This window comes from Rutidosis leptorrhynchoides, chromosome 4 (assembly GCF_046630445.1).
Source record: "Rutidosis leptorrhynchoides isolate AG116_Rl617_1_P2 chromosome 4, CSIRO_AGI_Rlap_v1, whole genome shotgun sequence".
Taxonomy (NCBI): domain Eukaryota; kingdom Viridiplantae; phylum Streptophyta; class Magnoliopsida; order Asterales; family Asteraceae; genus Rutidosis; species Rutidosis leptorrhynchoides.
The window spans coordinates 57,795,769-57,867,857 of record NC_092336.1 but is presented as its reverse complement, the minus strand read 5'-3'; the positions used below and the strand labels follow the sequence as shown (position 1 = coordinate 57,867,857).

General features: G+C 32.3%; 1 protein-coding gene and 1 non-coding gene across 2 annotated transcripts; one reads left to right on the top strand and one right to left on the bottom strand.

The window, feature by feature from the left end:
* The first annotated feature begins 24,695 nt into the window (after positions 1–24,695).
* On the top strand, positions 24,696–24,768 carry TRNAG-GCC (transfer RNA glycine (anticodon GCC)). The gene has a single exon. It is a non-coding gene; the product is annotated as a tRNA-Gly (tRNA).
* A 1,032-nt stretch (positions 24,769–25,800) lies between these two features.
* On the bottom strand, positions 25,801–26,374 carry LOC139839600 (histone H2B-like). Its single transcript, XM_071829713.1, has one exon. It carries the CDS (start codon positions 26,337–26,339, stop codon positions 25,917–25,919), a length of 423 nt encoding a protein of 140 aa, XP_071685814.1. The 5' UTR covers positions 26,340–26,374; the 3' UTR covers positions 25,801–25,916.
* Between the last annotated feature and the right edge of the window lie 45,715 nt (positions 26,375–72,089).

Below are 72,089 nucleotides of genomic sequence, written 5' to 3'. Positions count from 1 at the left end.
AAGTGAAATTCAAACTTATATGATTTTAAAATAAACGGTGATTCGAAAAAGAGTTATATAAGTTATAGGCTTATTAAAAGTATATTTAGGATCTAATTATTTAATTTTAACACTTTTTATATTTTACCCAGAAATGAGAGGGACAGTTGATGTAATTTTTATCTAACAAATTAGTGATCGAATTTTATACCATAATGACCAAAATAAATTAATATAGTTAATTTAAAAATATGAGATTTTTCTGGAGAACTTTTATCTACCACTGATTAACAACGGGGTACGATATGATAACCCACTAGAACTATCGGCAGATGTAAATCCAAATTAATGGCTGCTAAGGATTCATGCACTTTTATTTATCATATTATATTATTGTTTTGACAACTTGATACATGATAGTATTACATAATATATAATTATATTAACATCATATCTCACTAATATATCATGTATCTGTTTCCTGCCGAGTTGCAAACAACACAAACATTTTCCATCTTCTTCATACTATTACTTCTTGTCTTCCTTCTTTTCGATTAAACCAAGGACCAAGGACCGCTTGTTCTAGTTAGTTTTCAAAACTAAACCCACCATCTTTGAACACCACTCATGAACCACCACTCCCGGCTATCACCTTCACCAACACCATGAACAAACTATCACCCATATCACCATCGAACACTCGTATTGCTGTGACTAATTTGATTAAACGCCGAGAACTCCACCACTTTTGTAAGTATTCCTTTCTTCTTGTCAATTACAAACCGTCACCTCAACCATTAACTAACCATCATGAAACCTCACTAAACCATGACAAGTTTATACCATCCCAAATTGTACTACTACTGTTACCAATTGCAATACCAAACAGAATTATCATATGATTATTTTGTTACCCTCATGATCAACACCCAAAACAACCCTAACACAAGAACTGATACTACTCGATAAAAATTCTGTTGTTGCTGCTATACTTTTATGTCTAACACGAACACCATCTACCATCAACCACGACCTCAACCATCGATCTCCTAGCACCATTTTTCCTTGTTTATGTCGACTGAAACCATTAAACCACCATCATCATTTAAACAACTACTTTAACAACCATTACAATTCCACCAACGTACGCGTTTACCACCTTACATCCACCACCTGGGTGTTTACTTTCTTCAACATATATTTTCGGTCACTATGCAGCACCACCAAGAACACCACCTCAACCACCCTCATCATCGACCACATACCGCTACTACAATTAAAATACATGTATTTTTCTGTTTCGTTTAAAGACCCATAACCAACTGTACGAGTGCTGCTTCAGTTATTTGATAGAAGAAGAAGAAGACGTGTTGGATATTTAAATGTATTGCTTTATCAATTCTTGAGAAACTTGCAGTTAATGGCCGACAACTTTAACCCACAAAAACCCTTCGTTTTTTTTCCTTTTTTTTTTTGGCTACTACCGATTCCATTAAAAACCCAGGATACCCCATGGATCGTTAAGTGGGCTGTTATGATCTTGATTATTGGGCCGAAGGTGAGCTGGGCCGTATTAAAGAAACATATACAGATAGATATGGATCATATATATATGGGTCTGCGATATTAAAACAGAAATATAGATATAGAAGGACGGTTTGGATGTTGGTTGGGTTAGCGAGAGGTCGGGGGTTCAAGCCCGGTTCATGACAGTTTTATTTTTGAAAAGCTTTTGAGGTAGATTTCTATTTATTATTATTAATTTTATTAATATTTTATTATTAATTATTGTTATTAGTACTAAATATTATAATAATTATTATTATCATTGTTATCGTTATTAGTAGTATTATAACTATTATTACTATTATTATTATTATACAAGTATTAAGTATCATTTATTATTAATATTATGATTAGGGTTATATTTGGATTAGGGTTACAATTATTATTATTATTATTATTATTATTATTATTATTATTATTATTATTATTATTATTATTATTAAGTATTATGTATAATTATCAAAATTAATATTTTATTTAACATTATTAGTAAACTTTTCATTTTATTAAGAACTACTATTATTATCATAAGATTTATCATTAAAACTATCATTAATATTATTATTAATAAAATCATTAATATTATCATCATTATTATTAACACTAGTATTATTATTATTATTATTATTTTAATCACTACTAATATTGTTTTGGTATTATTATAATTACTATTTTAACAAACATATGAAAAGTAACAAATATATATATGTATAATATTTAATACATATAACATAATAAAACTAACATTTTATTTTATAAAATGAAAATATAAAACATATATATATATATATATATATATATATATATATGTATATATATATATATATGTATATATATATATATATTCAATATAAAAATAATATAACTAATAAAGTTATAAATATATATATATATATATATATTTGATCGATTACGATTACGTACATTAATAAATATACAAATGATATAGTTTCGTGAATCCGAGGCCAACCCTACATTGTTCAATATAGTCATATGTATTTTTACAACAAAATACATTTGGTGAGTTCATTTGATTCCCTTTTACTCTTTACATTTTTGGGACTGAGAATACATGCGCTACTTTTACAACTGTTTATTTAAATGCTTTTGAAATAGATTTTGAACTGCGAATACATGAAATGCTTTTATAAATGTTTGACGAGATAGACACAAGCAAAACATTCCTTGAATGAATTATGTGGACGTGATAATTGCCACCATTGAATTATGTGGACGTGATAATTGCCACAATTGATATGAATATTTTTCCCCTGATTATTATTGCTTGGTAACCTAAGAATTAGGGAACATCACTAATTTTGAGAATTAGTGCACGCCTAATTGATGCGAATCCTAAAGGTAGCTACCGGGTTTAACTACCCCACCCAGAATGTTCACTTGACGGAAGGGCTAGTGGGCGTGGTGTTTAGTACTTCGAAGTTTATATGATTATTATACAGACGAGATGTTTTGTTTTGGGAATATTATTATGCGCATTATATGTTAAGGTCGGTTACCAAGCCAAGCTATGAAAGCAATGAAAAGTGAATGTTATATATCGATAGAATGATTTTATACATAGGTTATGTGTATGTTATTTTTGTGCACGAGATATGTGTACGGTTACTATTGTGAATCGTTTATAATGTATATGAGCTGGTCCTTTCATATTAAGTGTTATCTTTTATGTACTTCTGATTGTAACTTGTTTACATGTAATATAATTTGATTATCTTGCTGAAATATAACTCATTATTTGCTTATCTTATTTGAAGTTTTAGTATGAATCCTGCTGAAATACAACATCAATTAAATGGTAAGGACCTATGTATTGCAGATAGTGGTAACATACACACTATGATCAAATCTAAGAAATATTTCATTGATTTAAATCAAATGAAGGAATTATAAATACTATATCAGCTCTTGAAAACTTGATATAAGGAACGAAAAATGCAAAAATTCATATTATCAAATGGTACGAATTTTCTGATAAACAATGCCTTGTTTTCTCCCAAATCAAAGAGAAATTTGTTAAGTTTCTCTGATATATATCATAATGGATATGATTATCAGTCAATGATAACCGAAAATGAGAAATATCTATGTAGCACCGAAAAGCGCATATGATTTAAAGAGCATATGATGAAAAGCGCATATGATGAAAATCTTATATAGATTTCGAAGATTTTCATTCCTTGAATTCCGGAAATCCACCGTGACTACATCAAAAGTTAAATCTCTATCTCAAACTCTTGTGACAGCTTCATTCGAACGCTCCACATGATCGAATCATTTTATCTATATTTATCAATAATGATAAAACCCTATTTTGTCAACTCTTATTCGTCATGAAAACATTCTTATTGTTAGCCATGACGACCTCGATCAAATTTCGGGACGAAATTTCTTTAACGGGTAGGTACTGTAGTGACCCGGAAAATTTTGACTAATTTTAAACCAAACTCTCGATACGATATTATATTTTGACACAATGAGAAAAGTCTATTAGGTTGAATCTCAAAATTTTTGAACTATTTTCTTGCATTCATTTAACTTCGACCATTCTCGACGATTCACGAACAACTATTTGTAAATAAAAATGTATATATAAATAATTAGAAATAATTTCTATACATAATTATTATGTGAATATTGTAATAAGATATAAGTATTATATGTAGGACTTTAAAATAATTACTCATATGTAAATAATTACAAGATAAAATATAATGTTGTAATAACATAATTATTACCTTCATTATTATTATTACTACTAATATCAATATTTGTATTATCGATATTACTATTATTATTATTATTATTATTATTATTATTATTATTATTATTATTATTATTATTATTACTGTTATAATTTTAATTAATAAACTCCTAATAAATTTTAGGGTTATCAAAATAAAGATTTTTAAAATAAATGTTATAATAAGAATGGTTGAGGTTATAAACTAGTTAGGAGTTAAATAGTTTATTAATTATTATTATAATTAAATATCATTGATATCATTTTTATTATTGGCATTATTTTGACTATTATTTTTTATTATTATCAACATTATTCTTATTAAAATAATTATTATTATTATTATTATTATTATTATTATTATTATTATTATTATTATTATTATTATTATTATTATACTTATATTTTACTAATATCTAAAATGAAGAACGGATAAATATGCGGTTAACTTGTTACAAATCATTCTCAATATATATTCCATCACTATCTACCGCAATTCAATAAAAAGATCCAACAGACAGATTACAAAATCAGTTGCACATCCAAATCAACTTTATATTTTCTTTTTCTTTCTTTTTCTTCTTTTTCTTCATTCTCTATTCTTCCTCCTGCTCAAGAGATACTGTCAACCACCATATTACTAGAAAACAAACTCAATCAATCAGTTGCTACAACAATCAATCAACTACACTATATCACCCTCTGCTAATCTAATGATATTGGAGTTAAAGAAACAGAAAATTTGTACGAAAAGTGTTAACCTTCACTATCTGTTAAATTTCTTTCTTTCTTTTTCCTTCCTGGTTGAAATTTCATGTCCTTCCTGTCTGATTCTTGTTACACGTCCAAATCAAATTGCAATACAAATAATTACGATAGAATCTTGTGCTGTAGTAATCGTACACTTTAACTCTATATAATACAACCTGCAACTGAGAATTTAAAATATATATATGTATATATATATATATAAAGAAAATACGAATTTAATTACCAGTCGAGATTGAATCATAGATATAACCAAATTCTGTTTTGGGTCATTATCTACTTTTCTTTTTCTTGTTTGTTACTCCTGGCTCGAATACTTCTGTCGATCTTCTCTATCTTCTTTTATTTTGTTGGTATATCTTCGGATTGATTCTTCTTGTCGATCTCATATCATACTACAATACAATGGTCTTTCAAATCTTGTTACACGTCGATCTCAATTCAATACATACTGAATCCAAAAAAAAAATATATATATATATATATATATATATATATATATATATATATATATATATATATATATATATATATATATATATATATATATATATAAAACAAAATTGGATAGAAATCAGTAACAGAAAAATGTACGAATTTGTTACCTGTCATAATCTGACTTATTCTTCTTGTTTTCTTCTCCCTGGATCGTATATGTTGTCGACACCTTTGATTCTATATAACAATCGTGCATTCTATCTCATTGAGGAAATTTATTCATTTTTCCATCAACCTCATCAATTATATCTACAACATCTTTTATCAATTGATTTAAACTAAAAATTTAAAAAGGAAATAGGTACGTAACTCTGTTCTTGTGCTCTTGCTAACGTCGACCATTGGTCACCACTTCAACCATATTAATCACCAAACCTCTGATGTCGTTGATTATTTTTTTTTTCTTTCTGTCTTAGAAATCACAATACAAAGTCACCATCTTTAAACCCATTTAATCAATATCGGAAACCATCTTTGTAGACCACTAAAACATCACCTCCTTTATCAAATGATCAACCCAAAAATCACCTTCACACTCACCATTTTTCGTTTCCCGCTTTATCAAACTAAATCAACACCATCACTGCACGATCAACACCACCTTCCAATATCTCTATTTCAAATCTTGTACAAAGAAACCACCTTCACTTTACATATATATATATATTTTTCTTCATCGCTATTTCTATTTATTTTTTTTCGAACCAAATAAACCCCAACACCATTAAATATATCACGATTTCCAATTCCTATTAAACTTTATCCTATGTCGAGCAATTCAAAACAATATATCGTGTATACCACTAGCATGCGAACAAGTTGGTGATTATATAATTTTTTCCGACAATCCTTTATAAACAGAACCCACTTGATACGTGGTTGAACATAATTGTTATTATTGCTTTATGTGAAGTGGCAACCGACACCCCCCACTAGCGATTTAAAAAAACGTGTATTATTGTTATCGAATTACTAGTCAGGCCATAAATCATTTTTATTTCTTTTTAAATCAAACAAATCATTGATTTATGCCATTATGTATTATTTGCTGGCCAACACATGCAAAAGTTAATACCCCACAAGAATAAAAGTTTCCTCACGGTTCCTAAATGGAACTAAAAAAAAATGATGAAGGACAAGGAAATCGGATGATACAGAAATCTAGTTGGGCCGAGTCCTTTTTCTTGAATTGGGCCAAGATTATCCAATACATGTTGGGCCGAGAACCAGTTGATACTTCCTGTTGTTTGGCCAAAATGAAACTGGGCCAGGAAGCAGAAAATACGGGTATATAGATTAAGTTAGGATCTAAATCAAATAGTTATCAGTGGAGCAGTTGGTTTATGGTGTTTGTGAGTAAGCGGGAGGTCCCGGGTTCGAGCCCGGGCTGGGGCATTATTTTTAAGCCATTTTCTTTTGAGGTAGCATTTCTATTTATTATTATTACTACTCTTATTAAAATTATTATTATTACTATTGATATTATTATCACATCAATAATATTATTAAAGATGAGTATTATTGTTACCATTAACATTAATATCATTATAGGTATAAGTATTATTATTATCATGAATATTAAAATTTTCATTTTTTTTTTACTATCATTAATATTATTATTGGAATTATCATTATTTTTATCGTTAGTATCTTTATTGTTATTTTTATGAATATGATTATTTTTATTATTACTAATATTATTTAAGTATTATTATAATTAATAAACTTTAACCAAGAAATGATATATATATATATATATATATATATATATACATATATAAAAATATATTTAATACGAGTTAGTATTATCATCATTATTAATATCATAATTTTTATTTACATTATTATTATTATTATCACTTTTATCATCCTTAGTGTATAGTATCAATATTATTATTAATACTAGTATTATCATAATTATTAATTTCTCAAACAGATGATCTTCATATAAAAATTTATTTAACTTAACTATATTAGTATCTATTCGAAATATATGAAATGAGTATATTCAATTAAATAAAGAAATACATAACATAAAAGTTATATCATTAATAATAACATATATATATTTGTTCGATTACAAATATATGCTTTAATATATATGAATGATATAGGTTCGTGAATCCGAGGCCAACCTTGCATTGTTCAGTTCCATCGTATGCATATTTTTACTATAAAATATCGTATTGTGAGTTCATTTGATTCCCTTTTACTCTTTACATTTTTGGGACTGAGAATACATGCGCTGTTTTTACAACTGCTTTATTAAATGCTTTTGAAATATATTTTGAACTGCGAATACATGAACTACTTTTATAACTGTTTTACGAAATAGACACAAGTAATCGAAACTACATTCTATGGTTGAATTATCGAAATCGAATATGCCCTATTTATCATGTCCGATGTTTTCCCGGAATGATGGAGAATTTATCATGTCCGATGTTTTCCCGGAATGATGGCGAATTTATCATGTCCGATGTTTTTTCGGAATGATGGTGAATTTATCATGTCCGATGTTTTCCCGGAATGATGGCGAATTTATCATGTCCGAAGTTTTCCCGGAATGATGGCAAATTTATCATGTCCGAAGTTGTCCCGGAATGATGAGGATATTCTATATGCAATTTGTTAAGGCCGATTACCAGGTGTTCAATCCATATGAATGAATTTTATGCATAATGGTTATGGGAAATGGGAATATTAAATCTGGTGGTCTATCAAAATGATGAATTTTATTGTTTTATGATAAACATATGAACTCACCAACCTTTTGGTTGACACTTTAAAGCATGTTTATTCTCGGGTATGAAAGAAATCTTCCGCTGTGCATTTGCTCATTTTAGAGATATTACTTGGAGTCATTCATGACATATTTCAAAAGACGTTGTATTCGAGTCGTTGAATTCATCAAGATTATTACTAAGTCAATTATAGTTGGATATATTAGGAAATGGTATGCATGCCGTCAACTTTTGATGTAAAGAAAGTTTGTCTTTTAAAAACGAATGCAATGTTTGTAAAATGTATCATATAGAGGTCAAGTACCTCGCGATGTAACCAAATGTTATTGTATTCGTCCTTATGGATTAGGATGGGTCTTTACATGTGGTTTCAGAGCGGTGGTCTTAGCGAACCATGTCTTACATTAGTGTGTCTAACTGATAGTTGCTTAGATGCATTAGTGAGTCTGGACTTCGACCGTGTCTGCATGTCAAAAGTTTGCTTATCATATCGTGTCGAAAATTACCTACTTATCATCCTTAGAAAAGTACCTGCTTATCATTCTTAGTCTAGACACATCTTACTTCATTGATTGCATGAATAGTGTATAGACAAAATTCATATCTTAGCGTATCTGCTAATTCATACCTTAGCGTATCTGTTACTGTAAACTTTGCCTGACATATTCCGTAAATTCCTCCGTAATCTACGAAGTCTTTTGTTCTATATATACGGATATTCTATGTAATTAGAATACCAGTCGATAGCCGAAAATCATTTCATATCGAAAATCCTTTATTCAATCGTTCGAAATGGAACTCGCCACTAGTTCAAGTTCTTCGGAATCTGACAGCTATTACGACGTGGATGATCACCTGAGCTCCGAAAGCAGCGTCACCAGAATGAATCAACCAATCATCCATCCCCAATTCATCTGATGGGTTCGTAGTCGACTTAATCAATGGAAATGAGAAGAAAGCGGTCCTTTCCATCAACCAAATTCACTTCTTGGCGAAGAACCTGGAGCACTTACCGGCGAACCAGTCCGAAACACCATTTTCACTATCATTTCCAGAATAGCTCGCAACGATTACATAATATCTTCAATTCTAAACCTTATTCATCCGTTCATCCCAACCGACAATCATCCCGGTATGATAGAAGAAGTCAACGAACTCCGCGCTCGAGTAATCAATTTGGAGAATATGGTGCAAAATTTACCAGCTTCAGCAACATCACCAGCACCACCAATAACTCAAGTTTCAACATCACATGCCTCAACATCACAACTTATACCTCGAACCTAATCATCGTTCTACCTATCTTTCTACATCATATATCTTCGTTCTATCTGACGATTATGTAATCTCTAATGTTTTAGAGATTATGTACTCTAGTTCAAATCGAAAATCATATGAGTTTAATATCATATTAACTCATTAAATCCATGATTATATCTGAAGAAAATATATATGTAAGTATATTTTCATAAAGATTATAATTAAAAGATTCTTTTGTACAAACTGTTAATGGTAAAAATATTTTAACGGGTAGGTAATACGCGAGGAATATTTAGATTTCACATTAATGTGTTACACTGTACATTCTTCAAATCCGATTCAACAGTCATCTACTATCCTACATACAACCACAGATACACGTATTCATTCACCAAGAATAACCATTTTCATTCCAAATCAAATCCATATACGAGTTCTGCCAATCAAAATCCAAGTCAAGATTTGACAAGTGGCACAATGAAGAAAATAATGAATAAAATAAAATTGATTAGTAACCAATTAAGTAACTACGTAAAATTTCTTCACCATATTCTGATCTTAGATATTTTAAATTCTGAGATTATATATTGGACTATTGGACTATTGGACTACTAACCTTGGACAATTAAAAGGCATTAACAGAATAGGAAATATAAATTATAACACATTTTAATTTAAAACATCGTTAATAAGCTACATCTTCTACAATTAAACATTTTCTTCAATTTTTCCACTTGATTTCATCTTAAACATCCTTTGTATCTTGACGGTTACAATCTTCATTCAAACCCTTCAAAATTCTTGAAACCACCTTGGATTGATAACCAACGATCCAATTATGATAACTTTGAATGCTGATAAAGCAGCAAAACTGTAGATGGTCTTAATGGCCAAAAGTTTGATGATAAAGAATGAAGTGTTGGAAACACTCAATAGAAAATTGGTACTGGAAAACGCATTATGCAAAACTATAAAGGAGACTGTGGACAAATCACAAGGACTAAATCTGTACTTAACAAATTTAGATGATTCTGTATCTGATGAACTCTTCAACGAATATCTTGCTTCTTATTTATTTTAAATCCTTGCGAAAGGATTTTCTTCATCAATCTTCGATCTTAGAAATTCCAAAATATCGTCATAAATATCTTCGATATTTCTGAAGATATATTCATAAATATTCTTGTTCAAAATTATCTATCTCCTCGTGCTATCTATGTTAAATCATAAAAGAAACTATTTTAGTTTCTATACTTCTATAAATTTGAGTTTAAATTATGAATGATTGCTGGAGAAGTGTTGGGAATTGAAGCATGAGTTAGTATAATATAATGCGCTTGGCCAACGTGATTATATTACAGTAAGTCATGCTGAATTTCTAATGGAACGTGATGATGGTTCACAGACCTTACTCTCATCATGTGTCATGTTACATAACTCTTTCATTCTATTTAATCTCTAAACATACCAAGAACATAATTACTTGATAGTTCTATCTTTCCCGAATATTCTAGTAATTTGACAAATCAAATCATGCTAATACATTCCTTTCTGCTTAGAATATTATAGTCAATCAAAACTCTATACCTATGAATTTTGGACCATTATTCGCTTGACTTGAAGTAGAACAAGAGTGGTGACATTGAGGAAAAAAAGAAGGTGAATTTATAGTGAAATATCAGACAAAACAATCAAGGCAGTTTACCGCATTTAATTAAAGAGGATCCTAAATTTCCTTAATTACCAAAGAATCAAATCTTATATAGATTTCGAAGATTTTCATTCCTTGAATTCCGAAAATTCACCGTGACTACATCAAAAGTTAAATCTCTATCTCAAACTCTTGTGACAGCTTCATTCGAACGCTCCACATGATCGAATCATTTTATCTATATTTATCAATAATGATAAAACCCTATTTTGTCAACTCTTATTCGTCATGAAAACATTCTTATTGTTAGCCATGATGACCTCGATCAAATTTCGGGACGAAATTTCTTTAACGGGTAGGTACTGTAGTGACCCGGAAAATTTTGACTAATTTTAAACCAAACTCTTGATACGATATTATATTTTGACACAATGAGAAAAGTCTGTTAGGTTGAATCTCAAAATTTTTAAACTATTTTCTTGCATTCATTTAACTTCGACCATTCTCGACGATTCACGAACAACTATTTGTAAATAAAAATGTATATATAAATAATTAGAAATAATTTCTATACATAATTATTATGTGAATATTGTAATAAGATATAAGTATTATATGTAGAACTTTAAAATAATTACTCATATGTAAATAATTACAAGATAAAATATAATGTTGTAATAACATAATTATTACCTTCATTATTATTATTACTACTAATATCAATATTTGTATTATCGATATTACTATTATTATTATTATTATTATTACTGTTATAATTATAATTAATAAACTCCTAATAAATTTTAGGGTTATCAAAATAAAGATTTTTAAAATAAATGTTATAATAAGAATGGTTGAGGTTATAAACTAGTTAGGAGTTAAATAGATTATTAATTATTATTATAATTAGATATCATTGATATCATTTTTATTATTGGCATTATTTTGACTATTATTTTTTATTATTATCAACATTATTCTTATTAAAATAATTATTATTAATTATTATTATTATTATTATTATTATTATTATTATTATTATTATTATTATTATTATTATTATTATTATACTTATGTTTTACTAATATCTAAAATGAAGAACAGATAAATATGCGGTTAACTTGTTACAAATCATTCTCAATATATATTCCATCACTATCTACCGCAATTCAATAAAAAGATCCAACAGACAGATTACAAAATCAGTTGCACATCCAAATCAACTTTATATTTTTTTTTTCTTTCTACTTCTTTTTCTTCATTCTCTATTCTTCCTCCTGCTCAAGAGATACTGTCAACCACCATATTACTAGAAAACAAACTCAATCAATCAGTTGCTACAGCAATCAATCAACTACACTATATCACCCTCTGCTAATCTAATGATATTGGAATTAAAGAAACAGAAAATTTGTACGAAAAGTGTTAACCTTCACTATCTGTTAAATTTCTTTCTTTCTTTTTCCTTCCTGGTTGAAATTTCCTGTCCTTCCTGTCTGATTCTTGTTACACGTCCAAATCAAATTGCAATACAAACAATTACGATCAAATCTTGTGATGTAGTAATCGTACGCTTTAACTCTATATAATACAACCTGCAACTGAGAATTTAAAAGATGATATATATATAAAAAGAAAATATGAGTTTAATTACCAGTCGAGATTGAATCATAGATATAACCAAATTCTATTTAGGGTCATTATCTACTTTTCTTTTTCTTGTTTGTTACTCCTGGCTCGAATACTTCTGTCAATCTTCTCTATCTTCTTTTATTTTGTTGGTATATCTTCGGATTGATTCTTCTTGTCGATCTCATATCATACTACAATACAATGGTCTTTCAAATCTTGTTACACGTCGATCTCAATTCAATATAAACTGAATCCAAAAAATATATATATATATATATAACAAAATTGGATAGAAATCAGTAACAGAAAAATGTACGAATTTGTTACCTATCATATCTGACTTATTCTTCTTGTTTTCTTCTCCCTGGATCGTATATGATGTCGACACCTTTGATTCTATATAACAATCGTGCATTCTATCTCATTGAGGAAATTTATTCATTTTTCCATCAACCTCATCAATTATATCTACAACATCTTTTATCAATTGAATTAAACTAAAAATTTAAAAAGGAAATAGGTACGTAACTCTGTTCTTGTGCTCTTGCTAACGTCGACCATTTTTCACCACTTCAACCATATTAATCACCAAACCTCTGCTGCCTTTGGTTTTTTTTTTTCTTTCTGTGTTCGAAATCACAATACAAAGTCACCATCTTTAAACCCATTTAATCAATATCGGAAACCATCTTTGTAGACCACTAAAACATCACCTCCTTTATCAAATGATCAACCCAAGAATCACCTTCACACTCACCATTTTCGTTTCCCGCTTTATCAAACTAAATCAACACCATCACTTCACGATCAACACCACCTTCCCATATCTCTAATATATCACTCTCTTTCACTTCAAATCTTGTACAAAGAAACCACCTTCACTTTATATATATATATATATATATATATATATTTTTCTTCATCGCTATTTCTATTTTTTTTTTCGAACCAAATAAACCCCAACACCATAATATATATCACGATTTCCAATTCCTATTAAACTTTATCCTATGTCGAGCAATTCAAAACAATATATCGTGTATACCACTAGCATGCGAACAAGTTGGTGATTATATAATTTTTTTTCCTACAATCCTTTATAAACAGAACCCACTTGATACGTGGTTGAACGTAATTGTTATAATTGCTTTTGTGAAGTGGCAACCGACACCCCCCCACTAGCGATTTAAAAAAAAACGTGTATTATTGTTATCGAATTACTAGTCAGGCCATAAATCATTTTTATTTCTTTTTAAATCAAACAAATCATTGATTTATGCCATTATGTATTATTTGTTGGCCAACACATGCAAAAGTTAATACCCCACAAGAATAAAAGTTTCCTCACGGTTCCTAAATGGAACTAAAAAAAAAATAAGGAAATTGGATGATACAGAAATCTAGTTAGGCCGAGTCCTTTTCCTTGAGTTGGGCCAAGATTATCCAATACATGTTAGGCCGAGAACCAGTTGATACTTCCTGTTGTTGGGCCAAAATGAAACTGGGCCAGGAAGCAGAAAATACGGGTATATAGTTTAAGATAGGATCTAAATCAAATATTTATCAGTGGAGCAGTTGGTTTGTGTTGTTTGTGAGTAAGCGGGAGGTCCCGGGTTCGAGCCCGGGCTGAGGTATTATTTTTAAGCCATTTTCTTTTGAGGTAGCATTTCTATTTATTATTATTACTACTCTTATTAATATTATTATTACTATTGATATTATTATCACATCAATAATATTATTAAAGATGAGTATTATTGTTACCATTAACATTAATATCATTATGGGTATAAGTATTATTATTATCATGAATATTAAAATTTTCATTTTTTTTTACTATCATTAATATTATTATTGGAATTATCATTATTTTTATCATTAGTATCTTTATTGTTATTTTTATGAATATGATTATTTTTATTATTACTAATATTATTTAAGTATTATTATAATTAATAAACTTTAACCAAGAAATGATATATATATATATATATATATATATATATATATATATATATATATACATATATAAAAATATATTTAATACGAGTTAGTATTATTATCATTATTAATATCATAATTTTTATTTACATTATTATTATTATCACTTTTATCATCATTAGTGTATAGTATCAATATTATTATTAATACTAGTATTATCATAATTATTAATTTCTCAAACAAATGATCTTCATATAAAAATTTATTTAACTTAACTATATTAGTATCTATTCGAAATATATGAAATGAATATATTCAATTAAATAAAGAAATACATAACATAAAAGTTATATCATTAATAATAACATATATATATTTGTTCGATTACAAATATATGCTTTAATATATATATGAATGATATAGGTTCGTGAATCCGAGGCCAACCTTGCATTGTTCAGTTCCGTCGTATGCATATTTTTACTACAAAATATCGTATTGTGAGTTCATTTGATTCCCTTTTACTCTTTACATTTTTGGGACTAAGAATAAATGCGTTGTTTTTACAACTGCTTTATTAAATGCTTTTGAAATATATTTTGAACTGCGAATACATGAACTACTTTTATAACTGTTTTACGAAATAGACACAAGTAATCGAAACTACATTCTATGGTTGAATTATCGAAATCGAATATGCCCTATTTATCATGTCCGATGTTTTTTCGGAATGATGGCGAATTTATCATGTCCGATGTTTTCCCGGAATGATGGCGAATCATGTCCGATGTTTTTCCGGAATGATGACGAATTTATCATGTCCGATGTTTTCCCGGAATGATGGCGAATTTATCATGTCCGATGTTTTCCCGGAATGATGGCGAATTTATCATGTCCGAAGTTTTCCCGGAATGATGGCGAATTTATCATGTCCGAAGTTTTCCCTGAATGATGGGGATATTCTATATGCAATTTGTTAAGGTCGATTACCAGGTGTTCAATCCATATGAATGAATTTTATGCATAATGGTTATGGAAAATGGGAATATTAAATCTGGTGGTCTATCAAAATGATGAATTTTATTATTTTATGATAAACATATGAACTCACCAACCTTTTGGTTGACACTTTAAAGCATGTTTATTCTCAGGTATGAAAGAAATCTCCCGCTGTGCATTTGCTCATTTTAGAGATATTACTTGGAGTCATTCATGACATATTTCAAAAGACGTTGCATTCGAGTCGTTGAGTTCATTAAGATTATTACTAAGTCAATTATAGTTGGATATATTAGGAAATGGTATGCATGCCGTCAACTTTTGATGTAAAAAAAGTTTGTCTTTTAAAAATGAATGCAATGTTTGTAAAATGTATCATATAGAGGTCAAGTACCTCGCGATGTAACCAAATGTTATTGTATTCATCCTTATGGATTAGGACGGGTATTTACATATGAGACTTGATAATGCTGGTGAGTTAACATCTCAAGCATTTAATGATTATTATATGTCTACAGGGATTGTTGTTGAACATCCAGTTGGTCATGTGCATACACAAAATTGGTTTAGCTGAATCAATAGATAAACGCTTGCATCTAATAACTAGACAATTGATAATGAGTACAAAACTCTCAATATTTATATGGGGACATGTAAATTTACATGATGCGACATTAATTCGCATTAAACTAAGTGCAAGTCATAAATATTCTCCATTACCAACTTAATTTTGGTCGAGAGCCAAATATTTTCCATCTTAGAACATTTGGTTGTGCAGTGTATTTTTAATTGCACCACCACAACAAATGGTTCCTCAAAGAATGATTGAAATATATGTTAGATATGAAACAACTTCAATCATAAGATATATTGAATCCATGACGGGTGATGTTTTTATAGCACGTTTTTGATGATTGTCATTTTAAGGAAAAATTGTTCCCTAGATTGGGGGGAGAAATGAAAAAATATATAAAATGATATTTCATGATGTGAACATCAATTAAAGGTATCTTGATACTCGCACAAAAGAATGTGAAACAAAAATTCAAGAAAAAATAAATAAATATTGCATATGCAAGAACTTGCGAATAAATTGATCGATGCATTTACAGATGCAAAAAGAGTGACTAAATCATATATATCAGCAATAAATGCTCTAGCAAGAATTGAAATTCCAAAAGCTGGCAATAATATCACTCATGAGTCTTTTGTCACGTCTGAAACGTGAAAGACAAATTAGTTCCAAAGATAAAAATCCTCGAAAAGGAAAATCGACTGATAATGAGGTAAAAAAAAAAAGGTGTTCAAGAAGAACCACAAATCAATATTCCTTCTGCAGAGGATATTGACGATGTAAGTACATAAATTGCAATAAATTATGCAATATTATGGAACCGGAACAAAATGATAAATATTGATTGATTTTTCATATAATCTTACAATGACATCATAAATAAAGATGATGATCTGGAACCAAAGTCTGTCATTGCATGTCAAAATAGACATGATTGGACTAAATGGATAGGAGCAATGCGAGCTGAATTAGAATCGCTCAATAAAAGAAAAGTTTTCGGATCAATCGTTATCACTTTTAAAGATGTGAAACGTATGAGATAAAAAATGAATATTTATCCGAAAAAGAAATGAGAAAAAAAAATGAATTTACAAGATAAGCTAGACTTGTAACTCAAGATTTCTCTCAAAGACCATGAATGGATTATGAAGAAAACTTATTCTCCTGTTATGGATGCAATTACTTTTAGATACTTAATCAGCCTAACAGTTTCTAAAAATTTAGAAATGCATTTGATGGATGTTATTACTACTTATTTAAATGAATCACTTGATAGTGATATATACATGAATATCCATGAAGGGTTTAAGGTATCAGAAACATCTAATGCAAAACCTAAAGAAATGTATTTCATTGAATCACAAAGATTTTTATATGGGTTGATACAATAGTATAACTGATTAAGTGATTACTTGATAAGAAAAAGGGTATACAAATAATCTTATTTGGACATGTGTTCTTATTAAGAAAACAATGTCTGGATATGTGATTGTAAGTTGTTTATGTCAATGATCATAACAGCATATGAAAAAATAAAGAGATCTATGAAATCATTCAACTTCTATAAAAAAAAAAAAAAAAAAAAAAAAAATATTGAAAAAAAAAACCAAGTATTGCCTTTGGATTACAAATTGAGCATATGCCTAATGGTTTACTTGTACATCAAACAAACTATACCGAAAAGATTTTAAAACATTTTTAAAGAAAAAACCATTGGTTGATATATCACTCAATATTGACACTGATCCATCTCATCCCCGTGAAGATCATGAAGATCTTTACAGATCAGAAGTTCCATATCTTAATGCAATTGGGGTTATTATGTATTTTACAAATCGTACAAGACCTGACATTTCTTTTGCAGTTAATTTGTTGACAAGGTTCAGCTCAACCCCTACAAAAAGACATTGAAATGGGATCAAGCAAATATTTTGATACCCTTGAAGAACTGCTGATTTAAAATTATTTTATTCTAACGCTTCAAAACAAGATTTGGTTGATTATGTATGTGCAGGTCATTCATCAAATCCTCATAAAGATAAATCTCAAAATCGATATGTATTCCTAAATGGAGGTACCACAAAATCATGGCGTTCTTAAAACAAACACTTGTTGCAACATCATCAAATCATGACGAAGTGATTGCATTATATGAAACTACTCGAAAATGTGTTTGGTTGAGATCAATGACACAAATCATTATTGATTCTTGTGGACTAGAACGCTATAAAAGACCAACAACTATCTTCACCAACAACTATATATGAAGATAATGCAGCTTGCATAATACAAATGAAAAAAGAGTATCAAAAGTGACAGAACAAAATATAAATGCTGACGAGGCGCCAAAGCCATAGACGGTCTTAACGGTCATAAGTTTGATGAAAAAGAATGGTATGTTGGTAAGGCTCAGAAAAGACTAAAAGGGAATAGGAATTGAAAAAAGGGTTTGAGCAAACCATGAAGGAGACTGTAGACAAATCACAGGGCTAAACTTGTACATAAAAGATTTAGATGATACAGTTTCAGATGAAAATCTCAGATTCTTCTCATATACTCAAGATCTAGTAAAAGACAATCAGATTAAAATGAGATACGTTCAATCAACAACTCTGCTGATTTTTATACCAAAGCACTGTCAACCGCTGTTTTCAGAACACACGTTCACAATATTGGCATGAGGCAAGTTCAAAAGATGTGACGACTCAGCGATGTCTACTTGAGGGGGAGTCAACTCTATACTGCACTCTTTTTCCCTTGACTAAAGTTTTTATCCCACTGGATTTTTCTTTAGCAAGGTTTTTAAGTAGGCAGTACTAGTTGCTCTATAATGAACTAAAATTGTCATCCAATGGGGAGTGTTGTAATATGCTAAAGTCAATATTGGATCACAATTTTACTATTTCACCTAACAAAAATGATTGAAGAGTGCGGATGTATAGTACAATTTTAGTAGTATAAATATGCACTCAGTTGTAAAGGATATGGTGCACATTCATCATTCAATAATATCTTTACTCCCTTATTTCTTCTTTATTAGTAATCACAAATTGAGCAATGGGCTACTAAAAGATAGTTATGAACTCCTAAATTTATAACAGATTGTTAATTGTTATGCATAGCAGTTATTTACTCATGTTACTTTTATTACGATTATTATACAACAACATCAACAAGAACAAAATTCAATCCCACATGTATGGGATACGGTCGGGTCCTTCTTTTATCCTAGAATAAACAATTCTTCCTTTATCTTAAAATAAAGACAAATCATTTCTCCATCTGGAGCGAAACACTCCAAGAGTGGAGAAAGTATTCACTCTCTCTGTTCGACGGATAAAGAGATTGCTTCCAAGAAATCTCCGATCAATAAGTAGGAAAAAAAAATTAAAATCGGAATAAAAATAAAATTAAAAATGAGACGCCGTGAAAGTATCAAATTTTCATTGATTTTAAATTCTAACTGAAATTCAATTTAAGCTCTCAAAGGCGGTGAATTTCTTAATAAATCGACGTTTGTTGTTGACTCAAATAATGGAGTCGATATAATTTAAAACGTCTTAAGGGGTACGTTATAAAAATTTTATAAACTCTCTATACCCGAGTATTCATTTTTTTAACAGAAGTACGTGGTCACCTAGGGGGATTTAACCACTCACGCGTTCATCTCCCGCAGTTGCATAACCCGCCCCCAACTGCTACCCAGGAGAACACTCGGCTCAATCCGAGGGCATGGGCGGTAAAACCCCCCTCCCCCACTGACCCCACAATGCGATGTGCGGAAGGCACCCTTGGGTGGAATTCAAGGGTATAAAGGCAACCTTGTGTGCAATGTTGCATCCCACGAGAGTCGAACTCCTGAGCTCTCGCTAAGAGAGGCAGACCACTACCACATGAGTTACAAAACAAGATTACTCGAGTATGCATTTGACAATAAGAAAAAATACATCGTAGGCATGACGGACCAACTTGTAACGATGGAAAAAGGTGAAAGGTCGAATTTTCCTAATGTTTATACTAAACTTAAGTACTCACGAGCTCAAATATCATAATTCAAATCAGTGTCATTGTTATTGGGTTATTGAAGTGCCCGTCTAAATTTATGTTATTCAATTACTCATAAAAGTAACACAAGTTGTTTTAAAAAAGATGGTAGTTGATATCAACTTGATTACGATATTGAGCAAAAGTCGTCATGGGAACCAAGTATGGCATGAGATGGACAAGTTTAACTTGAATCACATTACAACAACAACAACAACAACAGTACCCAATACCACTTGAGTGGTGTATGGGGGAGGTGAGATGTAGACAATCCTTCCCTTATCCGAGAATAAAAAAAAAAAAAAAAAGTCATTTCTCCACCCAGAAAAGTAGAGAAAGTCATCCCTCTCTTTATTCGGCGGATAAAGAGATTGCTTCCGAGTGGACCTCCGGCCTTTTTTTATTTATTTATAAAAATAGTAAAAAAAAAAAAAAAAAAAAAAAAAAATATATATATATATATATATATATTGAGACGCCATGAAAATGATAGAATCAAAATTTCATGGGTTTAAAGGTCTCCCTGAAAATCAATTTAGGCTCTAAGCGGCTAAAAAATAAAAATACTAATACTAGTACTAGTGTTAGTAAAAAATAGTTAAAAGCAATAGTAATAATATTAATACCACAAAAAATATTAATAATTAATATTAACACACCCATAATACAATAATAGTAATAATAATAATAATAATAATAATAATAATAATAATAATAATAATAATAAAAATAATAATAATAAAAGTAATAGTAGTAGTCGTAATAGTACCAGTACTAGTAATACCAAGAGTATTATAGTAGTAGTAACAATAATAAAAATAATACTAATAGTAATAGTAATAATAATAATAATAATAATAATAATAATAATAATAATAAAAATAATAGTAATAATAAAAATAATAATAATAAAAATAATAATAATAATAAAAACTAACAATAATAATATAGAGATAATAATAATAATAATAAATATAGTAATAATAATAATAAAAAAAGTAATAAAAAGCAAAAAAAGCAAAAGTAAGAAACCTAATGAGAAATACTATTAAAAATAAAAAATAACATAAAAGGACGTAACCCTACTCGACTATTCTAATTCTAGCCCTCCACGCACCCCTATCAGAAGTCATGTCCTCAGTCAGCGAAAGCTCCCTCATGTCGAGCTTAAGTCTATCCATCCACCTACGTGTAGGTCTACCCCTTCTCCTTACGCCATCGACCGTGAGTGCCTCGACTCTCCTTACCGGGGCAATACGAGGTCGCCTCATCACATGCCCAAACCATCGAAGCCGTTCTTCCCTTAGCTTGTCGATGAATCACATTACATGCCGAGTTTATTATGCTTATTTTATTTATTTATTACTTATCTTTGTATTTGCGGCATATGGCAGATAGTTAACTACTTGAGTTTGAATTAGGGAGGTGATACTCACACACTCCTTTTTGATCCATACACACTAACTTACTAATATACCATTACTTATGATAATGCAGGTTCAATTTTCCAGGTAAATTTAGGGATATAACTGTAAATATTATGTCAAAAAGTGTGTATGAATTAAAAAGGAGTGTGTCAGTTAACACTTGTTACGGGGCTTTAAAAGGGCGTGTCCACCATAGCAAAATTTGACGCCGGTGGGCCGTGGCATCTATAACAGGGCATCAAATCAAACCCTCGAGGGGCGTACGTTTAATTTGAAACAGGAAAAGAGGAGCGTCAAGGTCACATGGGAGGTTGTGATTGGTTGATTGTTTAACTGTTTGATCTAAACAATAATTTTTTTATTTTTATATTCAAAATTAATTACTTTTACTCTATACATACAATCCTACTCTTATATTTATTCCTACAACATTCATCTTCTTCAAACTCTCATCTTCCAATTTTTTTTTAAAAAAAATTATCAACATGTCAAACATTCCATACAACAACTCAACCAATTTAATAATCCAAACAAGCTCCCAGATACATTTACCAATCTTTTGTTTGATGGTTTGAGTGATTGATACTCATTTACCACCCATTGACATCGAGTTGTTTGGACTCGACCTCAATCCAAGACCAACGAGGAGAGAAAAATCAAAGAAAGCGGCCCAAACATCACAATCTTCCGACGCTGCAACTTCTTCTCTTACTGGTACCAGGTCGTTGTAAGCGGACGAGTTTATGAAGACTACGACAAAGTTTAGGGAAAATATGGCCGAACAATGAGAATCACAATTGAAAATGATGGATGGGCATGAGAAATTGTAGACTCCATTGCAGGTGCTAGTATTTTCACAGTGAATGTCAGAAACATCAACAACCAAGAAGAGAAAAGAACCTCCTAAAGTTGAAAAAATTGTACTTGAAGTTTGGAGGAGTAGATACTAATACTAATCGTCAATATAATAAGAGATTAACCAAAGTAATTGTATTTGTATGAAGAGTTTAGTAATGTATTTCCATGTTGGCATACGTTAAGTACTTGCATTTATGAACTTGTAATGTAATTACTAAGTGCATAAAAAGAAATTATTAAATTGAATTAGAAATATTTAATTACAAATAAGATATATAAGGAATATTCGAGTTCAATTAAATGCACCTTAACGTATGTTAATGAGCATACGTTAGCAAAACTTTTATATTAATCGTCAAACAGGACTAAATTAAACGAATTGAACATTTAACCACAAAAGGTTAGTTAAAGTTTATGATCCGGTTATTATGAAAACAAATACGGAGTAATAATCTAAATTGATAATTGCACCACCCTATGGTATTGTAGCGGTAGTGATGGCAATGGATACCCGATCCAGTGGATATCCACCCGATTATTCGTGGATATGGACGATCTAAATGGATATGGATACGGATATTGATGAACCGAAATGGATATGGATATGGATGAAAAGTTTCATCCATGGATGAACCCGATTTCACCCGAAATAACTAAATATATAAATTTATCACTCGAATTAATATCATATATGTAGTGATATTTTATTAATTATATTCATCTTTCTGTATATTTTCTCAAAAAATATAAAAAATTTCTTATGTTTTGTTTTGTTTAAATCATTAAATGTATTTATCGTACTTTGGTGGTTTAAATGTGATTTCATGTAACTAAAAAGTAACAACTTACAGGTAATCGATATCTTTACACGTTTAATAGGCTATTTGTTGACTATTTGTTATATAGATTAGTAAAAATGTGACTTTCGGTTACATAAACTATTAGAAAATATTACTTTTGATTGTATACAGTGAATAACCGCTTATGATTGCTAAAAATAAAATAAATTTAAATGGATATGGGTGATTATCCATTAACCCGCTTCACCCGGTGGATATGGATATCGATGGATGAAATTTTTATAAATGGATATGGATATGGATATGGATATGGATTTAAAAAAAATAAATGGATATGGATATAGATAAGGCCTCACCCGATTCAAATCCGATCCATTGTCATCCCTAATTCTAGGTAAGGTTTAGTGAATTTATCTGAGATTTGAATTCATTGTTAAAATTACATCTAGTATTCCGTAACGAGATTTTTTCATGAGATTAACACCTAACTCTAATATTTTACTGTAGATATGTGATTATGCACAAATGGGGTTAAAAAAATTTATATAAATAGTTTTCTCTTTATACCATATTAATACTCGATTACTCCATTTTCATTATTAATTAAGAATAACAAAGTGAAGTTTGCATTGCCTATAGGCTATAAGACAAAAAATAAGTAACAAACACGAACATGAAAATGAAACACTACTATAGTAAAGAAAAATACAGTGTATGATGAGATATTTGGAAATGCGAACAATTAAATTTAGACCGATGAACTAATTAACAAATTAACAAAATTAAACTATTTTATATCTATATGATAACATTAATCAATCTATATGCGTTAAAAATGTCATGTCTATTTTCGTTTTAAAGCAAGAAATAATATTATTGGTGATATGTAGAACATATACAGCAACAAAGATGCTGACATCGCAATTTAGATGAATTAACAGAATCGAATGAATCAATTTGACAAACTATTTAACCGACTCTTCTATGAAACGAATCTTGAATGTAGTAGTTTGGATTAATCAACCATTGATGTATTCAATGTCATTCTAGCGAGTTATTCTAGACGCGATTTGATATTCATTCGATACTTTTGATTTGGATCGGAGGTCAAGACTGTGGTCCGGCGGAAAAACAGAAGTCGTCTGTATCAAGTGATACGTGAATTGCTCAGTAGTGCTTCACCACTACCGTAGTTGGCGGAAATAGCTTAATTGGTAGAGCATAGCCTTGCCAAGGCTGAGGTTGAGGGTTCAAGTCCCTCCTTCCGCTCCCAGCTTCGTCGTTTAGTGGAAACGAGTGTGCGCCATAGGGGTGAGCAGCAAGCAACCCCTTGTATAGGGTTCCAAACCTATCTTCCTAATAAGAAGAAAGAGGCAAGCCAAAACCTAGTCCTAACGATACTTTTGATTTGGATTTCGCAAAGTTGAAGCAGGATCACATTTTTCACGTTAGAAAGTTAAAACACTACTTTATTCCTGTTTGCCCATATTATATATAATCCTGTTGCCCATCTTTAGGCTTCCCAAATCGATTTCCCTGATGTATTTTTGATGAGGGATGATCAATTGAGAATGCATCTTCAATGGAACAGAAATATTCCCCACCATTTTATCGCACGGAGCCTAATATCTTTTGATGATTCACATTGATTCAGTGTATGCTCAATAGTTTCAAGTACATCAGTAAATAATGCACAAAATACCCTAGCTAAATATCAATCTATTTGATAACTGAACCGTTAAAATGTCAACCACAAATTGTACTCTAACAACCCAATGTCAACGATATTTTTTTTTTTAACGGTAAGCTTGGATCAGCATATCATTTATTTCAACGACACTCATCATTTGCACATACACACGCATTCGGGCAGGAAACCCGAACCATATTACAAGGATCCGAACCTTAAACCATTCCGAAGGGCAGGCGGGTCGAATCTGAGTCCTGAATAGGTCGGTAAAACCTTTCCAGGAGCAACCCGGCTTATGATTAGTAAGCCTACCACCGGTATTTTTAAAGAATGGGACTAGAACTTGAGTCCACTCTCCCAGTGCCCTGGCCCCACCTAAGTGAAACCAAGATACCAACGATATTAACTAAAGCAAAAATAAGATACTTTAAGCATTCAGATACCATGTTTGATCTCTGTTCCCAAATGTTATCGTCAAATTAAATCAATTTTGAATTTTCATGTATTAAAGTTCTTAATTTTAAAACGGTTCATGCTTTTTTTAGAATAACTCACAATATCAAAACAGATAACGATTTGCAAACCAAAAAATCAAAATACACAAAACAAAATGCCAAAAACTAAAATTCGATAAATTGATTTCGGTCACATTACATTACATTCACTTACAATACAAGTCTTAAATTTCACAATTGAAACCCTAAAATACTTAAAATTAAAACACAATTCAAGCACTTGTAAACTTAGTGACAGCTTTAGTCCCTTCAGAAACGGCATGTTTCGCAAGTTCACCTGGAAGTACAAGTCTCACGGCAGTCTGAATCTCACGTGACGAAAGCGTGTGCTTCTTGTTATACCTACCGAGTCTAGAAGCTTCCTGAGCAAGTTTCTCAAAAATATCATTAATAAAAGAGTTCATAATCCCCATTGCTTTACCAGAAATACCAATATCTGGATGAACTTGCTTCAACACCTTGAATATGTAGATCTTGTAAGTCTCTACAGACTTCTTGTGCCTCTTCTTCTTCTTGTCGGTTGACGATGCGTCTTTTGGAATCTTCTTCTCGGCGCGTGGCTTCTTCTCCGCCGGAGTTTTTTCTGCCGCCGGTTTCTTCTCGGCTGCCGGCTTCTTCTCTGCTTTTGGTGCCATTATTTTGCTGTTGTTTTGTGTGAAGGAAAAGGAGATTGATTGATGTGAGAGTTAAGGTTGGGATTTGGTTTGTTTATATACAAAAGCGATGGTGTATTTTGATTGGTTGAGAAGAGTTGATAAGGATTGTGAAATGTGAACCGTGGATTTAGAGGGGTGGTGATTTGACGGTGGAGATTGTAGTGGTTTGTTTTTGTTGGATGTTTTTCATAGTACTTAGAGTAGTTGAGTTATTACCGTAGTTTAACCACGCGGATCGCCACCATCACCATTCACCATTTGTACATGATTTTTAAAGAATTTAAACTACTGTATATATGTAGATTATCGTATAATTCGTACGGAGTATATAGTTATAGTTAGTCGTATTTATTTCGTATTATTATAATTAAATAAATAAATTATAAGTTTAATAAAATTAAGAAAACAACTACCACATGCATCTACGAGAAATTTTACATTATATTTGGGGTATGCAATTTTACTATCGGGTCCGTATTTATATTCTACACTGGTTTGGGTTGTACAATTAAAAAAATGTACAGTACTTACTAAAATTTTGCATGCATACAAGTACAGACTTGCCGTTCTTTTAAGGTTTAAACTTAAAGCTTAATTAAGGTTACTCTCGACGATCACATAATTCATCATCAGTACTAAGTATCATTTCATCATTTTCTCACCAAATCTAACTCAACACTAAACACTATCAACCATGACATACATTCTCCTCCTGACTAACTGTCACATCAACATTTTCTCACCGGAACTAACTCAACACTAAACACTACCAAACATGACATATTTCCTCACTTTTTTAATTAAATTTTTAATCAATTTTATGGTTTTTTAATTTCTTTTCTATAAAACATAATAAAACATTACATTGTAGGAAGAAAAAAAAAACGATTACATTAATGAATAACTGCGATTACATAAAATAAAAATATGATACGTAAATTTAAAAACTGCGATTACATTAATTAGTAAAACTACGAGTTTATAAATTAGAACTACGGAATTTACCCAATCGTGTCATCACTCACGTAGTCCTCATCACTACTCTCGTGATAAAGCTCGGAAAATATATTCTTAAAATACAACTCGATTCGTTCCGAGCATACCACAGCTTTCTCGATTATTTCATACCATTTTTTGTCGTGCTAAAGAAACACGAATCTTTCCATGTTTTCATCCAAATATGCAAACTCTCATGCCTCGCAAATCGCAATCAACGTGTTGTCTTAAAAAATCGAACAAGCATGACAATTTAAAGTTGGTAACGTTAATATCGATCAACGTTGTTGGAATGCGAATTCGAATTAGACAAAAAGAAGGATTCGAGACAAAAAGTTGACTCATCGAGTTTTGTTTACACAACACCGAATGAAAATTAATTATATTTGTTGCTGCAAGTACCTGGTGGCACTACTACAAAAAAGGGCTTTGCAAACCTGTTTTTTGGGGCTTCCAAACCGGTTTTATAATCGGTTTGTATCCATAGGGGTGTGTAAAGTCCACACCGGTTTTAAAACAGGTTTGCAAACTCCACTTTCGAAACCGGTTATTTATAAAAAACCGGTTTGGATATATAACAACCTTCACTTTTTGACTTCTGAAATTACTGAAATGACCCTAGGGTTTACTGTCTGACTATACGTATTAATTATTTAAGGGTTGTTATATACACAATCAATTTAACGTTGACCAAATAATAAACTTTTATTCGACACTCACTGCTAATTAAAATTTATGCATTTCAATAATATTATTTATAACTATTAATCTATAAGTAATAAATAAAAAGTAACATTTATATAAATAATAAAACAATTGGGAACTAAATAAAAATAAATACAAGTCATGAATTAGTAAAAAAAAATAATACTTATCATGTAGTAAATGTAAAAATAATAATAAACATAATAATAATAATAATAGTAATAATAATGAGACTAAAAAATCTTAAACAATTACATCCTTATGTTGACTAAAAATAAAGTATAAACTAGTACATCCTTATGTTGACTAATTATAAACTAGTACCACCTTTTGTTGACTAAAAATTATAAAACAAAATAAAATCATTAATTAGAACATCCTTATGTTGACTAACACTCTAATACTTGCACTATATAAACACTCCTAGACTCCTAGTTTCTCATTCACAAATCACACCAAAATCCTCTCTCAAAAACAATCTCTCCCTCTCCCTCTCTTGTGGTATTCGGATCTTCAAGCTTGTTCTTCGTGTTCTTCAAGAATCTTCAAGGAGTTCTTCAAGATTTTTAAGGCTTTGATCTTCCATCTTCATCGTGTTCATCTTTTCTTTGTTAATTATCTTGAATCTTCAAAGGTATAACATAAACCCTAAACTATTTACATAAACTTTAATCTTTGTTAATTCATATTCATATTATAAACTTGTTATTCATAAGTATATACATAAACACTCCTAAATTTATATATACATATATACATGTAAAAAAAAAATATTTTTATATATATATACGAATTATATATACATATACATATTAAAACCTTAAACCGTAATACTACTTATACTAGTACTTAACATGTATACACTATTACTATTACTAGCACCTATAACCTACTACTTATATTGTAGCACAAAAACATTTTGGGATATGTATTAGAGATGTATAGATCTTCGAACTTTCTTGACGAATGGTTTCTACGAGATTCTAGGCAGAGGGTTTGGATTTCCGATTTAAAGGGTCCTATGGCTCAAGCCCCTAGATCTAAATTAGCCATTCGAAGGGAAAGGGGTGATTGGAAGCTTATCTAATACGGCAAGTATCCTAAAATGAAAAACACTCATAAAAGTAGAAACTCTCTAGTCATAGAAACTTAGTAAAATAAGAAACTTTCTAAAAATGGAAACTTTATAAAAATAGTAACTTACTAGGAATAGAAACTTAGTAAAACAAACTATACTTAAACACATACTTAAACTTAAACATGGGCAAAACACTTAACTACTCTTAAATGTCAATAGGTTGACTTTCCTGCTCACTCGTTCAACTCTTTATTCCGAGGAATAACTCTCTCTCTACTTACTAAGGTGACTTTAATAGCCTCACTCTTATTGCTATAGCACTTTTTATACTTACTGGGGTGAGACGCATGCTGCTTTTATACTTTAAACAACTTAGACACAAGTACGAACCTAAACTGTACTATGACTAGCTTATGCTACTAAGACCCCACAGTGATATTTTTTAATTGCTTTCAGGATAAGGCATTCTTAATTATTGGGGGTAGGCCTATCGGGAGTAACGTCCCCGATACATTTGACCGTGATGTCTTTGTATTACTTAATAATGATTTAAACATGGTGATAAGGTACTGCCAACTTATCATCGGGGCAACAAAACAAACGTTTAGTCTAAAATATCACGAATCAGTACTACTTTTGGGTCTGCGAGATCTACTTTTTGATCCTGCGGGAGATCAACTTTACAACTAAATCTTGTGGTCTAAAAACAACGATAACTACTTTTGTTAAACCTATGAACTTCACTCAACCTTTTTGGTTGACACTTTAGCATATTTTGTCTCAGGTGCTGTTTGATTCAAGCTTTCTTATCTACTACTTATGTGATGCTACTTGGACTTAGGATCAAGAGATATCGCATTTATTACTTCTGCATATGAACAATTACTTTATCGTTATTTCCATTATTGTAACGACATTTCATTTTCCGCTGCGTACTCAGTAAAGTTAAATTTTCTCATTTAGTATTGTTCTCATATTATAATATGTTGGTTTATTTGATATTAGTAACGTTTCTTCCAGACCCTATTGGGAGGACGTTACAGGATACTAAATTTTTTATAAAAAAAATATTATACAGCTAATCTTCATCTTCATCTTCATCGTACGCTAATAATCTTCATCTTCGCTAATCTTCATCTTTTCGCTAATCGATCTTCATCTTTTCGCTAATCGATCTTCATTTTCATCCTTTAATTAGCTAATACAAAGTACGTACACCAGATCTGGACTTTAAAACAAATAAAAATACACGAATCGAAAACAAATAAGCAAATTAAAACAAATGGACTTTAGAAATCGAACCTGTTTACGAATAGAATCGAATCTGTTTACAAATAAGTAAAATAAAACAACGATGGTGAAATGCCCCGTTCATATTAATTATAAACGTTTCATATTAATTGATTTCTTTACGAGGTTTTGACCTCTATATGAGACGTTTTTCAAATCTTGCATTCGTTTTTTAAAAAAAAAACAACCATAACCTTTATTATTGAATAAAAGTCTTAATGACATAATTTAGATTGTCTATCAAAGACAATCTCCTCAAATAAATAAGTTTTTACACAACCCATTACAATATGATCAAATATATTACAACAAATACTCCGAATGCAAGTTTAAACAATTATGCCGACTTCAAATCTTGACCTTGAGTTGACATACGACAGCGGAAGCGTTTTTAATATTCACCTGAGAATAAACATGCTTAAAACGTCAACAAAATGTTGGTGAGTCATAGGTTTAATTTCTATATAATAATCATAACATTTAATAAGCCACAAGATTTCATTTAATTAAATGCGCAGGATCATTACAACTGCAAAAATCATTCATACGATGAGTCGCCTGGTAACCGACCTTAACATAGAGCACTTAAGATATCTCGCATCATACATTCTACTATTCAAACGTATGACAAGAACCCTTCGAAGTACTAAAGCATTTCCACTATTCGAAAATGGGGGTGGTTGGTGCCCGTAGATCTACCTTTAGGATTCGCGTCAATTAGTGTTTTTCACTAATTCTTAGGTTACCAAGCATAATAATAATAAGTACAGATATCCGGTATAACAAAACAATCGTAGAATGTAGTTCCATAAACTTGTGCTTATTTTGTAAAACATTTATAAATTTTGCATGTATTCTCATCCCAAAATAATTTAGATAGTAAAAATGGGACTATAACTCACTTGTGATGATTTCCGAATAGATGGTGATAAGACTTGGCCTTTTGACAAATTCACGAATCTAATAATAATATTCTTGTGTCAAGATATATATATATATATAATTAATATTCCATACTTATGATACTTGTGATAATTTTAATTGTCCATTGTTAGTAGTCTAATGTTCGTAGTCCAATAGTCCAACAGTATAAATATATATATAAATATAAATGCGTATATTGTGTTAGAATTCACCAACACTATAATATATTGTCTTAATATAATAAGACACATAATATGTATATTGTCTGAAGCAATCCGCGACCCATTGTATACATGTCTCAGGCTCTATCACAACTCAAAGTATATAATATTTTGGAATCCAATTCGACCCACAGCTAACTCGAGATTACTGCCAATGGTGTCTAATAGTTCGTTCCAATAATATATATAGAAGAAGTCAAAATGATATGTCAAAACTTTGTATACGAATCCACGGTGATCAAGTCATATATATATATATATATATATATATATATATATATATATATATATATATATATATATATATATATATATATATATATATATATATATATATATATATATATATATATATATATATATATATACATATAGTGCCTTACGATCTTTATTAAGACTATAATATATTGTCGTAGAACTTAATCACGACTATTATAAATTGTATTTCCATAAGTTCGGGAACAAGACATGTATAAATACATGTAGGATACAAGGTAACTTAGCTAGGATAAGGTTAGCATCCATTTTTATTAATCAAAACCGTAGCTAAAAACAAACAAAAATATCCAATTTTGTTTTACCCATAATTTCTTCGTTACAAATCCGTTTTGAGTGATTCGACTTGCCATGGTTTTGTATCGAACCATTATTTATTAATCTAAACAGAAAAAGTATATGTTTATAGTCGAAAATACAGCTTAGGTGTCAAATAAAAGAAGATAGTCATATCAGTCGTAAGAACGACATCTTGATGACTCTTTTGAAAAACATTCTTACAATTAGAGTTTAACCATGGATTTTGGATATATTTCATATCCATATAAAATAAGATTTTTCACCAAAGGAAATCTTTTAATTCAAAGTTTAAGATAGGTTTTTAAAATCAAACCCAAAACAGCCCCCGTTCGACTAAGACGGCGTATATTTGATTTTAAGGTGTTTTATATCCTTATGTTAGCTTGACATACTATCATAATACATGTGTTGAAGTGTTTTAAAAGTCAAGTTAGAAGGATTAAGTTTATTTGCAAACAAGTTTAGAAATAATCTAAACTATGTTCTTGTTGTTATTAGTTATAACTCAAAATAAGATAGCTATATGAATACGAATCGAATAAGATTATGAATAAGGTTACTACCTCAAATCAAATGAGTAAAGTTGCTGGAGAAATAAGGAGAATATCTTGAGTTCAAAGATACCCTTGATGGCTTGGAATTCTTGAAATGTTCTTGATCAAGCTTTGTTATGATGATTATAACTTGGATTATGAGACCAATACTTGCTGAATTGAATGGAGGTTTGAGAGAGTGTTTGAATATGTGTTTAGAGAGTAAAATGATGTAGTTAATTGGAATGAAATGGATGGTTATTTATCCTACATGTTGGCATCAAAATGGGGGCAACAACATGACTCCATGGTTTGTAATTTTATGCATTTAGTCATACTAGTTTCCAAGCCATGGTTCCCACAAGTCTACATCATGTTTATACATGTCTCACAACTGATTGAGGGCTGCTAATATCAATGATTTGGTATGTATATACCCATAGTAAATATGTATAGAAGCTGGGTATGATACGGGTATAAATACAGTATGAATACGAATAGGATTCTTGATAAAATTGAATGAGAAAATGAGTATAGCTATCTTTATTGAGTATAAATATATTGATATATATTATTAAGTCTTTCAAAAGTGTATTAATACATATTAATACAATACATATACATACATTTTAATTTAGAAGTTATTACAACGTTAATCGTTATATATATGTATATAGTCTTGAAGTCTTTAAGTTAGTAATCTCATTTTATGTATATAACCAATTGTTATTATATATAATGAGATACTTAAATATCATTTTAACAAATCATAAGTATATATATATCCATATATACATCATTATATAATTATTTCAATTTATGACGTTCGTGAATCGTCAGACAAACTGGGTGGCCAAACGTTTGTATAAAATTCATTGCAAATAACCAATTCTTAATGAGTTTGATTGCTTAACATGTTGGAAACATTAATTATGTAAATATTAATCTTCAATATATTAGCGGAAAAATCCGGGTCGTTACATTACACACCTGTTAAATTAAATTTCGTCCCGAAATTTAGAATAGTACCTAGTTAACGTGCGATATCGAAAAACAAATGTGGGTACTTCAGCTTCATTTGGTGTTCTCGTGTAACGACCCTACTTTTTCCGTTATCTTTTACCGTTAAGTATTTAACGACCGTTAACTGTTATTCGTGCCACGTCATTTCTATTACCTATATTATTAATCTTGTAATAATATATTAATTATTATGTGTTATATGAATATTTGTATTCATATTTCAAGTTGTACGTTTCTACGTGTCGCGGGTTTCTATCCGGCGAATCTTTTCAGTTTTCCAACCAACGGTCGAGCTTTTGGGATTTTTAAGTCCTAAATATTTTAAATATGATATTTTAATGTCATATGACCATATATAGTGTTTATATATTTTATCCGTCGCGTAGTTGTTATCTCTCCGAAAAATCAATCGCGTAGTAGCGTTTTCGCATTTCGGGCGTCGATCGGGCGTTCGGGCCACAAGTAATTAGTCATTTATCAATTTTGGGCCATAAAAGGGGCCCATCCTCTTGCTAGAGCCGGCCTAAACCCTCATGGAGGGGGGTATTGTGCCATTTTTCTAAACTTGGAGTTTTATGGAACAAAACCTAATTTCACTCTTCATTTCCCTCATTTCACCTTCTAATTTTTTTTGTGTTTTCTCCTCTACTTTCTCTCTAGGCCGTCGCCTACCACCACCCAAAACATCATCACCATCAATTGATTTCTTGCTTGGAATTTAGGGCTTTCAACACAATCGGATTCTACTATTCGTTCTCTACGCGCCTATACTCTTTAATTGTTGATTAGGGTATAAACCCTAACCCTAACTTTTTGATTTTTATTATATTTTACTGTTTTTATATGTTATATTAATAGTATGATGCTTACATGTTATTGTATTGTTGATTATATGCGTAGAATTGCTCATTAATTCATGTTTTCGGTTTGATAATATTGGGACAGCAGCTTGTTCGTTGTTTTATGTAAATATAACTGATATAAAAGTGAAATTAAAGTGTTTAGATGAGTTCCTCTCATCAAGACATTAATTTTAGACTCCGGATTCATGTCGTTTCGATTCCCGGAGCTTAAGATATGATTAAAATGGTGTTTTGTAAAGATTAAATGGTGAAAACGAATTGGTTCAGTTATGGTCCGACTTTGTGACCATTTTTGGAGTCTTTAGGGTGTACTAGTGTGTTAGGATTGATGATGGGATGAACTTTCATGTTCGGGTCATCGAAATCCGAGCCACGGATCACCCGTTATGACTAAAATACGTTTTTGAGCGGATTAAAGGTACAAACTGATTTATAGCTGTAAGTCACAACTTGGTGACTGTTCTTGGGATGTTCTTGAGCACACTAATGTGTCGGGTGGGTTGGTTAGGCGAAGATATATATAAGGCTCGCCAAAAACTGATTCCCGGGGCTCAAGTTATGACCCGATGAACTTTTGAATTAAAACTTATGGTTAAATATTAAAACTTATGATAAAAATAATGATTTTCATTATTGATTAATTACTTATGATATAAGAAGTAATTATTATCATTTAAGACTTATGATATATATTTATTATATCATTTAATTATTACTTATGATTTAATTAACATTTTAATTAAACTTATGATTAATAATACTTTTATTATTAATGAAAAATACTTACGATAAGTATTAAATTTATTTTATGAGAATATTATTTTAAGACTTATAATAAAGATTAAATAATTATTTAATTATTATAAGACTTAATTATTATTTAATTATGATCTAATTATTAAATACTTATGATTTAATAATTTTAATTAGAAACTTATGAAATGATTAATAATTCATTATTAATTAATAATACTTATGATATGATTTAAAATTTATTTTTAATTAATAATACTTATATTATGACTAATATTTAATTAATTAATTAAATACTTATGTTATATTAATTATATCATTTAAACTTATCTTAACTTTAATAATTCATTTTTATTTAATTAAACTTATGTTATGACATAATTATACATATTTAACTTTAACTAACATTATAACTTATGTTATTATTATACTTTACACTTTTAAAATTAATGTTGACTATGTTTGACCAAGGTTGACTTTTGAGTTGACTTTCGGTTGACTTTGACTTTCAGTTGACTTCTGTTGACTTTCAAAATAAGGAAACTTTCCTAACTTCAAAACTTTCTAAAAATAGAACTTTCTAAATTTGGAAACTTTCCAAAAATAGAAACTTTTCAAAAATAGAAACTTTCCAAAAATAGAAACTTTCCAAAAATAGAAAACTTTCCAAAAATGGAAACCTGCTAAAAATAGAAACTTTCTAAAAATAGAAAGTGTGTGTCCGTACGCTGTTTCGATCAAACCGATGCATGTTGAGTGTTGTTCTATGTCTACTTGCAACATGTACAATAGCTATCATACTAAGACTTGACCTAAGTTAGTTATTTATATCGACCTGCTTTATTTATAGGTCGGCGTTGTGATCATTCATGATCACTTTACTTCATTTGTTGTTCGCATAATTGTGTGGTTACTTCGGTTGCTATTAAGGTGAGTTATAGTCCCATTTTTCTATTTTTAATCTTTGGGATGAGAATACATGCAATTTATTTTATATTTTGGACAAGTGGAAGTTGGTTTAAATTATTCATTGTGAGTTGAACAAAAATATTCCCTAGTCTGATAACTGTAATCACTGGTTTCTACTGGTGAACGCGAATCCTATGGATAGATCTATCGGGTTTGACAACCCCATTTCGAGCTAGTCGCGCTAGCAATTTGTTATCGGAATGTTTAGTACTTCGTATTTAGTTGAAGATACACTTGTTCGGTGTATATTATTTATTGTGTTTGGCAAGGGTAAATAAAGGGTTAAGTGGTTACCAGGTGGCTCACGGAAAATGGAATAATGTTTTATTATATGTTTTCTAGCATATAATTTGGTGGTTTAAAAAGGAGTTTTATGTTTTCAAACATAAATTTTTATTGTTTAAATTAAATATTGTTTGCAATATTAAACCTATAATTCACTCAACATTTTTGTTGACAGTTACTCGCATGTTTTATTCTCAGGTTCATGATTGATTGCTTCCACTGTGCTTAGAGAGTCTGCATATTTATGATGGCAGCTTTTGTTAAACATTAACTTGCATTCTATTTTGTTACATTAAATAGTGGTTGTTTGTTGACCTTATTCTGGTCAACTTTTGGTTAAAGTATTATTGTATAGTTTTTCTAAACTTATACATTTTAGTAGATTCCTTTATAGGAATTCATTTTTAAATAAAGAATGCAAGGTTATTTTATTAAATTCATATAGAGTTTCGATCAAGCTGTGGGACCAAGTGACGGAGCCGTTAAGTGTTTTGACGGGGTCGTCACAGTTGGTATCAGAGCGTTGGTTGTAGGGATTTAGGCTGCATTGATGTCGTTACCCGAGTCAATAGGGTGCATTAGTGAGTCTAGTCTACAGCCCGGCCTATTATATATTATTATATGGGATTATTTGTATCGTGTTGGTATGTATATTGTTATTATACATACATTTTTATTATGTTCTGAATCCGGTAGGAACTCCCATTCCGATTTAAATGTATTCTCCGACTCATGCGAGTTCATCTTTTAAAGGAACACCTCGGTTAGTGAAACCGAGGGGGTGTCATTCTTGACTTCTGAAATTCTCGACATTTCTATGTCATAATTTGTGCTTATTGATATAACGTTTGAGTTACATTACGTGTTCTAGAATTCTAGGCATTTCTATGTCATCTATTATGGTTATGTATATGACTTTTGAGTTATATTGCGCGAGATGTCATTCTTGACTTCTAAAGGCTCGGCATTTCAATGTCAGCTATTGTGTTTGGGTATATAACATTTTTGTTATATTACGTGCCTTTGTGCCGTTGTGCCTATGTACTTTGGTTTTTGAAACGGAAAACGTCATTCTTGACTTTTAGAGATTCTTGGTACTTCGAAGACATTTTTATGACATCGTTACTCCTATTCATTACTTACGATGTCTTTGTCTCTTGTGCTATCCTTAGCACATTGTTAAGAAATTGTTTTAGGGAAATTGTGTTGAAATTCGAGGTTGACCACGTGTCCTGACCTTATGTAGTGATATTGGAATGGAACTATGAGTTAGTGAAATATAATGGCGTCAGGCCAACGTGATTATATTACGTTAATTCATAAGAAGTCCCAATATTGTGACATGAGGAATAGAAAGCGAGTCAAAGAAAATTTGTACACCGCTCATTCGGAAATTCTAACGTTATTACATGAGTAAGGAAGATACTCATTATCTTATTTGTTGATATGCGAGAGACTCGTCTTAACCGAACTACCTACCCCATGTTTTATCATTTATAACTCGCTTGTTAGTGACAGTTTCGCACGTGAATAGTTTTGACCCAAGGACTTGTGTTCTGATAAAAGTCAAGACAATATTTAACTCATTGGTTTTCATGACCTCGTAGCATTTATTGATTAGATGTCGCAAGACGATTCAAGTCCATCACCCGAGCTTTAACGATCTTACTTCAACTCATAACCTCTGTAATGTGGATACCCTGCTTTTCATTAAAAATTTTACACATTTGTGTAATTGGGCGGTTCTCACGAGATTTATGGGCGAATAGAAGTAATGAAATATTTTGTCATGTATACTATTTATAAAATCATATATGTACGTATGAATTCAAATGGACTAATTTACCCTTACCTATTTTGGCTAGTATACACTAAATTATACCTTCAAAATTATTTTAAAAACCACTCTTGTTGAGTTGTCTAGTTAACTCAAATTGATTTACGTAAAATGGTACACGTTGTACATACTTCTAAATTTACTAAGAGCTTCGTTCCATTTATGGGGTTACATCAGACGTTTAAAGTTTTTTTTTTTCAAAACTTCTTTGATTGATTACATTAGAATTTTCGCATTACTCGACAGAGTGTTTGGATCACAGTTCTTCTCATCCTCCGTTAAGGATGAAATTTACCATTAAGTTCGTTGATAGGAATTCTTACACCAGTTTGGATGCCGGTTTTATAGAATTTGTTGGAAAGTCTTTGCGCCCATAGAATTTTCCCTCTTATGGTTAGACATGGCCGAAGCGCAGACCGATAAATCAAGTTTCTGGGGTGCACTCGATGGTCACCCTATTGTAGAAAAGGTGTTAGGTGGGTTTCTACCCCAACTGTTGTTATAATGGGTATCATGGATATATATTACTCTAGACCGTTTGAGTAGTTTCTACTCTCAATTTTCGCTGTCAACCGCAACACCCTCGTAAACGTCAATCCTAGGATTCAATACTTTGAGGTACACGAAATTATTTTTGGAGATTCATCTCACTTGGAGTCGACCATTCTTTATAACCCATGATTCGCGTTCTTTTCATCTATACATAAATTGAAGAAGAAGGAGGAATCCTAGATTTTCTCACTCATTGTACCAGGAAGCTCACTCTCGTTGAAATATCACACCTATCGTACCTCTTCCTTTCGGAAATATAATGAAAATTTACTTTGGAGTCCATGATCCTCGTTAACTCCTTTGAGAGAATTGCCTTAAATATCTATGCCACCGATGTGACTACTCCATATTTATTTCTTCCTTCATTATTGCAACTGTATTTCATCTGTCCCAGTTCGTCCCCTTGGGGAGCTCCCGTTTTGTTCGTTGAGAAGAAAGATGGTTCGTTTCGTTTGTGTATTGATTATCGTGAATTGAACGAGCTTACTGTTAAAAAAAAAAAACCGTTACCCTCTTCCGAGAATTGATGATCTGTTCGATCAACTTCAAGGTTCGTCCGTTTACTCTAAGATTGATCTTCGTTCCGGTTATCACCAATTGCGCGTTAAAGAAACTGATATTCCGAAAACCATTTTTTTCGTACCTATTATGGTCACTTCGAATTCTTTGTTATGCCGTTCAGATTGACAAATGCACCTGCTGTGTTCATGGACCTCATGAACCGTGTGTGTAGACCCTATCTGGACAGATCCGTTATTGTTTTTATCGACGACATTCTTATTTATTCTAAGAGCGATGAAGAGCACGAAGAACATTTGAGGTTAGTGCTTGATCTGTTGAGAAAAGAAGAATTGTACGCTAAGTTCTCTAAGTGTGCTTTCTGATTAAGAGAAGTTCAATTTCCTCGGACATATTGTTAGTAAACAGGGAATACAGGTTGATCCTGCTAAGATTGAGGCGATTGAAAAGTGGGAAATTCCGAAAACTCCTACTCAGATTCGCCAGTTTCTAGGATTAGCAGGCTATTATAGAAGGTTCATTCAAGATTTTTCACGAGTAGCGAAGCCTCTGACTGCTTTAGCGCACAAGGGGAAGAAGTATGAGTGGAAGAATGAACAAGAGACTGCTTTCAGATTTTGAAGAAGAAGATGACCACCACTCCGATATTGTCACTACCTGAGAGTAATGATGATTTTGTTGTTTATTGTGATGCTTCGCGTCAAGGCTTTGGTTGCGTTTTGATGCAACGAAAGAAAGTTATTGCGTACGCATCACGTCAGTTGAAGATTCACGAGCAAAATTATTCAACTCATGATTTAGAGTTGGGAGCTGTTGTTTTTGCGCTTAAGATTTGGAGACGTTATTTGTATGGGGTTAAGAGTACTGTGTACACATATCACAAAAGTCTTCAACATATCCTCGATCAGAGACAGTTGAACATGAGACAACGCAGATGGATTGAGACGTTGAATGATTATGATTGTGAACTTTTATATCATCCAGGAAAGGCCAATGTTGTGGCCGATGCGTTAAGTCACAAAGAGAGGGCTGAACCTCGCAGGTTTAGAGCCTTGAGCATGACCATTCGAACAAACCTCGCAAGGCAGATTCTTGCATCTCAACAAGAAGCCTTGAAGGATGGGAATTTTGTAACGGAAAGGTCCGAGGCTTGAGTAAACAGTTAGATGTACGAACTGATGGTACTCGGTATTTTGCGGGACATCTTTGGGTTCCGGAGTTTGGTGACCTACGACAACTTGTTTTAGATAAGGCTCATAAGTCTAGGTACTCTATTCATCCTGGTTCAGGAAAGATGCATCATGATCTTAAGGAGCTGTATTGGTGGCCTCATTTGAAGGCTGATGTGGCTACGTATGTGGCTAAGTGTTTGACCAGTGCTAAGATTATAGCTGAACATCAGAAACCGTTTGGACTTTTGGTGCAACCTGAAATTCCCGAGTGGAAGTGGGAAGGTATTACGATGGACTTCATTACGAAGTTACCAAGAGTTGTGGGTGGTTATGATACCATTTAGGTGATTGTTGACTGACTCGCTAAGTCAACTCATTTCTTGCCAATTAAGGAAACAGATTCGATAGAGAAGCTTACCCGTTTGTATTTGAAGGAGATTGTTTCTAGACATGGTGTTCCCGTATCTATTATTTCGGACCGAGACAGTCGATTTACATCGAGGTTTTGGCAATCCTTACAGGAAGCTTTGGGAACTAAGTTGGATGTGAGCACCGCTTATCATCCTCAGATGAAAGGTCATAGTGAAAGGACCATTCAAACGTTGGAAGACATGTTACGAGCATGCATCATTGATTTTGGTAATGGTTGGGATAAGTACTTGCCACTGGCTGAATTTTCTTATAATAATAGTTATCATGGAAGTATTAAAGCCGCACCGTTTGAAGCTCTGTATGGTAGAAAGTGTAGGTCTCCTATCTGTTGGAATGAGGTTGGGGATGCTCATCTCACAGGTCCAGAAATTATTCATGAGACTACCGAGAAGATCGTACAGATTAAGGAAAGATTGAGAACCGCCAGAAGTAGGCAAAAGAGTTATGCCAATAAGAGAAGGAACGATATTGAATTTCAGGTCGGCGACCGTGTTATGTTGAAGGAGTCACCTTGGAAAGGTGTAGTACATTTTGGTAAAAGGGGAAAGTTGAATTCTCATTTTGTTGGACCATTTGAGATTATTGAGAGAGTTGGACGGTGGCTTATCGTTTGAAGGAGCCACAAGAGCTTAGCGCTTTTCATAACGTTTTCATGTATCGAACTTGAAGAAGTGTTTGGCCGAGGCCAATGAAACCATTCTTTTTGATGAACTTCATGTTGTTAAACAACTCCATTTTTGAGGAACCGGTTGAGATTATGGATCGAGAGGCTAAGACTCTTAAGCAGAGTAGAATTCCTATTGTTCGAGTTAGATGGAACGCCAGACGCGGTCCCAAGTTCACTTGGGAGCGTGGAGGTCATATGAGGCAGAAGTACCCGCATTTGTTCCCAGATGCCGAGTCAACCCTGCACCTGCTTAAATTTCGGGACGAAATTTCCGTAACGGGAAGGTACTGTAACGACCCTACTTTTTCCGTTATCTTTTACCGTTAAGTATTTAACGACCGTTAACTGTTATTCGTGCCACGTCATTTCTATGACCTATATTATTAATCTTGTAATAATATATTAATTATTATGTGTTATATGAATATTTGTATTCATATTTCAAGTTGTACGTTTCTACGTGTCGCGGGTTTCTATCCGGCGAATCTTTTCAGTTTTCCAACCAACGGTCGAGCTTTTGGGATTTTTAAGTCCTAAATATTTTAAATATGATATTTTAATGTCATATGACCATATATAGTGTTTATATATTTTATCCGTCGCGTAGTTGTTATCTCTCCGAAAAATCAATCGCGTAGTAGCGTTTTCGCGTTTCGGGCGTCGATCGGGCGTTCGGGCCACAAGTAATTAGTCATTTATCAATTTTTGGCCATAAAAGGGGCCCACCCTCTTGCTAGAGCCGGCCTAAACCCTCATGGAGGGGGGTATTGTGCCATTTTTCTAAACTTGGAGTTTTATGGAACAAAACCTAATTTCACTCTTCATTTCCCTCATTTCACCTTCTAATTTTTTTTGTGTTTTCTCCTCTACTTACTCTCTAGGCCGTCGCCTACCACCACCCAAAACATCATCACCATCAATTGATTTCTTGCTTGGAATTTAGGGCTTTCAACACAATCGGATTCTACTATTCGTTCTCTACGCGCCTATACTCTTTAATTGTTGATTAGGGTATAAACCCTAACCCTAACTTTTTGATTTTTATTATATTTTACTGTTTTTATATGTTATATTAATAGTATGATGCTTACATGTTATTGTATTGTTGATTATATGCGTAGAATTGCTCATTAATTCATGTTTTCGGTTTGATAATATTGGGACAGCAGCTTGTTCGTTGTTTTATGTAAATATAACTGATATAAAAGTGAAATTAAAGTGTTTAGATGAGTTCCTCTCATCAAGACATTAATTTTAGACTCCGGATTCATGTCGTTTCGATTCCCGGAGCTTAAGATATGATTAAAATGGTGTTTTGTAAAGATTAAATGGTGAAAACGAATTGGTTCAGTTATGGTCCGACTTTGTGACTATTTTTGGAGTCTTTAGGGTGTACTAGTGTGTTAGGATTGATGATGGGATGAACTTTCATGTTCGGGTCATCGAAATCCGAGCCACGGATCACCCGTTATGACTAAAATACGTTTTTGAGCGGATTAAAGGTACAAACTGATTTAGAGATGTAAGTCACGACTTGGTGACTGTTCTTGGGATTTTCTTGAGCACACTAATGTGTCGGGTGGGTTGGTTAGGCGAAGATATATATAAGGCTCGCCGAAAACTGATTCCCGGGGCTCAAGTTATGACCCGATGAACTTTTGAATTAAAACTTATGGTTAAATATTAAAACTTATGATAAAAATAATGATTTTCATTATTGATTAATTACTTATGATATAAGAAGTAATTATTATCATTTAAGACTTATGATATATATTTATTATATCATTTAATTATTACTTATGATTTAATTAATATTTTAATTAAACTTATGATTAATAATACTTTTATTATTAATGAAAAATACTTACGATAAGTATTAAATTTATTTTATGAGAATATTATTTTAAGACTTATAATAAAGATTAAATAATTATTTAATTATTATAAGACTTAATTATTATTTAATTATGATCTAATTATTAAATACTTATGATTTAATAATTTTAATTAGAAACTTATGAAATGATTAATAATTCATTATTAATTAATAATACTTATGATATGATTTAAAATTTATTTTTAATTAATAATACTTATATTATGACTAATATTTAATTAATTAATTAAATACTTATGTTATATTAATTATATCATTTAAACTTATCTTAACTTTAATAATTCATTTTTATTTAATTAAACTTATGTTATGACATAATTATACATATTTAACTTTAACTAACATTATAACTTATGTTATTATTATACTTTACACTTTTAAAATTAATGTTGACTATGTTTGACCAAGGTTGACTTTTGAGTTGACTTTCGGTTGACTTTGACTTTCAGTTGACTTCTGTTGACTTTCAAAATAAGGAAACTTTCCTAACTTCAAAACTTTCTAAAAATAGAACTTTCTAAATTTGGAAACTTTCCAAAAATAGAAACTTTCCAAAAATAGAAACTTTCCAAAAATAGAAACTTTCCAAAAATAGAAAACTTTCCAAAAATGGAAACCTGCTAAAAGTAGAAACTTTCTAAAAATAGAAAGTGTGTGTCCGTACGCTGTTCCGATCAAACCGATGCATGTTGAGTGTTGTTCTATGTCTACTTGCAACATGTACAATAGCTATCATACTAAGACTTGACCTAAGTTAGTTATTTATATCGACCTGCTTTATTTATAGGTCGGCGTTGTGATCATTCATGATCACTTTACTTCATTTGCTGTTCGCATAATTGTGTGGTTACTTCGGTTGCTATTAAGGTGAGTTATAGTCCCATTTTTCTATTTTTAATCTTTGGGATGAGAATACATGCAATTTATTTTATATTTTGGACAAGTGGAAGTTGGTTTAAATTATTCATTGTGAGTTGAACAAAAATATTCCCTAGTCTGGTAACTGTAATCACTGGTTTCTACTGGTGAACGCGAATCCTATGGATAGATCTATCGGGTTTGACAACCCCATTTCGAGCTAGTCACGCTAGCAATTTGTTATCGGAATGTTTAGTACTTTGTATTTAGTTGAAGATACACTTGTTCAGTGTATATTATTTATTGTGTTTGGCAAGGGTAAATAAAGGGTTAAGTGGTTACCAGGTGGCTCACGGAAAATGGAATAATGTTTTATTATATGTTTTCTAGCATATAATTTGGTGGTTTAAAAAGGAGTTTTATGTTTTCAAACATAAATTTTTATTGTTTAAATTAAATATTGTTTGCAATATTAAACCTATAATTCACTCAACATTTTTGTTGACAGTTACTCGCATGTTTTATTCTCAGGTTCATGATTGATTGCTTCCGCTGTGCTTAGAGAGTCTGCATATTTATGATGGCAGCTTTTGTTAAACATTAACTTGCATTCTATTTTGTTACATTAAATAGTGGTTGTTTGTTGACCTTATTTTGGTCAACTTTTGGTTAAAGTATTATTGTATAGTTTTTCTAAACTTATACATTTTAGTAGATTCCTTTATAGGAATTCATTTTTAAATAAAGAATGCAAGGTTGTTTTATTAAATTCATATAGAGTTTCGATCAAGCTGTGGGACCAAGTGACGGAGCCGTTAAGTGTTTTGACGGGGTCGTCACATCTCGTTCCCAAGTGAATTCAGGTCCTCTACGAGCATTCCATCGAACCTTAACGATTGGTATCTTACTTTGTTTGAGTCGTTTGACCTCACGATCCATAATTTCGACGGGTTCTTAGACGAAATTTAGTTTCTCGTCAATTTTAATCTCATCTAAAGGAATAATTAGATCATCGGTAGCTAGGCATTTCTTCAGGTTTGAAACATGGAAGGTGTTGTGAATCTTTTCTAATTGTGGAGGTAGCTCAAGTCGATAGGCCACCGGCCCAATGCGTTTTTCAATCTTGAATGGCCCAATGTATCTTGGGCTCAATTTCCCCCGCTTTCCAAAACGAATAACACCTTTCCAAGGTGATACCTTAAGCATAACCATATCACCTTCCTCAAACTCTAAAGGTTTTCTTCTAACATCCGCATAGCTTTTTTGTCGACTCCGGGTTGTTTTCAATCGTTGCTGGATCTGAATGATTTTATCGGTGGTTTCTTGGATAATTTCTGGACCTGTAATCTGTTTATCCCCCACATCACTCCAACAAATCGGAGACCTACACTTCCTCCCATAAAGTGCCTCGAATGGTGCCGCCTCAATACTAGAATGATAGCTGTTGTTGTAGGAAAACTCAGCTAACGGTAGATGTCGATCCCAACTGCTTCCAAAATCAATAACACATGCTCGTAGCATGTCTTCAAGTGTCTGAATCGTCCTTTCACTCTGCCCATCAGTTTGTGGGTGATAGGCAGTACTTAAATCTAGACGAGTTCCCAACGCTTCGTGTAATGCCTGCCAGAATCTGGAAGTAAATCTGCTATCATGATCAGAGATAATAGAGATTGATATACCATGTCTAGAAACAACTTCTTTCAGGTATAATCGTGCTAATTTCTCTATACCATCCTCTTCTTTTATTGGCAGAAAGTGTGCTGACTTAGTAAGATGATCAACTATTACCCAAATCATATATCATAACCACCTGCGGTTCTCGGTAACTTAGCAATAAAATCCATGGTAATGTTTTCCCATTTCCATTCTGGGGTTTCAGGTTGTTGGAGTAGACCCGATGGTTTCTGATGTTAAGCTTTGACTTTAGAACAAGTCAAACATGCTCCTTCATATGTGGCTATATCGGCCTTCATTCCTGGCCACCAAAAGTTTCTCTTGAGGTCTTGGTACATTTTCTCCGCTCCGGGATGTATTGAATATCTGGTTTTATGTGCTTCATCTAGTACCACTTTCCTCAAATTCCCATTCTTTGGTACCCAAATTCTTTCAGCTAAATACCTGGTTCCGTCTTCCCGAATATTAAGCTGTTTTTCCAATCCTTTGGGTATTTCTTTTCCAAAAATTCCTTCCTTCAAAATCTTCTGTTGTGCCTCTTTTATTCGAGTAGTAAGATTAGTATGAATAATCATGTTCATAGCTTTTACTCGAATAGGTTCTCTTTCCTTTCGACTCAAGGCATCGGCTACCACGTTCGCTTTCCCCGGGTGGTAACGGATTTCACAATCATAATCATTTAGCAGTTCAACCCATCTACGCTGCCTTATGTTTAGTTGCTTTTGATTTAAAATATGTTGGAGACTTTTGTGGTCGGTGTATACGATAAACTTGACCCTATACAGATAATGTCTCCACATCTTTAATGCAAAAACAACGGCCCCAATTCCATATCATGTGTGGTGTAGTTTTGTTCATGAATTTTGAGTTGTCGAGAAGCATATGCAATCACCCTCTTCCGTTGCATAAGAACACACCCAAAACCCATTCTTGATGCGTCGCAGTAAATAACAAAATCTTCCATTCCATCAGGTAACGATAAAATAGGTGCCGTAGTCAACTTCTTTTTCAACAATTGGAAGGCACCCTCTTGTTCGGAAGTCCATTCATACTTCTTCCCCTTATGTGTCAAGGCAGTTAAAGGTTTGGCTACACGGGAGAAATCTTGAATAAATCTCCTATAATAACCGGCTAGACCCAAAAATTGACGTATTTGCGTTGGAGTTTTCGGGGTCTCCCAATTTTTGATGGCTTCAATCTTGGCGGGATCAACTTTGATTCCATTACTACTGACTACGTGGCCAAGAAATTGTACTTCATTTAACCAAAAAGCGCACTTAGAGAATTTTGCATAAAGTTGTTCTTTTCTTAACAACTCTAACACAAGTCTCAAGTGGTGTTCGTGTTCTTGGTTATTCTTCGAATAGATAAGAATGTCATCAATAAAGACAATAACAAACTTATCTAAATATGGACTACATACTCGGTGCATGAGATCCATGAAAACTGCGGGTGCATTGGTTAAACAGAATGGCATAACCATAAATTCGTAGTGGCCATAACGAGTTCTGAAGGCTGTTTTTGGTATATCGGCTTCTTTAACCCTCAGTTGATGATAACCCGACCTTAAGTTGATTTTGGAGTATACGCTCGAACCTTGGAGTTGATCAAATAGGTCGTCAATTCAAGGTAAAGGGTATCGGTTTTTGATGGTTACTTTGTTCAGCTCACGGTAATCGATACACATGCGAAAAGACCCATCTTTCTTTTTAACGAACAAAATTGGAGCTCCCCATGGTGACGCACTCGGTCGGATAAAACCACGTTCTAATAATTCTTGTAGCTGACTTTGTAATTCTTTCATTTCGGTGGACGCAAGTCTATATGGAGCACGAGCTATTGGTGCGGCTCCTGGTACAAGATCTATTTGGAATTCAACGGATCGGTGTGGAGGTAGTCCCGGTAATTCGTTCGAAAACACCTCAGGAAATTCTCTTGCAACAGGAACGTCATCGATTTTCTTTTCTTCTTTTTCAACCTTCTCGACGTGTGCTAGTATGGCATAGCAACCTTTTCTTATTAGTTTGCGCGCCTTCAAACTACTAATAAGATTTAATTTGGTATTACCCTTTTCTCCGTACACCATTAAGGGTAACCCGTTTTCTCTCGGAATGCGAATCGCCTTCTCATGACAAACAACTTCGGCTTTTACCTTGGACATCTAGTCCATTCCAATAATTACGTCGAAGCTTCCCAATTCCACTGGTATTAAATCAATTGCAAACGTTTCGCTAACTAAACTAATTTTTCGATTTCGGCAAATTTTATCAACCTTAATTAGTTTACCGTTTGCTACTTCAACTACACACTTTTTATCCAAAGGCGTTAATGGGCAATTTAATTTGGCACAAAATTCTCTACTCATATAACTTCTATCGGCACCCGAATCAAATAAAATATAAGCAGATATATTGTTGATAAGAAACGTACCAGTAACAAGTTCCGGGTCTTCCTGTGCTTTCTCCCCATTAATGTTGAAAGCTCTCCCACAGCCTTGCCTATTTCCATTCCGGCACTGGTTTATGGTATGGCCCGGTTTTCCACATCCATAGCAAACAACGCCGTTATTATTTGTTCCGGCATTATTTGCTCCTCTGTTTCTAGTTGGTCCGTAGACTTCACACTTTGCCGCAATATGGCCATTCCTATTGCACTTGGTACATAATTCTCTACAAAACCATTCCGGATGAAACGTATCACACCTTGGGCATATAGTCCTTTGCTTTTTGTTGTCGTTGTTGTTGTTGTTGTTGTTAGGGTTATTGTTGTTGAGACGTTTGTTGTTGTTATTGTTGTGATTGGGATTGTTGTTGTTGTTGTTATTATTATTGGGATGGTTGTTGCGGTTATTGTTGCGGTTGTTGTTGCGATTATTGTTGTTGTTGGGGTGGTTGCGATTGTTGTTGTAATTGTTGTTTTGATTGTTGTTGTTGTACTGGTGACCCTGATCACCGCTTTCCTCTCACTTTCTTTTCCCCTGTTTCATTATGGCCTCCTCGGCCGCCTCTTTATTTATCCTTCCTGTAATTTGGCCTATCAATTTGTGGGCTTTACGACTCACTTTCTGCATTGTTGCAGGGTCGTTAGCACCTACATGCTCTTGAATTTGTTCCGGCAACCCTTTTATGAACGCTTCAATTTTTGCCTCTTCATCCTCAAATACTCCAGGACACATTAAAACCAGTTCGTTGAAACGTCGCTCGTAGGTAATGACGTCTAACCCTTGGGTTTTCAGTGCATTAAGCTCTTCCTTGAGCTTGTTGATTTCGGTTCTGGGGCGGTACTCTTCCGTCATCATGTGCTTGAAAGCGGACCATGGAAGTGCGTAGGCGGTATTCTGTCCTACGTAATCCATGTAGGTATTCCACCATGTTAAAGCAGTACCCCTGAAAGTATGTGTGGCATACTTAACTTTATCCTCTTCTGCGCAGTTGTTGATTGCGAACATGGCTTCAACCTTCTCTGTCCACCGCTTTAGTCCAACGGGTCCTTCAGTTCCTTCAAACTCATTGGGTTTGCAGGCCATAAAAGCTTTGTAGGAACATCCTACCCGGTTGTCATTGTTTCCTCCACTGCTGGAACCCGATTGGTTATTGTTCTTCATTGCATTCACCACTGCAGCCATATTTGCAGCGAAAGCTTGAAGTTCTTCTGTGTTCAATTGTTGTTGTCTAGTAGCTGGAGGAGCCATTTCCTTCAAAAATAGCCGAATGAGTTAATCATATAGAATTTTTAGAAGTAGCCAAAAAGTATTTTGCAGCTTAATATGAACTTATTATTATAAAAGCATTTTCTTCATATTAGCGTTTTATAACTATAATAATGTTCATATACTTAACAGCTAACACACAAATTAACTACTAAAATTCTAATATGAAAAACTATGGTAAGTTATTAAGTTACTACGTAATAATAAGTTGTAATAGTAATAATAAACCTTCCATGCTTATTTTTATTATTATACAATCATAAGGAAAATTACATTGCGGATTTTCTTACAAACTTAAACACACAATATAATACATATTATACAATGCATGGAATACAGGATAGCTGCCGATGGTTCAAAAATGGCGAGATTTCTTAGATGTTGACGTTGTTTCTTTCTCGGTAAAACGTTTGGATTTTCGTTTGGATAGTTCTTTTTCCAATTCCTCCCAATTGGTTCTTTCGGCTAATTGTTTGGGAGCAAAACCAATAGTCGTTATACGAGCGGTCATTTTATAAACTGGTCTCTTAGGTGGTTCAGGTGGATGATAACAAACATTTTGGGTCATAATAGGTTCATCGGGTTTGGGATCGGGTATAACAGCCAAAGATTTTTCCAAATCACATTGTGGTTCGGTAATTTTCAGAACTTCTTCAGGATCCTTTTCTTCGGGTTCCTCCTCTGGATCTTCTTTCGGATCCTCTTCCGGAACCTCTTCTAGCAATTGTGAATCTTCCCAATTTTTCCAACAATTTTCCACTATAATATATTGTCTTAATATAATAAGACACATAATATGTATATTGTCTGAAGCAATCCGCGACCCATTGTATACATGTCTCAGGCTCGATCATAACTCAAAGTATATAATATTTTGGAATCCACTTCGACCCACAGCTAACTCGAGATTACTGCCAATGGTGTCTAATAGTTCGTTCCAATAATATATATAGAAGAAGTCAAAATGATATGTCAAAACTTTGTATACGAATCCACGGTGATCAAGTCATATATATATATATATATATATATATATATATATATATATATATATATATATATATATATATATATATATATATGGTGCCTTACGATCTTTATTAAGACTATAATATATTGTCGTAGAACTTAATCACGACTATTATAAATTGTATTTTTATAAGTTCATGAACAAGACATGTATAAATACATGTAGGATACAAGGTAAGTTAACTAGGATAAGGTTAGCATCCATTTTTATTAATCAAAACCGTAGCTAAAAACAAACAAAAATATCCAATTTTGTTTTACCCATAATTTATTCGTTACAAATCCGTTTTGAGTGATTCAACTTGCCATGGTTTTGTATCGAACCATTATTTATTAATTTAAACATAAAAAGTATATGTTTATAGTCGAAAATACAGCTTAGATGTCAAATACAAGAAGATAGTCATATCCGTCGTAAGAACGACATCTTGATGACTCTTTTGAAAAACATACTTTCAATTAGAGTTTAATCATGGATTTTGGATATATTTCATATCCATATAAAATATGACTTTTCACCAAAGAAAATCTTTTAATTCAAAGTTTAAGATAGGTTTTTAAAATCAAACCCAAAACAGCCCCCGTTCGACTAAGACGGCGTATATTTGATTTTAAGGTGTTCTTCGTGTTTACAAGTTTTATATCCTTATGTTAGCTTGAAATACTGTCATAATACATGTGTTGAAGTGTTTTAAAATTCAAGTTAGAAGGATTAAGTTTATTTGCAAACAAGTTTAGAAATAATCTAAACTATGTTCTTGTTGTTATTAGTTATAACTCAAAATAAGATAGCTATATGAATAGGTATCGAATAAGATTATGAATAAGGTTACTACCTCAAATAAAATGAGTAAAGTTGCTGGAGAAATAAGGAGAATATCTTGAGTTCAAAGATACCCTTGATGGCTTGGAATTCTTGAAGTGTTCTTGATCAAGCTTTGTTATGATGATTATAACTTAGATTATGAGACCAATACTTGCTGAATTGAATGGAGGTTTAAGAGAGTATTTGAGTATGTGTTTAGAGAGTAAAATGATGTAGTTAATTGGAATAAAATAGATGGTTATTTATCCTACATGTTGGCATCAAAATGGGGGCAACAACATGACTCCATGGTTTGTAATTTTATGCATTTAGTCATACTAGTTTCCAAGCCATGGTTCCCACAAGTCTACATCATATTTATACATGTCTCACAACTGATTGAGGGCTGCTAAGATCAATGATTTGGTATGTATATACCCATAGTAAATACGTATAGAAGCTGGGTATGATACGGGTATAAATACCGTATGAATACGAATAGGATTCTTGATAAAATTGAATGAGAAAATGAGTATAGCTATCTTTATTGAGTATAAATATATTGATATATATTATTAAGTCTTTCAAAAGTGTATTAATACATATTAACACAATACATATACATACATTTTAATTTAGAAGTTAGTACAACGTTAATCGTTATATATATGTATATAGTCTTGAAGTCTTTAAGGTAGTAATCTCATTTTATGTATATAACCAATTGTTATTATATATAATGAGATACTTAAATATTATTTTAACAAATCATAAATATATACATATCCATATATACATCATTATATAATTATTTCAATTTATGACGTTCGTGAATCGTCAGACAAACTGGGTGGCCAAACGTTTGTATAAAATTCATTGCAAATAACCAATTCTTAATGAGTTTGATTTCTTAACATGTTGGAAACATTAATTATGTAAATATTAATCTTCAATATATTAGCGGAAAAATCCGGGTCGTTACAGATGGCTAATAAAAATCGAACCTGTTTACGATGGCTAATAAAAATCGAATCAAACCTGTTTATGATGTACGATTATGGCTAATAAAAATCAATGAACTTGAATGAATTAATCGAACCTGTTTACAGCTTTATTTAACTCGATCAATTGAAAGAATGGAATACAAAACTTTTCAAGATAGGAATATTGGAGTAATAGATAATGGGAAACAACTTAAACTTTTCAAGATAAGGAATAGCTTTCAACTTTTCAACTTAACTTTTCAAAGATATAATAATAGAGAATGGGAAACAGCTTGCCATTAATTGGTTTCAATTACTTTAAATTTAACTTTTTCAATTCATTCGTACCAACGCGCGCCTTAAAAGGGAGAAGGGAGGCCGGTTTTAAAAAAATAACTGGTTTGTAAAGTTGGAACCGGTTTTTTGAAAAAAACGGTTTAGAAAATATACTTTTGGAACCGGTTTCTATCAAAAACCGGTCTCCCATTTCCGTGTAAAAAAAAACGGTCTCGATTACCCTTTGGAACCGGTTTTTTATTTATGATTTAAAAAGAGGTTTGGAAAAGGGGTTTGCATTCTCAAATTTGTAGTAGTGTGGAATTTGTTTGCGATTAAGATTCCTAGTTTGTTTCTAATTCGTTGTTATATATTTAAACTATAAATACATTCATGTGTAACATATAGTTGTGTGCATAAATTTATAGTAGAAAATCTTTGGTTTGCGCCCGTAGACTGAACCTTTATCCGTGTTTGAAGTTGGGAGGTTCAGGATCTAATGTAGGCAGTGTTGTAAATCTCCTTATTTTTCTCCGATATCTCATTTTTGTAAGGTATTCAAGACGAGATGTCCATCTCCCGAGATTTATCGGTCAACGGTGTCAAACTTTGTCAAATCCACGATTTCTCGAATTTTTTCGCTCATTTCTCAGATTTTTTTCGTAAAATCTCGTAATGTCTCGAATTTTCATTCTCATTTCTCATATTTTCTTGTAAAAGCTCGTAAAAATGTGTATAAATATACATAAATTTATTTATATATGTGTATTTATATTAAAAACTTAAAAAGGCAACGAAAATTAACGACCGAGATCTCCCAAAAAATGTCCAAACGAGATCTCCCCGATATCCGAGTTCTGCAACCTTGGTTGAAGGACAAATTGTGTTACGATTTCGTTAACTGTTGGATCGTCTTGAAATTATTATAGTAGGTGTTAGACACGTAGTTATAAAACATATAAATATTTGGTAGTGATCGGACCATTCAATTTGGAGATATGATTTTACGAAGTTTATGTTGTTCAAGGAATATATCTTTTAAGGTTTGATTGCACAATTGTGGGAGAAAAATCATTGTAGGTTCATCTACACTTAGAGCGACCTGAAATTTGGATTGGGGGTGCGACACACAAAGATATAATTGTGGTGAAAATTTGGAATAACTTTCCGGGTTTGATGACGCGATTGACGAGACGATTTGTCTTGTGAAACTTTGGGCGATACGAGCTGAATTTTCCGTGACGGTGTTTTTGTTATGGTAGCTAAGTAGAGTGGTTTAACTCGTATTTGGGTATTGTAATGAACGGGACACATCGATTTAAAAGTCGGGGAGTTATTGGGGAAGTTATATACTTACGGGATTGGAGACGGGATGACCAAATAATTGGTCGGATATTTAAATATGCTTGGAACATGCATGCGGGTTTGAGATTCGTATCACTAAGGAATTTGGTTGTCGAATGGTGTTTGATAGAATGCATTTGACTGTTATTCGGGTTTGGATGATGGTTCAAAAGGGGTGCGGTTTTCTTCAATGGTGACCATTTAGGAGTCTTTATGTTATGGATGGGACAGATAATCTTGTAAGTCCCGTGCTGAATGTTGAATCGCTTAGCATTCAACACGTTTGTTTTTGATACATGAATGACATATGTTGGATAGTTAATCATTTAGTGTTAAAACGTTCATTGTTGAGACACTATTTTAAGCATTAAGCACATAAGTGTTATGTAATATGATCCTCAATATATATCAAGATTACTTAACAAACAAGTATATCGATTTTTATTTTTATTTTTGTAACACGTTAATAATGTAATTTTATGCAATTAAATATGTTAAATGAGAATTAACTTATTTTTATTTACCACTAAATTTATTTATAGTTTTGAATTATTAGAGTGATCCCAACCAATACATACTTCCTACCCGAGACTAGCTGCCACAATAGCGTCACATCAGCACTTCCTTTTCTAGGACTAAACTCAAGACTAAACACTTCCAACAGTGACATATTTCTTCAATCTTTTTTATTATTTTTATTTTTTTATAAAATCAAACAATTATAATTATTTATATTAATACTTATTAAAAATAAAACTAAATTTTCATTGAAGATTAAGAAAATTTCAATAATTAAAATTTAAAACATTACGACGATAATTAAAATGTGACATAAATTAAAATAAAATATTAGAAACTAAAAAATCAAACTACGCATCTTCGTCCGAGTCTTCCAATTGCCTCGCATATTTTTTCTTAATTTTTCCCAAGCCCTCATTAGCATCGCGTTTTTGTCGGGAGGTAAGTTTTTGGAAACCGGTTTGAAAAGAAGCTTCAAACCTTTAAACATTGTCCGCATGTCGTCTTCACATAGCTTCTTCATGATTGGATTCGCCGCTAGTTGTGAAGCTTCGGCCGATTGAGCTATCGTTAATCGTACTTCATCTGATGACCTACGCCTCACGACATCGGGTGAGTACGAATCCCTTTGACTTTTAGCTCGACTTAGAGGACGTGTGATTTGGTCGTGATCCTTAAGTAAATTTTCAAATTGGGTTGGGTCGGGGTTCGTGCTTGTGTTCGGGTTGGAACTTCTCTCGGTTGGAACATTTATTGGTATGACATCGGCTTGTTTTTGTTTGTTGGAAGCCTCCATACCTTCACCTTCTAAAATTTTTAGGCAATCCCTAAAACTCGCCACACATCCTCAAAACTAAAATTTCGACCCTTGGTTTGAATTTTGAATTGTATTCTGGCCGCGTTCATAAGGTTATCCCATGTACAACCACTTTGCCACATTTTCTCGAGCTTTAAATAAATTGAAATAAAAATCTTTAATCCCTTTGAATTTTAGCTTATTTCCCACTAACTGATCTGCACATCTTTTCTCCGGAACTAGCGAATTATATTGTCTTCGGACTTCACCCCAAAATGAATTAAAAGTTTGGTCATTTCCCACATCCGGATATTAGGAAACGTACACATAACGCTCGGCTAAAATTCTAGTTTCCAAGTCGAACCAAGCAACTTTCGAACACTTCATTTTCTTTCCCTTCGGATCGGCTACGGGTTCGGGATCGGTATCAGGTTCATTTCCCCCCGGAGTTTCGGGAACTTGTTCGTCGTCCGATCCGCCGGGTAGTGTTGGATGATAAGATGTTTGTTGTTGGTTAGGGTAGTATGGATATTGTTGACATTGTTGTTGGTTCGGGTAGTGATAATGCTAAAAACGAACATATATTTCATAGCATTATTCCTCAAGAAAGACAAGCTTTTAGTTGCAATTGTTCTATTTACAAGTGATATTCGTTTAAATAATAAAAGGTGAAGACAAAAGACAGATTCGACGAATTGAAGACGCAAACGACCAAAAAGCTCAAAAGTACAAAAGACAATCAAAGAGGTTCCAATTATTGATAAGAAACGTCTCGAAATTACAAGAGTACAAGATTCAAAATGCAAAGTACAAGATATTAAATTGTACGCGAGGACGTTCGAAAATCCGGAACCGGGACCAGAGTCAACTCTTAACGCTCGACGCAACGGACTAAAAATTACAAGTTAACTATGCATATAAATATAATATAATATATAATTAATTATATTAATTATATATATTATATATATATATATATTATAAAACCGTCGGCAGAGAAACTCCAAGGGTGTGAGCTGTAAATACATTCTCCGCGACTCGCGGAGTTTGAAGAGGATTTTGCCGCGAGTCGCGGAGCCCCAAATTTCAACTCTGGCTATAAAGCAAACCGAATTCTGATCATTTTTCATATTCTATTTTCTCTCTTCTCTATCTATACGATATATATATATATATATATATATATATATATATATATATATATATATATATATATATAATTTATATTTTAATTTTAATTTTAATTATAATTCTAATAATAAGGGTATGTTAGCGAATGTTGTAAGGGTGTAAGTCGAAATTCTGTCCGTGTAACGCTACGCTATTTTTAATCATTGTAAGTTATGTTCAACCTTTTTACATTAATATCTCGTAGCTAAGTTATTATTATGCTTATTTAAAACGAAGTAATCATGATGTTGGGCTAATTACTAAAATTGGGTAATTGGGCTTTGTACCATAATTGGGGTTTGGACAAAAGAACGACACTTGTGGAAATTAGACTATGGGCTATTAATGGGCTTTATATTTGTTTAACTAAATGAAAGTTTGTTAATGTTAATATAAAGATTTACAATTGGGCGTCCCTATAAATTACCATATACACTCAATCAGACACGATGGGCGGGGTATTTATATGTACGAATAATCGTTCATTTAACCGGACACGGGAATGGATTAATAGCCACTAGAATAATTAAAACAGGGGTGAAATTACATTCAAGGGTAATTGGTGTAATTGTTAACAAAGTAGTGAAACCTTGGTTTACACGCAGTCGATAACCTGGTGTATTCATTAAACAAAGTATTAAAACCTTGTTACAATTCGAATCCCCAATTAGTTGGAATATTTAACTTCAGGTATAAGAATAAAATGATGAGGACACTCGCACTTTATATTTATGACTGATGGACTGTTATGGACAAAAACTAGACGGACATATTAAATAATCCAGGACAAAGGACAATTAACCCATGGGCATAAAACTAAAATCAACACGTCGAACATCATGATTACGGAAGTTTAAATAAGCATAATTCTTTTATTTCATATTTAATTTCCTTTATTTTATATTTAATTGCACTTCTAATTATCGCACTTTTATTTATTGTTATTTAATCGCACTTTTAATTATCGTACTTTTTAATTATCGCAATTTTATTTTATCGCATTTTTATTATTCGCAATTTCATTATCGTTATTTACTTTACGCTTTAATTTAAGTCTTGTATTTATTTTATATTTTACATTAGGTTTTAACTGCGACTAAAATCTTAAAATCGACAAACCGGTCATTAAACGGTAAAAACCCCCCTTTATAATAATAATATTACTTATATATATATTTGTATTTTTAATAAAAGTAAACTAATATAGCGTTGAGCTTTGTTTAAAGATTTCCCTGTGAAACGAACCGGACTTACTAAAAACTACACTACTGTACGATTAGGTACACTGCCTATAAGTGTTGTAGCAAGGTTTAAGTATATCCATTCTATAAATAAATAAATATCTTGTGTAAAATTGTATCGTATTTAATAGTATTTCCTGCTAAAATTAATAACTATTTTATATACACCTCGTACGACATCAAGTATTTTTGGCGCCGCTGCCGGGGAAATATCTTAAAAGCCGGAAGCGCAACGCTAATATATAAAAAAAAAAAAAAAAGATTTTTTGTTTACTTTTATTAAAATTCGCTTTTGTAAAAATACGTTTTAATTATTCGAAAAATATAAAAAGAAAAACAAAAATATATGTATTTTTAAGATTTTGTTAAATATTTAAGTTTTATAAGTTTCTTTATCTTTATTTTAGTTTATAAAAATATAAGTTTTATTTTAAAATCTTTTATTTATTTAAAAACAGAAAACAGAAAATAAAAAAAAAAAATATAAGAAAAACGCGTAAAAATTCAAATCTGTCAGCTGAATTCTGGAACCCCGCGACTCGCGGGGTTTGAAGCATAAAATACCGCGACTCGCGGAGACCATCTGACACGCGAACAGGAAGCCCTAATTCAGCATTAATTACGATTTTAATTAATTATAATTATTATTTAAACCTAATTATTATTATTATTATTAGTTTTATTTTTATTTTTACTTTTTATTTAATTTATGTATTTAGTATTAATTAGTTTTATTAAATTGTAAAATTAGTAGTTTTATTAAATAAAAAAATATAAAAATAATATTTTTATAAAAATTGTAATTTTTACAACTTTTTGTATATTTTTATATTTTGTCCCTTTTTAATCGTTGTAGCGTAATATTTGTATTTTTAGCTCATATTTAATTTTAAACTTAGTTTTTGCTATAGTCATTTTTACTCCTAGATTTTTAGACTTTGCCGTAGAATTCCTTAAGTGCTTTTTCTTTAGACTAAGATTTAGGTACTTTAGAATTTTGCGACGCCTTTTTAAGTTTTAGTTTCTTTTTAAGTTATTTCCATTTGGGATTTAGTTTTTCCTGTAAGCTTTAATATTTTTAGACACCTTTTACTATGTATCAATTATCATTCCAATTAGTAATTTCAATTTGCGATTATAATTTTAAGTTAGTTGTAGTAATAAGGTTAGGTTAGTCAAGTATTTTTAAGTTTTTATAAGTTTCTTTTATTTTTCCGTCACCTTTTATTATTCAACCATTTTTTCTTTTTCAACCTTTTTCGACGAACTCTTTTTCTCTCTTATTTCTCGCTATTCTAGTTTTAGGACTTAGAATTTTTTCTACTTCTTATCTAAATTTCTTAAAATTACGAAAATTTATTTTGAGTGGTTAAATTGATAGACATCAAAATTTTCTGGTTCGTAGTAATAGTTGGATTTGTACGTGGACCGGGTTATTGGAGCCAAACAGTCCTCAATTATATTGAGACCAAACGAATCCTGCCCCTCTGCTGCATCTTTTGGCTATTCGAAACGTGGGCAAAATCAGAAAAGTCTATTAATTGGATAACTTATTATAATTTTTCTTTCCTTTTAAAAACTAATAGGATATTCAGTGAATGCACCGAGCAAGACGTTCACCACCTTTTGTACGTTCACCACCTGTAACTAGATCAAGACATTTAGCAAATATAACCGCCGTTGATTTTTCTTTAGAATCGTCATCCAGTCAACCAAGTACTTCAGTTCAAATTTCCGATAATCCATTTTTTGAACCCAACCTCACAATTGAGAATCCAGAGAATATTCAGGAACGGTTCATAGATCCTGAACCACTAAACTTTCCTCCGGAGCCACCAATCATTCAAACAGAGATTGTTGAGGAACGAACCATTAAATCAGAATCATCTAGTGATTCCGATTCAACAAATTCAATTATGGAGAATCTGGAACCTTTAAGTATGGAAGACCGAATGAGAGCTAAACGCACTGGCCAAGGTCACGCAATTACTCATCCAGACATTAATGCGCCAGATTATGAAATCAAAGGACAAATTCTACACATGGTGACTAATCAATGCCAATTTAGTGGTGCGCCGAAGGAAGATCCAAATGAACATCTACGTACCTTTAATAGGATCTGCACACTATTTAAAATCCGAGAAGTGGAGGATGAACAGATATATCTCATGTTATTTCCCTGGACTTTAAAGGGAGAAGCCAAAGATTGGTTGGAATCGTTACCTGAAGGGGCGATCGATACATGGGACGTTTTAGTTGACAAATTTCTTAAACAATTCTTTCCTGCATCTAAAGCCGTAAGACTTCAAGCAGAAATTGTTACGTTCACACAAAAGCCAAATGAAACTCTATATGAGGCGTGGACAAGATATGGAAAGTTGTTAAGAGGATGTCCGCAACATGGTTTAGACACCTGTCAAATAGTACAAATATTCTACCAAGGATGCGACATCACTACAAGAAAAGACATAGATATAGCAGCTGGTGGTTCTATTATGAAGAAAACCGAAACTGATGCTTACAAAATTATTGATAATACTGCTTCCCACTCACATGAGTGGCACCAAGAAAAAGATATCATTAGATCATCTAAAGCAGCTAGAGCCGATTCTAGCCATGACTTAGATTCCATTTCCGCAAAGATAGATGCTGTGGAGAGACGAATGGAAAAGATGACTAAGGATATTCACTCAATACGAATTAGTTGTGAGCAGTGTGGAGGACCACATTTGACAAAAGATTGTCTCAGTATTGAATTAACAATGGAACAAAGAGAGAATATTTCATACATAAACCAAAGGCCTGGAAATAATTATCAGAATAATTATCAACCGCCAAGACCGATTTACAATCAAAACCAGAATTATAACCAAAATGTTCCATACAACAACCAACAAGGTCCTAGCAATCAACAAGTATCTAACAATACTTACAATCAGCAAAGACCTATTTTTCCGATTAAACCACCACAAACCGACGAGAAAAAGCCAAATTTAGAAGATATGATGACGAAGCTAGTTGAAACTCAAACACAGTTTTTCACATCTCAGAAACAAACCAATGAACAAAATGCTCAAGCATTTAGAAATCAACAAGCTTCTATTCAAAATCTGGAACAAGAAGTAAGTAACCTAGCAAGGTTAATAGGTGAAAGAAAACCGGGAAGTTTACCTAGTGATACAAACGCTAACCCCCGGAATGAAACAGCTAAAGCTATTACCACAAGAAGTGGTACAACACTTAAACCACCTGAAATACCTGTAACTTCTGATGAAACTATTCCTACTCCACAAGAACCACAACCTGATCAAGATAAGGAAAAAGAACCGGTAGTTGAAAAGGTTAATGAAAATAACACAGTTAAGGATAAACCTTATGTTAAACCATACCAACCACCACTTCCTTACCCGAGTAAAATGAAGAAAGAAAAACTTGAAGCCGAGCAATCCAAATTTTTGGATATGTTTAAACAAATAAATATAAATCTTCCTTTCATTGATGTAATTTCAGGAATGCCAAGGTATGCTAAATTCTTGAAAGATCTAATCACGAATAGAAAGAAAATGGAAGAACTCTCGGCTGTTACTATGAATGCAAATTGTTCAGCAGTGCTGTTGAATAAGATACCAGAAAAATTATCTGATCCAGGAAGTTTCACAATTCCATGTTTTCTGGGTAGTCTTAGTTCAATAGAAGCATTGGCAGACTTAGGTGCTAGTATAAATCTAATGCCGTATTCACTATACACTAAACTAGACCTTGGAGAATTGAAACCAACCAGAATAAGCATACAACTAGCCGATAGATCAATAAAATATCCTAGAGGGATAATGGAGAACATGCTAGTTAAAGTTGGTACTTTAGTATTTCCAGTAGATTTTGTTGTTTTGGACATGGAAGAAGATTCTCAAGTTCCTCTCATATTAGGAAGACCATTCTTAAACACGGCTAAAGCAATGATAGACGTGTTCGGTAAGAAACTGACCCTAAGTATAGAGGATGAGAGTGTTACCTTTTCAGTTGATAGAGCAATGCAACAACCACAATCTGCAGATGATACATGTTATTATATTCAAACTATAGATGCACATGCAGAATTATTAGAAGAATTTCCAGAATTACAAGGAACAGGAGAATGTTCTTTAGGAGAAGGTAATGAACCAATTGATGAAGCTGAAATGTTAGCTACACTTATAGCTAATGGATATGAACCAACAACAGAAGAAATTCAAATGCTAAAAGAAGAAGACAGATATCGATATAAATCATCGATAGAAGAACCTCCGAAATTAGAGTTAAAGCCACTTCCAAACCATTTGGAATACGCTTATTTACATGGTGAATCTGAATTACCTGTAATAATATCGTCTTCTCTTACTGAAAATGAGAAATCACAACTCATTTCTGTGTTGAAAGCTCATAAACCAGCCATTGCATGGAAGATTCATGATATTAAAGGAATAAGTCCTTCGTATTGCACACATAAAATCCTTATGGAAGAGGGTCATAAAACGTATGTGCAACGCCAACGAAGACTAAATCCTAATATGCAAGATGTAGTTAAGAAAGAGATTATTAAACTGCTAGATGCAGGTTTGATATATCCAATCTCTGATAGTTCATGGGTAAGCCCAGTTCAATGCGTACCTAAGAAGGGTGGCATGACTGTCATTACAAATGAGAAAAATGAGCTTATTCCTACTAGGACTGTAATAGGATGGCGTGTATGTATTGATTATAGAAAATTAAATGACGCCACCAGAAAAGATCACTTTCCCTTACCTTTCATAGATCAAATGTTGGAAAGATTAGCCGGAAATAGTTACTATTGTTTTCTAGATGGATTTTCCGGATATTTTCAAATTCCAATAGCACCCGAAGATCAAGAGAAAACCACATTCACGTGCCCTTATGGTACTTTTGCTTACAAACGCATGCCATTTGGACTTTGTAACGCCCCTGCAACCTTTCAAAGGTGCATGATGGCGATTTTTCACGACATGATAGAAGAATGCATGGAAGTTTTCATGGATGACTTTTCAGTCTTCGGTGATACATTTAAATCATGTCTAGTTAATCTGGAACGAATGCTAATTAGATGCGAAAAATCAAATCTAGTACTTAATTGGGAGAAATGCCATTTCATGGTTAAAGAAGGCATCGTTCTTGGACATAAAATTTCAAAAGAAGGAATTGAAGTGGATAGAGCTAAAGTAGATGTAATTGCTAAACTTCCACATCCCACCAATGTTAGAGGAGTTAGGAGTTTTCTAGGGCATGCCAGTTTTTACCGACGTTTCATAAAAGATTTTTCTAAAATTGCCACTCCTATGAATAAACTCCTAGAAAAGGATGCGCCATTCATCTTTTCAGATGAATGTATCAAATCTTTTAATATTCTTAAAGAGAAACTCACTAATGCGCCGATCATGATAACACCAAATTGGAATCTACCATTTGAACTAATGTGCGATGCAAGTGATTTTGCAATGGGAGCCGTTTTAGGACAAAGGATTGAAAAACGATTTCAACCTATATATTATGCTAGTAAGACATTACAAGGAGCACAAACAAACTATACAACTACTGAAAAAGAACTCCTTGCTATTGTCTTTGCTTTTGACAAATTTCGATCATATCTCGTTCTAGCAAAAACGGTGGTCTATACCGACCATTCTGCTCTTAGATACCTATTTTCAAAACAAGATGCTAAACCAAGATTAATCCGTTGGATCTTACTCTTACAAGAGTTTGATATTGAAATCCGAGATAAAAGAGGAGCAGAAAATCTCGCCGCTGATCATCTTTCTCGTCTTGAAAATCCTGAGTTAGAAGTTCTAAATGAATCAGCCATACAAGACACATTTCCTGATGAATATCTATTGAGGATAGATTATAAAGAAATCCCATGGTTTGCAGACTATGCAAACTACTTAGTTTGTGGATTCCTTGAAAAAGGATTATCGTACCAAAGACGAAAGAAATTCTTCAGTGATATAAAACACTATTTCTGGGAAGATCCACATCTGTTTAAAAGTTGTCCCGATGGAATAATACGCCGATGTGTATTTGGAGATGAAGCTAGTAAAATTTTAAACCATTGTCACACAGGACCAACAGGAGGGCATTATGGGCCTCAACTAACAGCAAGAAAAGTTTATGAAGCTGGATTCTATTGGCCAACAATTTACAAAGACGCAAACCTTCTTTGCAAATCCTGTGATGCTTGTCAAAGGGCTGGAAAAATAAGTCAACGTGATGAAATGCCACAAAATGTCATCCAAGTATGTGAAGTATTTGACATTTGGGGTATTGACTTTATGGGTCCATTTCCAAAATCTCATAATAATCTATATATACTCGTAGCCATTGATTATGTATCTAAATGGGCGGAAGCACAAGCTCTCCCAACTAACGATGCACGAGTTGTAGTCAACTTTTTAAAACGTCTTTTTGCAAGGTTTGGAACACCGAAAGCTTTAATAAGTGATCGGGGAACTCATTTTTGTAATAATCAACTTGAGAAAGTTCTTAAAAGATATGGAGTAACTCATAAAATCTCCACCGCATATCATCCACAAACAAGTGGACAAGTTGAAAATACCAACCGAGCTTTAAAACGTATTCTAGAGAAAACTGTAGGATCAAATCCGAAGGAATGGTCCATTAAATTGGAGGATGCACTCTGGGCTTTTAGAACAGCCTACAAAACTCCAATTGGAACCACACCTTTTAGACTTGTTTATGGAAAAGCATGTCATCTTCCAGTAGAAATTGAACACAAAGCATTTTGGGCTTTGAAGACATGTAATCTTGATTTACATGAAGCCGGACGTCTACGATTAAGTCAACTAAATGAATTAGAAGAATTAAGACATGAAGCATACGAAAATTCGTTAATCTATAAAGAAAGAACGAAGAAATGGCATGATAAAAGAATCAGAAGTTCAAAAGAATTTAAAGAAGGAGACAGAGTTCTTCTTTTCAATTCACGATTCAAGCTATTTCCTGGAAAATTGAAATCAAGATGGTCTGGGCCATTCATAGTCAAAAGAGTTTTCCCATACGGAACGATAGAATTGATAAATTCAAATGGGATTGAATTTAAAGTTAATGGTCACAGAGTTAAACATTACATACATGGTCCGATGGAAGTCGACAACGAAGTTAATCACAATTTCGACACCACAGTTAACTAAGTGTGGGGAGAATCAAGTCTTTAAAGGATAATATGTATTTCTGTTAGAGTTAGATTGTCTGTTTTCGTGTAGTTCTCGAAAATGGAACCCGAATGGTCTTTCCCTAGCAGACCCTAAAGAACTAGTCTTCTCCCCCCATTCTGAATTTTTATTTTTTTTTAGGTTTTTACAAAATGAAGACTGCCTGTGAACTAAACCATGGTCTAATGCTACACGCTTTGATCACTAAAAGAAATAATGATATACTACCGAGTGAATTAGTATCAGTAATCAGAGAAAGAATGGACGGAGTTAGAAAAGAATCCAGATGCGAAGATAATAAGTTACAATTTGGTAAAGGAAAATCAAAATCCGCAGCGAAAAGAAGAGCACGACACCTAGAAAGATGTCACAAATGCGGAAAATGGTCACATGGAGGTAAATGTTCAAATAATCAAACCTATTCAAATACCGAATTTGTTACTTTATGCAGAGATGGACCGTTCATATGTTTAGAAGAAAAGACACTGAATGCTCGAGGTTACGCCTATGTAGCCATGGAAAACCAATTAAACCGACTATCTTATGAATGTGATAGATCATATAACTAAGAAATCTATTCAACAGGTATGTCTGTACAGTTTTTATTTTTATTTTTATTTTTAACCTTTTGATAATAAACGCTAATTTGTTCGCTAAAAAGTATTAAATTGGTATTGAATAAAATTAGGTTTGGCGACCGAAATTATTGATATCATTCAAAAATTTATTACATCACTGCGAAATTTAACGTTTATTCTTAAGGTATAAATATCTTTAATCAATCAACCCAAAATATTTCAAAAATTCGTCATGAGTTAAATTAGGTCTTGGAACCGAAATTACTTTACCGAAAAGAGGGGCGCATATTTTTGATAATATTTGATTGATTAAAGTGAGATAAAAAGACAAAAAGATTTTTAATTTTATTTTTACCATATTTTTAAAATTAATATTTAAATCTTAAATTAATATTGTAAACTTTATAAAAACAATATATTTAAAATTGTAAATATTTGAAAAATTAATATAAGTTTGATATGAATTTATAAATTTTTAAATTAAGTTTGGTGTGAATTTTTAATTTTTAAAATATGAAATTTTAATTTTATGCATTTCAAATTTTAAGTTTGGTGTGAATTTTTAATTTTTAATTTTTAATTTTGAATTTTATATTTAAGTTGTGTGAATTTAAAAACAAAAATTTACTTTATCTCATTAAGTTAAGAATATGATTTTTAAATTCGTCGTAAGTTGAAGACTAGGTCTTTGAACCGAAATTGCTTTACCCGAGGGAGGGACGAGAACTTTTATTATCATTATTTTTAATCTTATTGATTTAAAGTATGCCAAAAAAATTAAAAAACCCAAAAATCTTAGCTTTTAAAACAATCGCTACAAAAAAAAGACAAATTTTAAAATTTTGTCGAAGGACGGACTAGGACATCGATCCGAAACGACCTCGTCCTAAATAATAAGGGAAACAAAATTTTAAAATTAAGTTCTTAATTGTTTTCAAAAGTTAATGATTATAAAATAAAAAAAAATATATATATATATACCAAACTCCGCGAGTCGCGAAGTTTGGAGGGTATTTTGCCGCGACTCGCGGAGAGACTAAAAACCGGAAAAAAAAATATAACTGCAGAACAGATCAGTCCCCAACCCCCAACTCAAAAATAACTGCGAAAAAAGAACCCGAAAAACCCGAAAAATACCCCCAAAAATCCCAATTTTTAACCGTTAATCACCAAATTTTTTGCTAAAATCATGTTGAGAAGGATGCTATCTAAGAATTACTCAAGAAAAACGGTAAATTTCTACACCTAAACACCATTTAATTCGAAATTTGGTGTTTTTGAGTCATTTTTTCCCCAATTTGATTTTGATGTTTTTAGTGTAATTAGACTTGAATTGTTTATGTATTATGCTTGTATAACCTAGATTGATGCTGTTTAACATGATTAGAAGCCTTAAACTTCAAATTTTGAGTAATCTAGGGTTTGTGTTCTTGAGCAATTTGGGGCTTTTTGATATAAACAGGTTATGGCCGATTTTTGTCATGAATTGTTGCTAAATTGAGTAGTGTAACATGTCTAGGTAGTTAAATGATCCAAACTTTGAGCCTAAACATGATTTTGAGAATTAAAGTGGACTTTTTCAAGTCTAAAATTCATGAACTTGATTTTTGAAAGATAATGCCATTTGAGACTTGTTTAATTGCTAGTAATGATTATTTTGACATGTTATTTGAGTTGAATGCTTATGAACTTGGCGAAAATTTTCGTATATGCTTATTTGAAAAAGTGTAGATTTGATAAAAATGTAAAAATAAGCTTAAGTTTGATATAAATTGATAATGTCATTGTAATTATTTTGATTGATGATTTTGCTGACACTAATGCATATTTGGATGCACAAAAATTGTGTTTGATGTGTTTTGCAGAATGAAAGGGGTGAATCTTCATCCCAAGCCCGCAGTGCTCCTGCTGAGAATTTGGAACAACAGGAGGTGGATAACTACTACAAGCAGGATGTACCTCATCCAGTCATGACCTTTTCCGATATGCACTTGGAAGAGTTGCACCGAACCTGAGATTTGACAGACTTTGGATAGATTATCCAAAATATCAACGGGGTTTGCATACTCTTCATTCCAAGGTTGTTGAGGTACCGAGGGTCATAGAATGGGGACCCTTAGAAGCTGTAGAATTGGCCGGGCCAATTAGGGAATTACTTGTACAGAGGTATGGTAATTCTTCTTTTAATGACTGGATATGTTTATTCACCATACGTAGACCTGTATATAAAGTATGGTGTGAAGAATTGTTATGTAGTATAGAGTTGAATGATCGGGTAGCTAGTTTAACCGATCGTTCTTTTATTAGATTTTTGTTAGGCGGTTCGATGCGCCACATGTCTTTACTGGACATGGCTCAGGCTTTACGTATATATACGCCTGAGGAGTTAGCGTCTGCCGATTGTAGAGGATTGATACTAAACGGTAGAAAGATAGATGAAAATTTTGATACACACGGTGTGTGGAGTCAAATGACAAGCCATCACCGTTTCAAAGGGGGAAATTACTCTTATTTGGATATAGATAGAGCCGAATTAAGAGTGATACATAGGTTTTTAGCTAATTCGATTACACAAAGGGGTAAAAACAAAGAAAAGGTAAATGAACAAGATTTGTTTTACCATATGTGTATTTGAGACCCACAAAGCGCTGTAAGTATACCATATTGTGTGGGTTATTATTTATCAGCTATGGTTCGGGGGATGCGTCCACATAGCATAATAGGAGGTGGTATTTTTATTACTTTGATTGGTGAATATCTCGGTGTGGATATAAGTCGGGGGGGATTATTACTAGAAGAGCCGGAACCCCGCGATACTATAGGTTTAAATGTATACCATGGTGCGAAAGTTTTGAAGAGGCGAAATAACGCCGCAGTACGATACCATGGTAGACATCCACAGGTGGAGAGAAACCAGCAGCAAGGTAATGTAGGAGGGGGGAATGAGATGCAAGAAATGCATAGGTTTATAGCTTCTCAGGAATACGAAAATGCTAGACAGAGAGCATTTGAAGATTGACAAGTTCATCAGAACCAGATCATAGCTCATTGCCAACATATAGGTAGAAACTATATTCCTACACCGAAACCCATCTTCCCTCCTTGGTCTATAGAGATGCAGCCACCATATCCTACGTATGACCCTGCCGAAGCATTCTATAGCACTTATGGTTATGCCTGGAACCCCTATTGGTACCAATATCATCCTTAGTTTACTTATTATTTTTTATTTTTTATTTTGTAATTTGTAATTATTGATACATTTAATATTTTTGTTAATATTGTAATCATTTTTATAATTATCTAACTTTTATTCTTAGATTTTAATAATTTTTGAACGTGGGGTAATATACCAAACTTCAAAAATATGTATATATGTTTGCAGTTTATCTTATGTAAACAACAGGGTAAAACAACGCATTTTCAAAGACTGACATTAAGTTCAGCAAAAGCAACTAATTTTGACGACAAGATGCAAAATATATGTGAAATAACAACAAGACGGAATGAACAAATGATGTGCACCATTTATCATTCAGCAAACAAATGCTAATATATTTGGAAACTTTGGTAAAATTTAATCATTTTCACACAAATCACCCTCAATAATTTAAATTTTTACTGATTTCTTGCAAATGAGGGCATTGCAAGATCTTAAGTGTGGGAAGGGGTTAAATTCTTTCGGATTTTTAAAATTTTTATCTTAAACACTTGGTTACCATTAAAAATACTAGTAAAGCAGTAGTTGTATTAGAATCTAGTGCTCTCTGATAAAAAAGAACAGCCCTAGTCTTATATACTGACTACCCAATTCTAGTAAAATTTTTCAAAATTTTCAAGTAAATGAATTCAAAATCATGTTTATACATATTTATGAACGATAAAACTAGGTTTTAACACCGAAATTATTGTTACCTCGGAAAGGACATAAATTGAGAAACAAACTAAATGTTAAAATTCATTTAAAATGGAATAGAGGACGATAAAAAGGAAAATAAAAGCCAAGTGTGGGAAAATTTACCAAGTTATTTTAAACATATGTCACATATATCTGTAACAAATAACTGAAAATACTTTTGCTTTGGACTAAACTAAACTGTTTTACCCGATGAAAGAAAAGAAGAGATGGATCTACATGATGAATCAATTCCATCATTAAAAGGAAGTAAAGTCTTCCGAAAAAGACACGCGCTTCTTGATTTAGGTCATGAAGTTGTCGTCCAGACCAGCTGTAGGTTGACGAAAAATCTAGAAAAGTCATCACTAAAATCAGCAGGAAATCCACGGACCTCAGCATTAAACAGGGTCGCCAAGTGGTCAGATTTATCCTAACCATGAGAAGGATTTATCTCGTACAATGGGGGGGGCACCATGCAAATTAGCTGGATAAGACTAATGAATCAGATCCCCAGAAAGGATAATCTCCTTAAAGATTAAAAATCAGCTTTTAAGACTGATATTACTCAATCCTAGAGATTGACCTTAAAGATTGAGAATTCAAACTCATGGAATTCAATGATATCTAAACTCGAGCTTAAACGAGAAAATATTTTGATCAAAATTACACACCGATTTGTTTTCTGAAAACCCTATTTTCAATGCGTTCATTACCATTGAACGTAAAATCCTAGGAATTCACCTGGAATTCATTAGGTCACCTGAACTAAATCGGGTGTCAACCGTAAGAACGGTGGTTGCATAGTGGTCAAAGACAGGACCTTGTGCCAGACCGAAAAAATTATAAGGGTGAGCTTTACTATTGCTCCTACCAAGGATAGTAATTGCGTCCGACACGTTATAGACCATAATCAAAAGCATGTCACGGGACATTGCCTTAACAGTTGCTTGTTCAACGCTTTCCTTTACAACCGGACGGTAGTTTGCTAAAAGGTAATATACGGAACAAGTAAACTGGACGTGTTGCTCTCCTAATACAAGGTTAGCAAGTGGGTGACACAAAACCGCAAGTTTTGAGCTAAAATTTTCAAATCTGAAACCCACCAAACCCACAAAAATATTTTACAAACACCGGTAAAGGGTTATTCCGAAAAACTTATCTAGGGTAAAAACTAGATTTCAAAAGATCAAATGTTTTCATAAAGATCCAATTTCCTTAATGGATCTAAATTTTTATAGTCATGTGGGACTGTAAACCATATCGTTACTACCATTGTTTATACCGCCGTATAGAAATCACTGATGTACAAAGTGTGAAGAATAAAGAAGTGATTCTAGTATTTCAAGACAATATTGCTTGAGGACAAGCAACGCTCGAGTGTGGGAATATTTGATAATGCTAAAAACGAACATATATTTCATAGCATTATTCCTCAAGAAAGACAAGCTTTTAGTTGCAATTGTTCTATTTACAAGTGATATTCGTTTAAATAATAAAAGGTGAAGACAAAAGACAGATTCGACGAATTGAAGACGCAAACGACCAAAAAGCTCAAAAGTACAAAAGACAATCAAAGAGGTTCCAATTATTGATAAGAAACGTCTCGAAATTACAAGAGTACAAGATTCAAAACGCAAAGTACAAGATATTAAATTGTACGCGAGGACGTTCGAAAATCCAGAACCGGGACCAGAGTCAACTCTTAACGCTCGACGCAACGGACTAAAAATTACAAGTTAACTATGCATATAAATATAATATAATATATAATTAATTATATTAATTATATATATATTATATATATATATTATAAAACCGTCGGCAGAGAAACTCCAAGGGTGTGAGCTGTAAATACATTCTCCGCGACTCGCGGAGTTTGAAGAGGATTTTGCCGCGAGTCGCGGAGCCCCAAATTTCAACTCTGGCTATAAAGCAAACCGAATTCTGATCATTTTTCATATTCTATTTTCTCTCTTCTCTATCTATACGATATATATATATATATAATTTATATTTTAATTTTAATTTTAATTATAATTCTAATAATAAGGGTATGTTAGCGAATGTTGTAAGGGTGTAAGTCGAAATTCTGTCCGTGTAACGCTACGCTATTTTTAATCATTGTAAGTTATGTTCAACCTTTTTACATTAATGTCTCGTAGCTAAGTTATTATTATGCTTATTTAAAACGAAGTAATCATGATGTTGGGCTAATTACTAAAATTGGGTAATTGGGCTTTGTACCATAATTGGGGTTTGGACAAAAGAACGACACTTGTGGAAATTAGACTATGGGCTATTAATGGGCTTTATATTTGTTTAACTAAATGAAAG

Excerpts from the sequence above, each read along its gene's own strand:
- LOC139839600 (XM_071829713.1), bottom strand. The coding sequence starts at position 26,339 with ATGGCACCAAAAGCAGAGAAGAAGCCGGCAGCCGAGAAGAAACCGGCG.